This window comes from Herpailurus yagouaroundi, unplaced genomic scaffold (genome assembly GCF_014898765.1).
Source record: "Herpailurus yagouaroundi ecotype Mexico unplaced genomic scaffold, PumYag 207, whole genome shotgun sequence".
Taxonomy (NCBI): Eukaryota; Metazoa; Chordata; class Mammalia; order Carnivora; family Felidae; genus Herpailurus; species Herpailurus yagouaroundi.
Window position 1 is genome coordinate 1908902 of NW_024412438.1, and position 71917 is coordinate 1980818.

Consider the following 71917-nt stretch of genomic DNA (forward strand, 5'->3'; position numbering starts at 1 on the left):
AACAGTCAATTAAAGAAAGTTCATAGGAAGTAATTTGACTGCGAAGTATTAGAAGAGCTCAGAATACAGACAACGCTTCTACACGAAAGCCATTCTAATCCTCAGGGTCCATTAATCCGGTCTGATTTGGAGGAAGTTTCAGCAGTTGGCGACATCTTCTCTGTGTGACATCCGTTCCCCAACTAGCTGAGCGGCGTTATGATCTTGATGACTTCCCTCAATCTCTCTTCAGTGAAAACTTCAGTTTTCACATCGCGGATGGAAAAATGGGATTCTACAACTTCTAACTTCCTTCCAACTCTGATTTTCCCCAAATGCCCAAAATGATATGAATGCTATTAGGTTGGCATTGTGCAGGATTTTTTTTTTTTAAGTATACACATTACTCTTGGCATCTAAGCCTCCCAGAATAAAAGACACGCATTCAGAAAGGAAGCCGTACAGGGGAGAAACACTCATTATCTTTCCATGGACCTGGGTCCCAAACCATAAAGGCAGACCTGTAATGCCTGTTTTCCTAGGTCAGTTGCACATGAACAGTCTTGGACCTTCGCGCGGAGGGAGACACCTCATGCCATTCTTCTCAACTTCCGCCTGATCCTCGCTCCCCTCCCCCTAACACGCCTACCCCAATCGGGACCACGGCCTGATTCTCCATCAGGGACAGCGACTGACCACCCGAGTATCATTTGGGATGTGATTTCACCTTTCTCTTCCCTGTTTTTCTCACGTTAGGAGAGTGAAAAGGCGAAAACTCTCAACCATCTAGAGCTAGGCTGGAGATTAAGTGACACAAAATAATTGCAAAGCACCAGGAAGCGAGTATGTGATCGAGAAATCGATTGTAAACGTCCGGTTTTGGATACCTCCTTCCTGCCATTGAACTCCACAGTACGCGAATGATTCTTCGGCGCTTGCCTGAAGCGAGGCGGTGTCTGCCCGAGGCAACTTCCCGCTGGAATCCACGCAGGGGCAGCGTGAGACCCAGGAAACATGGCTGCAGAGCCGCCAAGCTGTTGGGCCTTGAGTAAAGGAGCTCAACCAGGCAAGCCGCATCACACGGGGCTAGAACCACATGCAACAGGTTCGTGTCTTCCTGCAGATTGCCCGGAGGTGACTTATTTGGCGGAACGATTAGGCGTTATGCCCGCTCAGGGGCACCGGTTCTGAATCGACTCCCACCCTTCTGAGCTACAGCAATCCTTTCCTAGGAAAACAGGGCTTAGCAATTGCAGCGCGGAGAATTTCTGTGCTGACGTGCACCCTCAGCAGGGTGTCTCTGAGCAGGGCACAGCCCGTTCAACATGCCTGTTCTTGACCCCAGCCTTCCTTTGTCAAGGTCGCACCCAAAGCATAAATGCAAATATTGCTTGGGGCCTGTGTGCTCCAACCTGATCTGGAAGTTACACACGATTTACTTTTAAGCATCACACCAATAAATTAGACTCCTGTTATAGCACTCCTTTGGAACAAAATGTCTATTATTTTTTTCCAAATTATAAAAACTTATGTATACATGCAAAATATGGCATTAAAATGGCACATAAAAGTATTTTAAAAAATAAAAAGTACCTATTAATACTCTATCTCTTAGAATTGATAGCCGGTATATATATCTCTAAAATTCAATAATTTTATATACTATATATTATATATATGTAATAGATAGATAGATACTTTTAATAATATGTGTATATCTATCTATCTTTATCTATCTCTATATATACTTTTGTTGTACTTATATTTTATCTCCATAAACATCATTGTTAATGGCATCCAGGTTTTTAAAGGACACCCTAGTGAGTGTGGTTTCCATGTACAAGTAAAGATTGAGTGGTTGTTTCTTGCTCTTCCTGGGCTTGATGACCTTGAAGAAGAAAGAGGTGAATAGAGGACACTTGAGTTGCAGCTGATTTTACCTTTCTCCTTGCACTGACACGGTCTCCCAGCCACCAGCCACCTCCCCATGAGCACTCTATTGTCACTGCCATCTCACATATGAGATTACTGAAGCTCATAGGGTTTAAGTCTTCCTCAAGACCACACACTTAGTGAGAGAGCCCTTAAAACGCAGCCTCGATGACCTCTAAAACATGAGCATTTGGTGGGCATACAACGCTTCCAGCCCCAAAGTTGCAATTGTTACAAGGGCTGCAAGTTGTTCCGAAAACAATTCACAGTCCAATGATCTGGTTGTTCTCGTTTTTTGATTTTCCTTAGCTCGGTTTCTGCAAGTCTAAAGAGGAAGAGGTGTTTGACATGGTTCACAGATATTTTAATCATTCCACCCACAGGGATTTCCAGTAGCCACCTCCTACCTCTCTGTCAATAGGTGGCATTATATGAATTAGATTACTGAACGCCAGATGGTAACTCAGTGGCAAATTAACCTCAAAATACGAATGTTAGAGAAAGGCTTTCATTAGTGATATTGAAGGTAATCGATACAATATGAGATTGCTCACACGTGGTATAAAAATCAATGTAATGGCAATGCCCTTGAATTGTGTTGACTATAGTTGACACAGCTAAAGGATTCTGTCTGTTGGATGCAGACTGCAAGGACCCCAGAATCTTTTCTCTGAAATTTTGGCTTCTAGCAAATTCCTCCAACAAGGTGATGATAAGATTGCACCAAAGATTGGGGAGCTATTATTTCCTGATAACTGAAGATCAGAGGACAGAACTAATTTGAGCACTTGGTTAATGGGCAATATATAGTTAATGAATGTCCGTGAGTGTGGAAGTTTCTGTTCTGAGACTTTTTCTTTATAACCTGGGAGGACTGTCAACTAAATAATACCCTTGAGAATTCTGTCTGCCCCAGTAGCTCAGGCCACTTTTAATCTCAAGTAGAGCAGGACCCATCTCAGAACAATGAAGTATCATTCATGTGGTCCTTTGACACCTCGGAGTGAAGTATTCGATAATGGGGGGGGTGAGAGCGGAGGAGACGGTGAGTGCATCTGAAAACGTGCTATTATTGCTGAGAAAATGGCAGAGTTAAGATTCTGTTTTTATTTTCATTTTTTTAATGTTTATTTCTTTTTGAGATGGAAGGAGACAGAGTGCAAGTGGGGGAGGGGCAGAGAGAGAGAGGGAGACACAGAATCCGAAGCAGGCTTCAGGCTCCGGGCTGTCGGCACAGAGCCCGACGCCGGGCTCGAACTCACGGACTGCAAGATCGTGACCTGAGCCGAAGTCGGATCCTCCACCGACTGAGCCACCCGGGCGCCCCCGAAATGTTTTTTTACTTGACCACCAGACGTGAGGTTAGATAAAAAATATTTTCTAATACTTAGGAAATTCTCAAACCTACGTTGAAATCTTTACATTCCTCTGGAGTGCATGACATGTGCTTGAATACCAGGCTCTGTAGAAAGACTAAAGCATTTCACAAGGTAGGTAACCGATTAGACTCCAGCCCTTCCTTCCTAGAAACGTTCATCACCAAATTTGCCTGAGCCTTTGATGAAGGTGGGGAGGGGGACCAGGAAAGCCTGGGATGCAGTCGTGTTACCATGGTGGCACAGAGCTAGGACACTTAGGGATGTGCTAAGGTGCCCTGTACCCTTGGAGTGCCCTTGTGACCCTGAGAAATGTTCTACTCCCTGTGTGTGTGTGTCCTCATGTTTCATGAGGTGGGGCTAATACCATAGAATACGGTTCTATGTCCAGATGCGTGTTGTTTTTATCTTTTTATTTTTTTTATTTTTTTTTTTTTAATTTTTTTTTTCAACGTTTATTTATTTTTGGGACAGAGAGAGACAGAGCATGAACGGGGGAGGGGCAGAGAGAGAGGGAGACACAGAATCAGAAACAGGCTCCAGGCTCTGAGCCGTCAGCCCAGAGCCCGACGCGGGGCTCGAACTCACGGACCGCGAGATCGTGACCTGGCTGAAGTCGGACGCTTAACCGACTGCGCCACCCAGGCGCCCCTGTTTTTATCTTTTTATTATCATTGCATAATGCTTTTCTCCTCCCACTGTCCTGTCTCCTACCCAGGCCCCCACCACAGCCACCAAGCTTCCAGGCAAGAAAGCCAAAGCCCTTGTCTAACTATACTCCTATTGTAAACGCCCCCCGAGTGAATTTTAGAAGCTGCAACAGTCAAATGCTGTGTTCAGGCCTCAGTTTTAGGAGAATACAAGATGTCTACTCTCTCCCCAGGTAAGTGAAGGATTAGAGGCCACTGAGGGTTTCAGGTTTCTTAGCACAGTTGATTCCAGCTTCTCTTCCCCATCCTCGCACCCCCACCTCGCACTCGGCTGATTCCGCATGAAGCTTGGTTTGGGCCTTGTTAGGATGCGTCTAGAGCTGTCCTCAGTCCACTCGTTGTCCCATATTGACCCCTAACGTGCAGCCTCCCTGCTCTGTCAGGGTGTTGTCCAGGTCGGGAAGATGCGTCTCTATTTCAGCAGCCTCCACCTTGCCAGCTCCCTGCGCTCTCTCGCACTTCTGCCCTGCGCTCGACCCCCCGCAGCTGGAGGCCTCACTGGTCTCACCCCCAGGTGCGAGCCAGGACTCAGCCAGTGAATGCCACCCCCCCACCACCCGGATCGCTCTCTTCTCTCTACGTTCCCGCTATTGAGACGCGGTGAAAACTGATGTTTACCGTCCTGGGCAGTGCGACTGCCGGGCTCTGCACGGACACCTGCTCCCTAGGCACTGGCGGGAAACCCTCCCAGGGGAGACCCGGGCGACTGTGGAACCTGCCTGCGGAGTCTGTTTTCTGGCAGGGATCCTACCCTTGTGCTGCCTATTGTTCAAAGCCTGAAACTGTCATGTCCTGATTGCGTCCTAGCACGGCCTATGGGGGGAGGCTACTCTGCTCTCTCCGGGAACGGAAGTCACCTGGTATGCTTCAAATACTGACTTTAGAGGGGCGCCTGGGTGGCGCAGTCGGTTAAGCGTCCGACTTCAGCCAGGTCACGATCTCGCGGTCCGTGAGTTCGAGCCCCGCGTCAGGCTCTGGGCTGATGGCTCAGAGCCTGGAGCCTGTTTCCGATTCTGTGTCTCCCTCTCTCTCTGCCCCTCCCCCGTTCATGCTCTGTCTCTCTCTGTCCCAAAAATAAATAAACATTGAAAAAAAAAATTCAAATACTGACTTTAGAGATTTCATCTCGTTAAGTGTTATTTCCCGTCATTTGGAGTAGATTTCATCCTCTATTCGTGACTCTGTGCTCTTGACATGTCCCTCCGTGGGTAACACGGTTCAGGAATCCGCACATTTGAGATATGACAATAGGAAAATACAGTTGAAGAATAAATCATGCGATGTACCAGTAAATCAGAGGATGGGACTAAATATTTCAAAGCACTAAGGGTAGGGATCCTTCCTGAGAGTATTCGTACCTTTGCATAAACCCCCAATTGTGCTTCCTCCAGAGACACCAGTTAAACAAATGCTCCCCTTTGGTGGGGGGGTTCATTGCAGAAAAGGGTTATTTTTGTGGACCGAATAAACCTTTTCCCAGGGCACAGGACCCACTGAGTTTTATATTGTTGTAGGACTAACGTACATAACCCGAGACTGACTCCAGTGAGGGCCTTGCCCTCTGGAAGTCACAGAAGGTAGCCCCCCCTATTGGTGAGGCCCGGTGTACCCCATCCTGTGTGGCTCACAGTGCACAAGTCAACCGCCCCCATGAAGCTCACTCCTGGATGAAAGAGACCACATCTGGCACTTTGGCAGAAGATGCCTTTTGAAAAAGCAAATTTTATTATTTTTTTTGTCCTACAAATGTGTTAGACGCGAAATCTAATCTGTTTGGTAAGTGCATAAAAACATGTTAATCTAATGCTGTTTTGAAGGAAGTAATGAAATCTATCATGCGGATAGAAGGAGCTCTTAATGTGCTGGACCACTTTCCACCGAGACTATTCTTCATTGATATTCTCCACTTTGACAATACAATTAACGCCACTCGATGGATTCAGAGGAGAGTTCTTCACTGCAATGTCCAGCTTGAAAGTCACACTGCGTGGTTGCTGTTTGTGTCCGTTCCTCTTGACGACCTTCAAGGAGAGATAAGAAAGACACGATGAGACCCGAAGGGTCTACAAGAGGGTCTCCTGTGTGGCCTACCCCCAGCCCCCTGCAGCCATTGTCTCCTGCTCCCTAGCATCCCCTGTCCTGTCTCAGAGGCTGCTCATTCTCTGTTTCCCGTCTCCTCCAACGCATCTTCTCTCTCTTCATGCCCTGGCGCCCGAATCTTTCCTGGTGCCCTGCCTAAGTGTCCACCGGGGTGGGGAGGAGGAACCAGGAAAGAAAGGGTGGAGCTGGTGCTCGCAGTGCTGAGTGCCGAGTCCTCAAGGAGCACAGAAGTGACGGGAAGCTTCCGCGGGTAAGTATGTTTCTCTGTGCAGTTGCTCTAGAGGAGAGGAACGTTGATGAGCGCATCCACAATTCCTACGTGGACTTTGTGAGTATGTGTGTATGTTCCTATGTGCATGGGAAAGAGTGTGGTGTCATATGGGTCAGGATGTGCACTGCACAACAGTGTGGTACCTTTGTCTCTAAGATACAGTTAGTGATTCAAGATCTTGGGGCTCCATGGGTCCTTAGTGTCTGGTGTGAGTTCTGTTGACCCTCTTTCTCCTTACACTTCTCTGTGACGCTTATTAGACACACTTTCTGTTTTCCCCTTGACCCCTGTGCTCACTTGTTTTCCTTCTCAGGTGTGAAGTATTTCACCCCCAAGAATCAGTTCTTCTCAACGCTTCACCCTTATGTGTCTGGGCTTTTCAGTGAGCGTGCCCGCGAATCTGACTCTGGAACCCAAGCACTGGGGCCAGTGTAGGAATGGCGGGTCGACCACAGACAGGCAGTGCCAATTAGGGCAAGGGCCTACCTTTCTCTGATGATGATCATCAGTATGTCTATCAATGAAATGAGAATAATGACGGTGTCTGCATCCCTGTTTCAGTTCCCAGCACACAAGAAGCACTCAGAGTTTTCTTATTGGGCCGCCTGGGTGGCTCAGTCGGTTAAGCGTCCGACTTTGGCTCAGGTCACGATCTCACAGTTCGTGGGCCTGAGCCCCGCATCAGGTTCTGTGCTGATAGCTCAGAGCCGTAAGCCTGCTTTGGATTCTGTGTCCTCTCTCTCTCTCTCTCTGCCTCTCCCCCACTCATACTCTGTCTCTCTCTCTCAAGAATAAACATTAAAAAAAAATTTTTTTAAGTTTCCTTATTATATCAATATACATGTTATCACCTTGAGATTTCTCACAAGCAGCATCGTTACACCCATGACTTTAAGAAAGATCTCTAACTGACAAATATTGCCGCTTCTGCTTCGGTATCCTTGTCCCTGAACCTCGCCTTTCTCCCTAATGCATCTGTCCAGGTAGTCACTACAATATGTTTTGCTAAAATCTCAAAGAGATCAAGCATTGTTCTGCTCCCCCAACAATTTTTCAAGTTGTCACCTATCTTCACAGGGATTTTTCCACTGGTTTCTGAAACAACGCTATACTACCTGCTCGGCTGACTCCTCCGTGTACCTTTCTGGCCTCCTCTTCCCACTGTGTTGACACCTGCTGTATTTTTCGCTTGTACACAAGTCATGTTGTCTCTCACACTCTTGAGGAAATGCCTGAATCACTTCCTCTGCCTAGAGCGCTTTCCAACGTCCTCTTTGCTAAGAAAAATACTGCCGACTACAGTGCGATTTCCCTTTTCTGCCAGGCAGTGAGATAACGTATATGCACGTTTTCACTGAACCAGGCAGGGTCTTCCGTTCACCCCGTAAGGCAGAGACTTTGACCATTTCAGATGACCGATCAGGACAGATTGCCAACATCAGGCAAGCGGTGAGTGCTGGAACCAGGACTCAAAGCACGACTGTCTTATTCAAAGCCTTGCTCTCAGCCACCACGAGAAATTCCTTTCTTTCCCGCTTTCCTAATTTCTCCCAGTGTTTGCTTGTTTCACGTAAGTATCGTATCCTTTTGAAATCTGTGTGAATGTCATTTCCTCAGAGCCTCTTGAAAGTCCTCCACTTAGACATGAGTGCCAGGTATGGTTCTGTTCTCCTCCCACAGGCTGCACCCCATGTGTAAGAGGACAGGAGTCTGGCGCTCTCAAAACCCAGGCCAAACGATTTGCCTCCTGGGCAAACGAATGTTGTTCTACCAAGGTCTCACCTCCATGAAGCTGTACTTTCCACTTGTCAGTTTTAGATTCTCCCTAATTTTTTTCAGATAAAAGCAGAAGAGTCGAACTGTGTCTCCTTCCGCACACTCGATGCCGTAGCATATTTCACTCCCCACGACCTCCATGGTTCCTGTATCGTCTTGTATTACATAGACTGTTGTCTTCTTGTTATCTTTTTTCTGTAACAGAAATTGAACATCCCGTTTCTCTTTCGGTTTTGTTCAATGTTTTATTATTTATTTTTGAGAGAGAGAGAGAGAGACAGAGACAGAGCACGAGCAAGGGAGGATCAGAGAGAGAGGGAGACACAGAATCCGAAGCAGGCTCCGGGCTCTGAGCCGTCAGCACAGCGCTTGATGCGGGGCTCGATCTCACGAACCGTGAGGCGGTGACCTGAGCCGAAGTCGGACGCTTAACCGACTGAGCCACCCAGCCGCCCCCAACATCCTGTTTCTGAAGACATCGTAACGTTGATATTTGAAGGAGGACCCCGGGGACACAGTGAATACAAGACATAAAAAAGCAATTAGAGGAACACATACACATACAGCTTCGGCAAGGTCTTCTCCAAGAACTTTCGGCTTATGATCTTGCTTTGATAGTTTCCCCTTTCTTGTTCTAGATATTTTCTATCTGGCAGTCCTAGAACAATGAATTTTCTTCCTATTTCCACCGCTTCACCACCAGGGAAGCTTTGATTCCTTCAAACACTGGAATCAGAGGAACCCGAGGGCTTTCATGGACTCCTTTACCTCCTGTCGTCCTGCAGAATGGAATGGACATGACTGCAAGTGTTGATTCAGTAGATTATACAGAACCAACAGAACAAGTAAGGTTCCAGTAACTTACTACTTCTTTTTCCAACCTTCTCCATTAACTCACTCTTCTCCAAGTCTTATCTCCACTGACCTGGATCTTGCAGTTCACAAATGACAGAGTCTCACTTCCTTAAGTTGTAACTCATCCATTCTAGAAATGCATTTCTCTTAAAGACAGAGTTGGAGGGTAATGTAGGTAACTTAAGGGGCTCTCCCAGAAGACAGATGTGTAAGAGTATGAAGCAGTCAATCCTACAAAATGCCTGGTAAGTTCATGAAAGTTTGTGAATTCTGGGGAGACCTGAACACATCATACTGACTATTAACCTGAATTTGGACGTGCCGTACAAGTAAACTTCTCTGACACACGCACCCCCTTTTGGGGGATATAATGGAGTTGGACTGCTGTGTTTTCAACATATCTTGCGATGTCAAACCTTAGTCTTCAATGAACTGTTTAAATAACGTGTTAAATAAATAAGCTAGAGGAGACAGCCTTGCCCATGTCTATCGTTTGCCTACGTGGTAAAGGTATTCATATTCAGGAGGACATGAGCCGATATATTTATTACTCTGATTATGTGTCCCAACCGGAATGAATCTTTGGGAGGCTGATGGATTATTCAAAGATTTAAAAAAAGAGAAAGATAGATTTATACAGTTTTGGAGGAGCTCAGAGATAAGCACATGCATACTGATTCATGCCCTGATAACAGAGGCTGAAAATAATCCTGACCGGGGACACGACAAGATTTCCGGTGACACTTTTTCAAAGAACTTGCATCAAGGTATCTTGGGTACAAGACTACCGGGTCACTAGTCCCACTTCCTGTCATGTGGCTCTCTTGACCACCTACCCGTGGTCAAGAGACAGGCCTGAGAACTGGGCTCACCCGTCAGTCAGCACACACAGAACCTGGCGATCAAAAACAGTTAATTTCAGGTGTGGGTGGAGAACATGAAAACGAATGTGAAGAGATTACCTTCTGCAGGAGAAACAATCCAGACACGATTGTGGGAAGATTACCCGGATCTTCCTGGGAAAGATCTCTGATCTTGGGAGGGGTTTTTGCTCTTATCCAGAGGTCGTTTGGGACCACAATCCTCCGGCCATCAGGAGCTCTCTGCACAACCGACCTTTCGTTTATCTCCAGGACATTTTTGTATCGAATGTATCCTGACACGGTAATGACATTCTCTTGCTTGAATTCCTTTTTCAGCTTGATGTTTAAAACCTTCACTTGGAAAACTTGATTGGAAGTAGCCACCGTAGCAAGAAACACTTTTTTTTTCCTCTGCCCTGGGAACTCAACTGGATCTGTTGCCTTCAGTACCACCACTGTTATGGGGTCCTTTTGAAGGGTAGGCCTCCTAGGAGCCACCTGATTTGGGGCTTGCATAGCTGGGTTCTGTGTTGGACAGAAATAGGAGAACAAAGGTAGGAGTTTGAGCATGGAATACCAGGTCATTTACTTGTGAGTGACACTTCGCTTATGACACTGGGGCCACAACAACCCTCGAAGATCGTTGGAGCTGGGGCCAGGCTCAAAAGGAGTCGCCTAACAGAAAGGAAAGGCTAATGAACTGAGAGCTTAGGCAGTAAAAGTGTAAGGCAGCAGACTGGGATGAGAGTCCAAACACCCTCAGTTGAACACAAGAGCCTTTCCGAATTCAAGCACGATCCTGAGCCCGAGACATGCACAGAACTGTGGATGATAAGAGCATTGGCCTGAGCTAATGAGGGACAGATTCAAATATTTCTTTGACAGAGCAGATTCAGAACGAACAAACAGAAAATGAATGTCAGGCATGTCTGGGCACAGCTCAGACTGCCAATGTGCGCATGCTGTCAGTGGTAAAAAAGAAAAAAAGTGACATGTAGCGTGAAAAGGAGAAAACATTTGAGGAAATAATGAGATAAACTTCTTGGAATGAAAGTAACATGAACATCTTCAGAGTGACTGGCCAAAAGAATGCCAAAAAGGAGAGTAAAGGAAAAACCCGTGTCAGGCAGGACGTAATGTTGAGACCCCGGAAAATACCTAAAACAGCCAGGAAAGTTTGATTCCCAGAGAAAAAGTACAGATCACTTAACAAAGTTGCAGAACCAGATTCTCGACAGCAAAACTACACTGCAGGACCTTTGTACAGCGTTCTACCCAAATTCCATATCTGTGGTTTGGAAATGCCCCAAAAAAGGGAATCCAAAAGGGGTGTGTGTGTGTGCGTGTGCGTGTGTGCGCACGCGTGTTAGTTAGGTGACAAAACTTATTAGGAAAATATCTGATGTGAGGTCTCAGGAGCCTATGTATATATTTTTTAAAAATCCACGTTAGTGTGAGGGCACATACGTCTTGCTACATAAACATGACGGCATGTGAGCTGAGAGACAGGACTCAGATCTTCCTAGATCGTCAGTATAGTACATGATAGATAGTGTGTGTGCATTTGTTAACCTTTCCTAGGTCACTCAAATTCTGAATTCCACAACATATGTGAACCCAAAGGCCTCAGAGCGAGGTTGTGAACAGGTATTGAAGGGAAAAACTAATTTTGAGACAAGAATTTTGTAGCAAACTGAAAATGGCATTTAAATGTGATGTCCTATAGGTGAATCTCTGATATTGACCAACATGATGAACAGTCAGAAGATTTAGCAACACAAAGATACCTATCAAGCACTCTTTTGGAGATAATATTCCCCAAGAGATTAAAGGAGGTTAACATAAAAACACGCTGCAGACTAAAAAGGTAGTGAGGACAAGACCTCGGTTGAGTCTTTCAAAGTTGTAAAAATCAATAAAGCCCCAACGGAAGAGAGAGAAAACAGAAAGTAGGTCAACACAGCGGGGTGAATAGAGGAAGGAGAGATGGTATCTGTTCACTGAGCTGCTTGCCTGGGAAGAGGAGTCAGAGACATTAACTTAAAACTATTGTTGAGGGGTGCCTGGGGGGCTCAGTCCGCTGAGCATCCGACTTGGGCTCAGGTCATGATCCCATGATCTCGCAGTCTGTGAGTTCGAGCCCCGCGTCGGGCTCTGTGCTGACAGCTCAGAGCCTGGAGCCTGCTTCCGATTCTGTGTCTCCCTCTCTCTCTGCCCCTCCCCCACTCATTCTCTCTCTCTCTCTCTCTCTCTCTCTCTCTCTCTCCCTCTCCCTCCCTCTCTCTCTCTCTCAAAGGCAAATAAACACTAAAAAAAAAAAAAAAAACCTGTTGGTGAAGAAGACAGCAAGACAACATAGAATAAGCACTCCAGAAAAGTGCTCTGAATTAATCAAAATGGAGTATTTCACCGAATGGACATAAAGTGATAAACCCATTAAAAGACAAGATTTCAATGTTCAAGTAGCTTTACTATTTTTTTTTATTTTTTTAAATTTATTTTTCAATATATGAAATTTATTGTCAAATTGGTTTCCATACAACACCCAGTGTTCATCCCAAAAGGTGCCCTCCTCAATACCCATCACCCACCCTCTCCTCCCTCCCACCCCCCATCAACCCTCAGTTTGTTCTCAGTTTTTAAGAGTCTCTTATGCTTTGGCTCTCTTCCACTCTAACCTCTTTTCAAGTAGCTTTAGATGGTCCTTAAGTCAAAGACTAATCTGAACTGAGCTTTGCTGCCCAATGATAAAAGTTTTCAATTCCAGACAGATGCAACAGTTTAATTACATATTTGCCTAATAGTTATAGGTACAGATTATTTATTATTAGTTTATATTATCCTCATTATTATGAATAGTGTTATGACACGAGCACATTCCCCTCTCTCTCACTGTATATTCATATATGTGTTAACAGCTGAGAGAACCACAGGGAAAAATGGACAAAATCATGATTATACGTTGGTACTCCCCTATGTCAACTACTGAAAAAAGCAAGAAAAAAAACCACTTAGAAAAGTTGACCATCACTGTTCAACTTAAGTAAAAGCTTGATGTAATATTTAGAAATTTCTGAAACCAATATTTGAAACATAACATTTCTCTCAAAAGCACACGACATGTTTGAGTACCAGGCTCTACAGGAGGACAAGCATTCCAAAGTGTGGCTCCCGATTTGTCTCCAACCACCTCTTTTCTACAAACCGCACTACCCCATTTGCCTGAGCCTTGGAGGGAGGCTCGGAGGGGGTCCTGGGGGACCCGGATGCAGCCCCGCCCCTAGAAGTGGCAGGGGACTAGGACAGGTAGGAAAGTGCTAAGGTGCCTTGTACCCCTGTGAGTGCCCTTGTGAACCCGATCGATGCTCTATTCCGTGTGTGCGTGTGTGTGTGTGTGTGTGTGTGTGTTCCCAGGTTTTGTGAAACATATCCAGACATGGTTTCTGTTGAGTATCATCGCATACTACTTTTTCCCCACCCTGTCTTGTGTCCTGTCTCCTCTACCCCGGCCCCCACCGCAGCCGCGAAGCTTCCAGGCAAGGAAGCCAAGGCCATCTTCTGAATAGTTACTTTTGTTAGAAACACCCGCAGCATGGATTTTAGAATCTACAACAGTCAACATGTATTTCCCTTCCTTCAGGCCTCAGTTAGATGGAACGAAAGATGTCTGGCATCTTCCCCTGGCAGAGAAGGCTTAGAAGGAGCCACTATGGTTTTCAGTATTCAGAACACAGCTGACGGCAACCCCCCTCCCCTGCGCGCTACACACAAGGCTCAGACACTCACCCTTCCCCCGTACCTTGTGGTATCATCGAGCTGCCCAGATGTCCCCCACAGAAGTCCTGGCCAGACTCACCTCACTGACGACTCGCCACAGTCGTCCAGCTATGGAGATTTTCTTCCGAAATACAGCGATCGATGCAGGTTTGGTTTGAGTAGGAAGATATCACAGCAAAGCTCTCACAAACTGAACTGCAGGCTTCTGCAATCTGAAATGCTCTGAAAAAAAAAAATGGAATCCTTCCAAGATAACTTGGGAAACTGCCATTGGTAAACGTCACAAAAGAGCTAAAGCCTGGAGCCCGCCCAGTGTTAGGAAACTTTTCCTGAGGCTCCTCCCATCCATGCCTTTAGCTTTGTCTTTTCTTAGTGAGAGAATGTGAGTCGAGAAGCTTTCTCTTAAACATTTCGGTGACCATGAAAAGTTAGAGCTAAATTATCACTTTTTAATTTTATTTTATTTTGTAAGAATGTCTGAAAGGAGTTTCAACTTAGAACTTTCTTATCCTAGCGGACTTTACTGTTGGTCAGTGGACCCTGGAGCCCCTTCAGTGAGGCTCAACTATCAAAGAGGAGAAGTGAGTCACCCACCCACAACTTCCTGTTTTCCTGCTTACATGGCACTCGATGGGAGGGAGGAGATCTTAGGGAAATTATTTCCAAATAAACCTAAGTGACAAACAGGTTCATATCCTTGCTGCAATGAATCATCAAATCCCGGCAGATCAGGAAGATTCTAGAAGAGAGGAGGGCCTACTAAAAAGGTTGTCTGCAATGTTGTGATCTGTATAGGACTGCGGGTACAATTTGGAGAATTGTAACCCTGAGAGGTCAACTAGATGGAACCAGGCAGCATCCTTGTATGGCGATTACACACCATCTGACTTGCAGGAAGGCAGAGTCCGTGAAATGTAAAGGGGTCCCAAAAGCAGGGCACGTGAAGGGAGGGAGGAGAAAACTGATGGAGACAATTGAGGCAATTGGAACTAGGTTTGTGGAGGAGAGAGTTGCAGTCTGTGTCTGAAAAACATCTGCAATCAATGAGTGAGGCAGGGATGCAGGGTGGGGGCTGGCAGGAGTGCCCAAGGCTCTAGTGGGTTGTCACAATTCTTTATTCCAGACTTAAGTGCTGCTTCTATGGATGCATTGAGCTCTCTTCACATTACGAGTGGAGGGACTTCAGGGAGACCAGAGGGTCCCCGACCAGAGACCAGGAGGCAGAGGACAGGAATATGGACGACTCAGGACATTTTCTTCCTGTTGAACTGGAAACTACCTTATGTGGAGGGATGCCCTCTGATGCTTCCCCCTCAGAGAACACACACGTTACTGGCCCACACAACGGGGAGTCAGGACAATGCTCCGACATGCATGTGTGCGCTTAGGGTCGTAGAAGATGAACCAAAGCGACCAAAAACAAATGTGCCTTTTCCCTGACTCTTAATCAGTGGTCAAACATCAGCGACCGGGGCCATTACAGAGATAGATACAAGGCGATCGATCTGGCCCTCCACCCACTAAAAGATCAGTGTTCCCTAATTCGCAAAGCTTCATCAGTGTAATGATAAGAGCCACCTGGGAACGGAGAGAACATTCAACATGGGGGAAAAGCCTGGAAAACGCTTGTGGACCTGCTGTCATCTCTAGTTCTGGTCTCACGTACTATTTTAGAAGATCACTGAAAACCCCCAGTCAAGAGTCACCACCAGGTTGATGTGCTAAGTAGGTCTCGCTGTTAGGAGATGCTTCCTACGGAGAGGAGCTCGAGCAGACGCAAGAGCACCCGCCCCAAGAAATCACAGGAAGGTCCTTAAAATTCCATATTCAATCTTGGGTTAAAGGTATAGGGTAAGTGCTGTACCTCAGAGAAGAATATGGGAGGGGACGATGCGCTGGGTGTAGTTCAACCACCTCCTACTCTTCGGGGCCAGAAAACCCTATTACTGTGTGAGCCTGAGCGGGCCAACGTGATTCACCCATTTACCAAGTCGTCAGTCACCTGAATTTATATTCTATAAGAACCTACCCTTGCCTGTATTAAAGTTATGTATGGTTTTTGTTTATTTTACTGTTCGTTTGCTGTTTACTCTTCTTTTTTGTCTGTGTAGCTGCATTTTACAATATACAAAATCAATTCATGTATCGATCTCTTCTTATAGCTCTGTTATTTCTAAATACCATTTATTGTTTGCTTTGCTCCATTTTTTCCTAGTGGTAGGAGACATAAATTTATATGAATTATATTAGTACTCTCCTCTTTTAAATGAAAACACTTAAAGTAACATTCTTTTCTGGTCAGGACTACTTTTGCTTTGTTCCCTAGGCCCTATGGAGTCTGGTCGTATTGCCCCTCGCGATCCTTGGCATGTATTAAGAAATGGCTTATTTTAAAATTTGTTATGTCATTTGAAGAAAGTTGTACCTTTTCTAGATATCTTATTGCTAACTTCCAATTGGGGTGGTCATTAAAGACACTGTAAGTTTTCAGATGTGAATTTTACTGAGGCCAACTTAAGTCCCTGCATGTACTTACTTACTTTGGTGAGCATTCCATGTACACTTGAAGAGACAATGCGGAGAATTCAGTTGTTTTTACGGCGTCCTTTAAATGAAAATTAGATCACACTGGTTGAATTTGGGGCTACATTTTGCAGTATGTTCCTGGTGTTTTTCTTCTTCTTCTAGCACATATTGCATTGGAGGCTTAAATACCTATCCGTGATTGTCGATTTACCTTGGACCACATCAGTGCTGTTAGGTTTTATTTTGCAATGTGAAGGTTCCATTAAATGGGTTGCTAACGTTGTTACGCCTTTCGGAAAAGTTCGCCAAGCTCTTTCCCCAGCTTCTCTTCTTACCACACCTGTAACCAGCTTTCTCTGTATCGCGTCAGAGTTTGGCTCAGGCTTTATTTAGGTGGATTTGCGTGAATCTCACCATGTTTCCCTCGTCCTTCTGATTCGTTAGAACTCAAAGTCTTGAGTCAAGTCAGGGATCCGTTTTGGGCTTTGCTAGTGTGTGTTTCATACCAGTCCCTTTTCTGGTAGTTGGGCCTTCTTCCTAGGATTCAGTCTTACTGGTGTCAAGCTGGATGGCAATGGCAGTGAGCTTACATCTTTACCTAAGCAATCGGCACAGGCCCCAGCACTGTGTGCTCTCTTGCCCCTATGTTGTTTTTCAGCCCTGTTGAGATAGAATTGACATATAACACTGGGTACCTTTAGGGCATGTGTGTTGATTTGTTACCCTTATATGTCGCAAAGAGCAAGATTTCCTTCTTTCTTAAGGTTGATTAAACGTCTATTGTGTATTTACATCGCGTTTTCTTCATCCATGCATCCCTTGATGGACACTTAAGTTGTTTCATATCTTGGGTACTGTGACTGGGTCTGCATTCACATGGAGATACAAGCATAGCCCTTTGATATCCTGTTAATACTTTCGGACGTACACCCAAAGGTGGGGATTCCTGGATCATACCGTAATTCTATTTTTAATTTTTTGAGGAATTTCCAATCTGTTCTCCAAAACGGATCACCTGTTTGCATTCCCGCCAACAGTGCATGAGGGTTCTCTTCTTTTCCACATCTTCACCAGCATTGGTTATCTCTTGCATTTTTAAAGAAAATTCTCTGTATTTATTTTGAGAGAGAGAGAGAGAGAGCGAGAGCATGCTAGTAGGGGAAGGGGTGGACAGAGGGAGACGGAGGGAGTGGGAGAATCCCACGTGGGCTTCACACTGTCAGTGTAGACAAGCCTGACGTGGGGCTTGATCTCAATCTTGACCTGAGCTGAAATCAAAAGATACGTGCTTAATGGACTGAACTACCCAGGCCCCCTTGTTTGTTGATTATGGCCATTCTAACAGGTGTGAGGTGACATCTCACTGTGGTTTTGATTTGCATCTTCCTGAGGATGACTGATGTTGGGCACCTTTTCATGTACCTGTTGGCCATTTGTATGTCTTGCTTGGAAACAGTCAGGTTAGTTCCTCTGCCTGTTTTTTTTTAATTGGATGGTCTATTGCAGGGTTTTTGTTTTTGTATTGCTGTTGACTTGTATGAGTCTGCATACATTTTGGATATCATCCCTCATCAGACATACGGCTTCAAATATTTCCTCCCATCCCCTAGGTTACTTTTTCGTTATGTTGATTGTTTCTTTTGCTGTGTTTTCATTGGAGACAGTCCCGCTTACTGAGTTTCTGCTTTTGCCACATATTCTTTGGTGTCATATCAAAAATTATTATGGGTCTCTTCTGTGTTTTCATCTTGGATTTTCATGGTTTCAGGTGTCTTGTTGAAGTCGATACTCCTTTCCAAGTTCGTGTTTTTTTTTTTTTTTTTTTGAGTGGGGTAAGATAGGAGTCTAGTTTCATTCTTCTGCATGTGGTGATCCAGTTTTCCCACAGCTGTTTTTTTTTTCTTTTTTTACTTGTGAAGTTTTATTTTTCTTTATTTTTCTTTTTTTTTCCCTTTGTGACCTTATGGCAGACAAAGATTTCTTTTCTTTTTTTTAAAATATGAGATTTATTGTCAAATTGGTTTCCATACAACACCCAGTGCTCATCCCAACAGGTGCCCCCCTCAATGCCCATCACCCACCCTACAGCTGTTTATTGAAAAGACTACCCTTTCTCCAATCAGACAAGGTACCCTTGCCTCTCTTGCCAAATATTAGTTAACAGGGGTTTATTATTGGGTCTTGATTCTTTCCCATTGATATGTGTGTCTATTCTTACACCAGTTCCATACTATTTTGGTCACTACAGTGTCGTAGCATAGTTTGATCAGGAAGTGTCATACCTCCAGCTTTGTTCTCCCAACTCAAGATTACTTTGGCTATTTGGGGTCTTTGTGGTTCCATTAAAAAAATTAGGGTTTCGGGGCGCCTGGGTGGCGCAGTCAGTTAAGCGTCCGACTTCAGCCAGGTCACAATCTCATGGTCTGTGAGTTCGAGCCCCGCGTCAGGGTCTGGGCTGATGGCTCAGAGCCTGGAGCCTGTTTCTGATTCTGTGTCTCCCTCTCTCTCTGCCCCTCCCCTGTTCATGCTCTGTCTCTCTCTGTCTCAAAAATAAATAAACGTTGAAAAAAAAATTAAAAAAAAAATTAGGGTTTCAAAAATTTATCTGTGTGAAAACACCATTGTAATGTTGATAGGAATCTATAAATCGCCTTGGGTAGTATGGACGCACTAAAACTATCGATTCTCCTGCTCCATGAACACTGAGTATCTTCCCATTGGCCTGTGTCTTCAGTTTCTTTCACCAAAGTCACAATCATGTACAGGTCTTTCACCTTCTGGATTACATTTATTCCTAAATATTTTGGTATTGGATTCTATTTGAATGGGATTGTTTTCTTTATTTCTCATTTAGATTGAGAAATGTGACTAATTTCTGTGTTAATATTGTAACCTGCGATCTTACTGAATTCCTTCATTAGTTCTAATAAGTTTTTGGTGAAGTTTTTAGGATTTTTCTATAGAAGACCATATCCTTTGCAAAAAAGACAAGTTTACTTCTTTCGTTCTGATTTGCACGTCTTTTATTTCTTTGTCTTGCCCACTCACTCTGGCTGGGAGTCCCAGGACTGTATGAATAAAAGTGGACACCCTTGTCCTGTCCTCATCTTAGAACAAGGTTTTCAACTTTTGACCAGCGAGTGTTTGTTACAGGATACAAACTTGTGGGTCGAAGACAAATAAGTTCCTGGATCTAATGCACAGCATGGCCACTGTAGTTAACAGTACTGCGTTGTACACTTGAGAGTCGCTAAGAGAGTAAATATTTAATGTTATCAACACGCACACACACACACACACACACACACACACACACAGAATTATGGGAGGTGATGGAGGAGTTAACTAATCTTATTTTGGTAATAAATTCCCACTACACACATGTATCAAATACTTGTATCAAACACTTCAAAATTACATAATGCTGGGGCACCTGGGTGGCTCAGTCGGTTGAGCGTCCGACTTCAGCTCAGGTCACGATCCCACGGTTTGTGGGTTCGAGCCCCGCGGCGGGCTCTGTGCTGACAGCTCAGAGCCTGGAGCCTGAATTGGATTCTGTGTCTCCCTCTCTCTCTGCCCCTCCCCCCACTCATGCTCTGTCTCTCTCTCTCTGTCAAAAATAAACATTAAAAAAATTTAAAATTAAATAATGTCATTTATCAATTATATCCAGAGGGAAGTGGAAACCCCTCCCCACAATTCAGACTCATTTCTTTTTTGTGATTCCGCATGAGGCTTGGTTTGGGCCTTGTTAGGATGCATCTAGAGCTGTCCTCAGTCCACTCGTTGTCCCATATTGACTCCCAACGTGCAGCCTCCCTGCTTCGTCAGGGTGTTGTCCAGGTCGGGAAGATGCGTCTCTATTTCAGCAGCCTCCACCTTGCCAGCTCCCTGCGCTCTCTCGCACTTCTGCCCTGCGTTCGACCCCCGGCAGCTGGAGGCCTCACTGGTCTCACCCCCAGGTGCGAGCCAGGACTCAGCCAGTGAATGCCACCCCCCCCACCACCCGGATCGCTCTCTTCTCTCTACGTTCCCGCTATTGAGACGCGGTGAAAACTGATGTTTACCGTCCTGGGCAGTGTGACTGCAGGGCTCTGCACGGACACCTGCTCCCTAGGCGCCGGCGGGAAACCCTCCCAGGGGAGACCCGGGCGACTGTGGAACCTGCCTGCGGAGTCTGTTTTCTGGCAGGGATCCTACCCTTGTGCTGCCTATTGCTCAAGGCCTGAAACTGTCATGTCCTGATTGCGTCCTAGCACGGCCTATGGGGGGAGGCTACTCTGCTCTCTCCGGGAACGGAAGTCACCCGGTATGCTTCAAATACTGACTTTAGAGATTTCATCTCGTTAAGTGTTATTTCCCGTCATTTGGAGTAGATTTCATTCACTATTCGTGACTCTGTGCTCTTGACATGTCCCTCCGTGGGTAACACGGTTCAGGAATCCGCACATTTGAGATATGACAATAGGAAAATGCAGTTGAAGAATAAATCATGCGATGTACCAGTAAATCAGAGGATGGGACTAAATATTTCATAGCACTAAGGGTAGGGATCCTTCCTGAGAGTATTTGTACCTTTGCATAAACCCCCAATTGTGCTTCCTCCAGAGACCCCAGTTAAACAAATGCTCCCCTTTGGTGGGGGGGTTCATTGCAGAAAAGGGTTATTTTTGTGGACCGAATAAACCTTTTCCCAGGGCACAGGACTCACTGAGTTTAATATTGTTGTAGGACTAACGTACATAACCTGAGACTGACTCCAGTGAGGGCCTTGCCCTCTGGAAGTCACAGAAGGTAGCCCCCCCTATTGGTGAGGCCCGGTGTACCCCATCCTGTGTGGCTCACAGTGCACAAGTCAACCGCCCTCATGCTGACATATCTTTTTGAATTAGTGTTTTCATTTTCTCTGGCTAAATACTCAGCAGTGGAATGACTGGATTATATTGTATTTCTATTTTTAGTTTTTTGAGGAAACCCCATATTGCTTTCCACAGTGGCTGCACCAATTTACATTCCCATCAACAGTGTACAGGGTTCCTTTTTCTCCACATCCTCAGCAACACTTGTTTTGTCTATAACATAGAATGTAAGAATATACAATGGAGAAAAGACTGTCTTCAACAAATGGCGTTGGGAAAACTGGACAGCTACGTGAGAAAGAATGAAACTGGACCACTTCCTCATACCATACACAAAAATAAACTCAAAATGGATTAGAGACCCAAATGTGAGACGTGCAACCATAAAAGTCCTAAAAATTATACAGGCAATCGTCTCTTGGACATTGGCCTTAGCAACACATTTATGAATATGTCTCCTCAGAGAAGGGAAACAAAAGTCCAATGAACTCTTGGAACTACACCAAAACAAAAAGCTTCTGCAAAGTAAGGGAAATAACTGACAAAACAAAAAAGCAACCTACTAAATGGGAGAAGACATTTGCAAATGATTTATCCAATAAGGGGTTAATGTACAAAATATATAAAGAACTCATACAGCTCAACACTAAAATGGCAAATAATCTGATTAAAAATTGGCAGAGGACCTAAATAGGCATTTTTCCAAAGGAGACATCCAGATGGCCAACAGACACATAAAAAGATGCTCAACATCATCAGCCATCAGAGAAATGCAAATCAAAACCACAATGAGATATCACCTCACACCAGTCAGAATGGCTGGTTAAGTGATTTTTGACCCAGGTACCAAGACCTTTTGATTGATAAAGGACAGTTTTTGGTGTTAGTTTCTTCCCCAAAATGATGGTGGGCCTGGGGCCCCTGGGTGGCTCAGTCGGTTAAGCGTCTGACCTCGGCTCAGGTCATGATCTTACGGTTTATGGGTTCAAGCCCCACATTGGGATCTGTACTCACAGCTCGGAGCCTGGAGCCTGCTTTGAATTCTGTGTCTCCCTCTCTCTCTGCCCCTCCCCTGTTCACACTCTGTCTCTCTGTCTCTCTCAAAAATAAGTAATAAACATTTAAAAAAAACTTGCAAAAATGAAGTTGGGCAGTCAGGATATTCATATGCAAATGAATGAAATCGGACTTACGCCGTATACCAAAATTAACTCAAATGTATGAAAGAAGTAGACATAAGGGATAAAATGGTAAAACACTCAGAAAATATTAGAGAAAAGGTTTATGACAGTGGACTTGGCAATGGTTTCCTCAATGTGGCACCCAGCGTACAGTCAAGGAAAGATAAACACAGAAATCTGACCATATCAAATTGAAAAACTGTGCATCAAGCTACAAATCTACAGAATGAGGAGGAAACCTTTTCCTTTGGGATGACAGAAGCCATTTGCAAAATATATATATCTGCTAAGGGGTTAATATCTAGGCTATAAAAAACCCTTACAACTCAGAGAATAACAACCTGATGTAAAAATGAGCAAAGAACTTGAATAGACTTTTTTTTTTAAATACTATACAAATGGGCAATAAGCATATGAGAAAATGCTCAATGGTAATCCATACTCATTATAGAATAGTCATTGTGGAAACTGAAGTAAAACAAAACGAGATACCATACCACATCGACTAAGATGGCTACTCTCATACAGGAAAGAACAAGTATCAGTGAGGATGTAGAGAAGTCAGAACGCTTGTTGTGCCGCTGTTCGAAATGTAAAATGGTGCCGTGGTTGTGAAAACAATATGGAGGACCCTCAAAAAATTACAAATAGCATTATTATGATCTGGGAATTCCACTCCTAGGCATACACCCACGAAGAAGTGAAAACCATACCTCAAAGAAATATCTACACACCCATGTGTATTGCAGCCTTATTCACAACAACCAAAACATTGAAGGAATGTGAGTGGTCGTTAGTGGGTGAGTGAATAAATAAAACGTGGTATATGATGCAATGGAATATTATTTCACTTTAAAAAGGAAGGGAATTCTCATCACAATAAGTGCATTCTTTTGCTGTGGCTTTAATTTCTTAATTTTCATTTATTTTTTTTGAAAGAAAGAAAGAGAGAGTGCACGTACACAAGTGAGAGGCACAGAGGGAGAGAGGGAATCTTAAGGAAGCTCCTCGCTCAGCACAGAGCCCAATGTGGGGCTTGATCTCATGGCCATGAGATCATGACCTGGGGTGCAATCAAGAATTGGACACAACCGGGGCGCCTGGGTGGCGCAGTCGGTTAAGCGTCCAACTTCAGCCAGGTCACGATCTCACGGTCCGTGAGTTCGAGCCCCGCGTCGGGCTCTGGGCTGATGGCTCAGAGCCTGGAGCCTGTTTCTGATTCTGTGTCTCCCTCTCTCTCTGCCCCTCCCCCGTTCATGCTCTGTCTCTCTCTGTCCCAAAAATAAATAAAACGTTGAAAAAAAAAAAAAAAAGAATTGGACACAACCAACTGAGCCACCCAGGCGCCCCAATAAGTGCATTCTTAACCCCTATCACCCATTTCATCCATTTCCTTCCTGATCTCCCCTCTGGCAACCACTAGTTGGTTGTTTATATTTAAGAGTCTGTTTTTTATTGTACATCTGAAACGCATATAACACTATGTGTTAATTATACTTGAATTAAAATAAATGACTAAACGATTGAATAAATAAATATGTTCATTTACAGCAAAAAGAAAATAAAAGGAGGGAAATTCTGACGCCTGCTGGAGCGTGGATAAACTTTGAGAACATTATGCTAAGTGAAGTAAGACAGTCACAAAAAGACAAATACTTACATGATTACACTTGTCTGAGGTACCAAGAGTATTCAAGTTCATGAGGAACGAAAGTCATATTTCTGGTGTTTGCCAGGGCCTGGGGGAGGGAGAATTGGAAAAATGTTGTCAGATGGGGACAGAGTTTCAGTTTTGCAAGAAGAAAAGAGGTCTGGAGATTGGTCACATGACTACGTAAATGTTAACACTACTGAACGGTAGAGTTAACAATGGTTAAGATGGTACATTTTATGTTACATGTATTTTACCACAATTAAAGCAAAACAATTCTCAGATTCAAAGCTTCAGAAATTTTGCATAACAAAGACGCACGCCAACAACTCATTGGCAAGAACTATTTAATGGAAAAGAATAAATCTACGAAATGTTGGAGGTCAGAACGGGAGTAAGCATTAACAAATATCTTCATCGGCAGTCTTACAAATAAGTGAAGCCGGAATGAAAGAGAAGAAACAGGAAGTATATCAACCTAGTAACCGGAGGTCAGGAACCAGAGGGTACGAGAGTGTCCTCAGGCATTTGTATTTGAGAGAAGATATATTTAAAAAATAAAATAAAATAAAAAAGCAAAACAAACTTCTTTCCAGTAGATAAAAAAATTTTAAGGGGACTTGGCAAGAAGGGAGAAAAAGAAAGCAAATTGAAATAAACTAAGATGGCAGAATCAAATTAAAACATCGTCATATACCATATGTTTTCACTCTTATGTGGATCCTGAGAAACTTAACAGAAACCCATGGGGGAGGGGAAGGAAAAAAAAAAAGAGGTTAGAGTGGGAGAGAGCCAAAGCTTAAGAGACCCTTAAAAACTGAGAACAAACGGAGGGTTGATGGGGGTGGGAGGGAGGGGAGGGTGGGTGATGGGCATTGAAGAGGGCATCTTTTGGGATGAGCACTGGGTGTTGAATGGAAACCAATTTGACAATAAATTTCATATATTAAAAAAATAAATAAATAAAATAAAGCTAAACTTGGAAAATATAAAAAAAATCGTCATAAATACATACATACGTGAACTGAAGTCAGCAGCTCAGAGACCAATGTTTTCCATTTAGATTAAAAAACAAATCCAGCTACGCATCATTGACAAAATGCACATAAAGCATTAAGTCACTTCACAAAAACTTAGAAAAACTTATATTATTCAAGCCTTACCTTGAAGAAAGCCAGGTTAGTAGGGTAGCTTAAAATAAAGATTGACCAAAAAAAAAAAAAAAAAAATGTCAGTACAGGTAGAGTTTCACTACAGAAGGACAAAATATTCAACTCTCAAAATTAAATTATGTTCTAATATAATAAATAAATATATATATAATTTATCATTTTACATTTATGGCAGCGTTAGTCGATTTGTTTCCTTTATTTTCACATATGCACACGTATAGGTATGCAAGCTATATATAAAAACATATGATTGAAATCAAGAGAATGACAATGAGAAACTGACAAAATCACCATTAGAGGTTGAGATTTTATCATCTCTCAACTGTTGAAAGAGCAAATTAAAAAAAAATAGTTGAGGGGCGCCTGGGTGGCGCAGTCGGTTAAGCGTCCGACTTCAGCCAGGTCACGATCTCGCGGTCCGTGAGTTCGAGCCCCGCGTCGGGCTCTGGGCTGACAGCTCAGAGCCTGGAGCCTGTTTCCGATTCTGTGTCTCCCTCTCTCTCTGCCCCTCCCCTGTTCATGCTCTGTCTCTCTCTGTCCCAAAAATAAATAAACGTTGAAAAAAAAATTAAAAAAAAAATAGTTGAGATTTAGATTTAGAAGATTTGACCAACACAATTAACAAGCTTAAGAAACTTTAACCTACAGAATTCTGAATCCCACACTTATAAACTTCTCAAGCACACATGAAATAATTCGAAAATATTCATCAAGTACCTGACCATACGAAGTCAACAGACACTTTTCCAAGGAAGACATCCAGATGGCCAACAGACGCATGAAAAGATGCTCAACATCTCTCATCATCAGGGAAATAGAAATCACAACCACAATAAGATACTACCTAACACCTGTCAGAGTGGCTAAAATTAACAACCCAGAAAACAACAGGGGTTGGTGAGGATGCGGACTGCTGGTGGGAATGCAAACTGGTGCAGCCACTCTGGAAAACAGTATGGAGGTTCCTCAAAAAGGTAAAACTACCTTACAATCCAACAGCTACCTTACAATCCAACGATTGCACTATTGGTATTTACCAAAAGGATACAGAAATACTGATTCGAAGGGGCACGTGCACCCCAATGTTTATAGCAGCACCATCAACAACAGCCAAAGTATGGAAAGAGCCCGTGTCCATCAGCTGATGAATGGATAAAGAGGAGGTGTTATGTCTACACTATGGAATACTACTTAGCCATCAAAAAGAATGAAATCTGGCCCTTTGAAATGACGTGGATGGAACTAGAGTGCATCACACTAAGCAAAATAAGTGAGCGAGAGAAAGACAAATACCGTATGATTTCACTCATATGTGGAATCGAAGTACCCAAACAGATGAACATAGGGGAAAGGAAAAATAGGGAAGCAAACTAGAAATGACTCTTAATGACAGAGAACAAACCGAGGGTTGATGGAGGGGGGTGGGGGTGGGGGTGGGAGTGGCTAAGCGGGCGATGGGCTTTAAGGAGGGCACTTGTGGTGAGCCCTGGGTGTTACACGTCAGTGATGAATCACTAAATTTTACTCCTGAAACCAAGACTATCTATATGTTAACTAACTTGGATTTAAATAGAATCTCGGAGAAAACAAAAAAGGCAAAATATATACCAAAGCTAAGTGACGCATTTAAAACTCTCCCTTATCCATTGGCACCACTGAAAGTTGTCCGTGACTAAGTAAAGGAGTTTCAAAAGTGTTGAAATAATGCCTCTGGCCCTTGTCGTAGAATAAACCTCAGAATAAATTAAACAGACTCGTGACGAAGAAAAGAAGCCCCATTTTGGTGCAAGTGTGTTTGTGGAACTGAGAAAGTATCTCCTTGTGCATACTCTAAATTCCGGATAATACCACAGTGTTAATACTGCAGAATAGAGCTTTTACGTCCTGATTCTTCTTTTGCTTAATATTAGCTCATGATGATTTTCTCATGTTAATGTCCTGTCTTTTACACAGGTCCAACACCAGTCCCCAAGTTTCCTACTCATCCTCCGGTGGACAAAACAAAACTTTCCTCTAAATGCCAACGTATGTCAGTACACACGTGAGAATGAATTTTCAATTTGTCATAGACAAAACACATTTCCCTTTGTTCAGGCCTCAGGGGCGGTAGAGTAAGGGATGTCTATTTTCCGCCTACATAGGGGAAGGATTTGAATCCATTTTCACTTGTCTGCATATTGTTGACACAGCCCTTATGCTCCCAGACAATCCTGTGATTAATTCTCCACTGTGATCTTGTGGTTTCTGACTCTACCCCCCCGGGGCTTTTCTGGAGAAATTTTCGCAGACCGCACCTCACTGGACGCATCCTCCACCCCAGTGCTCAGAAATGCGGATACCACCCTCTTGACTGAAAGAATAAAATGTCAGAGAACCCCTGCAGAGCACCTTCGGGATGCGATCATCTCCGGAAGGGTGGAGAAAATGAAGCTTTCTGAGAGATAGCAAGGAAAAATGGAACCAGCCAGAAAAAACCTGGCGAAAAACCTGCTTGTGGACATCTGTTTCACACCGTGCTCGCTTCTAAGGGGAAAGAAGTTACATGTGTAGGGAGCGATTTTGAGGCTCCACATCTCAGGCTTGTAGATTTCTATCTCAGCAGCTAGAGAAATCAAAGTTTCCTGTCTGTAAATAGTAATTTTGCCACAAGGAGAAACAATAGCTAAGTAGTTCCTCTTTTGCTTTTTTGACCTAAAAATATCAGGGGCTGAAAGGATTTTTGAACATTAGATTTTTCTTTTTCACCTCACTGACATGTGGGTCCTGAGAAACCCATAGGCCCTAGAATGAGCCCCAGCCTATTGTCGGGGAAAGGCGTTGCCACCCAGCTACGTCCCCGTATGTTCCCGTTCAAGGACCAGCAGTGACAAGAGACGGTGGTTGAGGCACCTATATCTACTAGTACTTGACTGCATCTTCTGGAAAGGGGGCGGGTCATCTGTGACATTGTTTTGGTTCAAATGGTACCTATGCATTCACCCCGTTTTTAATAATTGGCAGACCGGAAACTTCGAAGGCATAGAAGGTCATTATAAATAGAAGTTCTTACTCAAACATATCAAAGGACTTTGGCACTAGCTGCCTCTTGACTAGGCTGCCTCGTCGCAATGATTAAAATCTCGATCACCCGCGCTTTCTGCATTCATCGTGAGTAAATACAATTTCTCTTTCCCAGGGAGCTTCTTGAAGTTTCGGGGGCCTGATGAACCCTTTGTTCTGTAGTGGTTTTTTTTCTGCGACACAGTGGGTGCATTCTGGAGTACCATAAACCCTGACATGGCAAATAAATGGCACCAGCTCACAGACGGTATTGTGGCAAGCCCCCACCTGATCCGCAAGACGGATGAGGCTTCCCAAGAGCTAATGTGGGCAAACGTTCCGAGGCTGTCTGCAGAAAAGAAAGCTGACTGTCTTAGTCCAAACTAACATCACACGTACATTCAGACAACGAACCATTATAAACAGCGATGAGCTGTGAAGCCATGGAAGGATCTGGAGGTGACTTAACTGCATGTTATTAAATGGCAGGAGCCAATCTGCAAAGCCTACATACTGAAAAATTCCAACCGTGGGACGTTCTGGAGAGGACCAAGGTGCGGAGCCAGTAAAAAGATCCGCGATTGCTAGGGAGTAGGGGAGAAACGTGGAACACAGCGAAACCACAGCGAATGAGACTGTAATGGATACATGTCATTGTACACTTGTCCAGACCCACGGATGTGCACCACCAAGACTGAGCCCTAAACTATGGGCTTTGGGTGATAATGATGCGTCATTATCAATTGTCATAGACGGGCCACTCTGGTGCAGGATGGTGACGGTAGGGGAAGCTATGCATGTGTGGGGCAGGAGGTGTAATGGAGATCTGTAATTTCTGCTCAGTTTTGCTGTGAACCTAAAACCTCCCTGAAAAAATAAAGTCTCTTTCTTTTTTTAAAGAAAAGGCTGTGCTATGTTATTCAAAGGCAGCTGAAGATTTCTTTGCAACAGAACACACAAGAAGACCAGAGCTAATGTGAAACCCCGTGGGCAAGCTGAGAAGTGATCGAACTGTGGTGAGGGTGGCAGGGGGCGGGGAGGGCGGATTTCAGCAGCCTGGGCATTTCTAAAAGGGGAAGAGACAGGGCCTTAATACTGACTGAACTTCAGCTTTGGTCAGGGTCCTTTCTCACGCCCCTTGATCCCTCCCGATAACTCATGAAGGCTGACGTGTTAGTTGTGATGCCATATGTTCTACGTGGGATCTCCTAGAAAGCATTCCGGTGTGCTTGCCTCTTGTCCGGAGCAGGTAGGATCCTAGAAGGGAGCAGTCTGGCTCAGTGTCACAAGTGGTTCTGACCGCTTTTAACTAATCTCTGTGTGATCGTAAGACTTGGGAAGGGACACGCTGACTCCACAGACCTAACACTCATTTGGATTTATGCCCTTTGCCAAACGCTTCAAAGGACTGCTACTCAACAGATGTCAAGAGTCATCTCTTTGGTTCTGTTAGGAATTGGGTGTGTTAAGTACAATGCGGATAATAACAGCAATCGGCCAAGTTCGATGTTGTTCTTACAGCACCTAGGGCAGGCCAACGCAAATGATCCCAGTTCCTGCGACAACCTTCAAGGTAGGCGTCATTGACATTAACAGTTTTCAAAATGAGGCCAAAAGGGGTTTGCTAAATCGCACAACATTTCATAACTGCTGATTTGTGCACAGTGGAATTCAAACGCAAGGTTTTCTCAACGGCGTGTTCTTCCCTATGATTACCAACACCGAACGCTGCCCTTGTGGTTCTGATGGCTGAGTCGCCCGGAGAGCCGGGAGACTCAGTGCCGTGTATGCGCGAATAGGTACACAGACAAGCAGGCATGTGCTGACAGGCAGGGGACCAGACCATTTCATTTTTTTCTAGAAGGAAATTATAATCTTTTTTTTTTTTTCTTAAAAAGGAAGTGAGAGTTTAAAAAACTCTCTGAAAGGGCAAACAAGTGTTAGCAATTCCTTCCTTTGGGCTCAGATGGTATACGCCCCTCTTTTGGGGGGAGCAGGGCACACATTTGTTCATCATACGCCCTGTTTCTCTGTCACTTCCCCCACCCTCAAGAAACTTCTTCTTCTTCTTCTTCTTCTTCTTCTTCTTCTTCTTCTTCTTCTTTTTTGTTTTAAAGCATAAGTTAGTCTACTACTCTTGATTCTTGACGCTGTTTTCCTGGGTATCAGAACAAAAAACACATTTATCATGGTTGCTAAAATTAGAGTTCAAAGAAGCCACGCAAGTCGTAAAATCCGACCTCCACGTTTCAGATGCTATGAAAATATAGGTCAGGGAACGTGTGTGGCCGACTCTGAATCTGTCAGGCAGAGTCCGAGCCTAGATTACAACTCAGGCCTGCGGAAGCCACACCACATGCACAGTGCCTCGTGTGACGGTAGGGCCAGTTCGGTGTGGCTCAGGCGAAGCTGGGACCCTGGTGTCTCCTGACCGGGCCTGGGGAAAAGTCTCTCCGAAGTATGGTGTTCTGAGGCTGTCTTTTTGACATCCTGGGTCTGTGTTCCCATGTTCCCAATTAGTGTTCATTGAGGGAGGCAAGCAGAAAAGACTCCACCGCTCACAACTCCGGCGGGGAGGGGGGGGTGTAGCAGGATGGAGGCAAAATGCTGATAATTACCAAAGTTCAGACTGTGCATCATTAAGCAGGCAGAGGCCCCTCCGGGGAACAGGACTCTTGCCTCACCCTCTGGCTTCCCCAGCTCAATTAAACAGCTCGTTTGTCTTCTTATTAGCAAACTTGTTAGCCCCTTACTCTGTCCCCTGAGGTGCTCAGAAGAAAAGTGTCGTGGGAGGGATTCCTTGGCTGGATGGGGCTGGCTGTCAGGCTTCCCTGGGGGAATCCTAGGTACCCAGCTCCTTCTGACAGGATGCCTGTGGCAGGGGACCATTCAGCGGTGGCCCCAAGGTGCCTCTGCTGGACCAAAGTGGGCTGGTTAAGGATATGGAAGGTCAGCAAAACTGCGTGAGATCTAACCGGGAAGCAGGGCAGTGTCTGAGGCTTGTTCCGGACACACTGCTCCAAGATCGCCAGGGCCATCTCACGCTGCCGGCGTGAGCAGAGAGGCTATTGACACGGCCCGGGATCTGTCTCAGAAGTGGCAGAAACAAGACCTGCACTAGTATCTCGGAGGCCTCAGTTTCCCCCTCCTCACTGCCCTCTACCATTAATAGGCGTTTTTAACTGACTTAGGCCACCATCCAGCCCTTGGATGCTGATCCTTCCTAGGGAAGGATTCCCTTAGGCCCCACATGTGGGTACAGCTCTGTGCTGCCCAGCAAACACTCTCCTGCCTCTGGAGTGCTTCTGCACCGAGGCGAGGAGGACAGGACACGCGTGGCCTCCCCATCTCGCAAGTAGAGGCCTGAGCCTCTGGGGGCTTTCCCAGAACAGACACTGACTGTGTGGGTTTATTCTTTGAGGTCAGTTGAAATGACATTCAAAGTTCCCGATCTCTCAGCCCATTCAGACCAGCCATCAGTAATTTTTAGTCCGTACCTACATATTTACCGCCGACAAACTAGTTGTAATAGATAGCAGAAATATTACTTACTGAGTGCCCCCTCAAGTGGGGATAACCTTATATGTGAGGAAACTGAGGTTCAGAATGTTTTGACTAGTCTAGGCTACTAGAAAAAGGACGGATCTGGTGTTCATGCCCGGGGCGGGGGTGTGGGGGGGAGGACATTGTTTGAAAAGGACCCATATAGGTAGGTAAGGAGATGGTTTGCTGATTTGGGACAGTCTAGAATGGATGGAGAGGAAGGGCATATAAGCAGGGGGTAAGTGAGAGATGTAATTCGAGACAACAGATTCAGAAAATGTCAGAGCTCATCGCTACCCCAATTCTCCCTTCCCTGGCCTGTGGCTCCCAGATATACTAACAGGCTCATCCCTAGTTTCTTAGTGCACCCAGTTTCTCAGAAACAGAGGAGTCATGAGTATATACCAGAGGACTCAGACCTGCCTCAGTTTCTCCATCCTCAATGCACCTCTCCCCGTGGCCTTTAGTAGGGATTTTTAACTAATTTAGGCCATCATCTAGGCCCTGGTTCCCAGACCCCAACCCATACACCTGAGGCCCTACTCTTGTTGTCTCTTCCCGTGAGGACGCTGCGTTGTGTTACCTGTTCAGAATGTATACTTGTCTGTGTCCGCCGTGGGTGGGCGGGCAGCGGGGGATCGGGGACGCTTTCCTTCTTCACGTCCGTTCCACATCCTGCGGCCTGGCCTGATGAGAAGCAGACGCTCTTCAAGAAACAGCAGAGACACCCAGGAAATCGTCTGACCTCCCGTTTTCAAACAAATGGCCTTAGAACGTAATACACGAAGCAGACACGCACCAAAGTGGAAAACAGACTGAAAGGGAAAGTAGAGATAGGGAACGGAAGCCCAGGGCTCTCCCTACACCCTGGTTTCTCCCCTGGCTCCCAACCGCTTCCTTGGCTGAGATCATCTAGGTCCGTCTTTTCACTTTTCAGACCAGTGAATTGAGGGTCAGGGAGGTGACAGGCCCCGCTGTTCGTGACAAAGACATGGCAGACAGGTCACTGTCCTCATAAACTTGTTTTTAATAGTTTTGCTGTAAAAACGAAAACAAAAACAACAACAAAAACCCAGAACAAAATGCCACAAAGGTTCCGGGACTTGCTGTGAAAAGACACGGACCCAATTCCGGGTCAGCAGTTCACCGGGCAGGCATGACCTTGGCAAGACCTGCGGCCTTGTCCTCCCTGCAGCGCGTGGCCGGTCACATCGCCTCCTGCTTGCGGGGCTTTGCTTCCACGACTGCAACACTGCTTACAGAAAGCAGTGCCCAAACGAGGCCCCTGTGGGTCAGGTCTGGACATCCAGCACGGAGAGGGGAAGGTGCTGGCCCAAACCCCATTTCTTTCACTTTCGTTGATGTCACTAAAACACACAACCTCTCTGCAAACATCCATTTTTTTCACCTTTTACATATATATCATTTCCACCACACAGTTCTATCACCATGAAAAGAAACAAAACATGCATGGTGCCGAGCACTTCAGTGCTCCCAATGGCTAAGAGGTGTTCCACACGTAATGAAGCCTCACTATCCTGGAGGCAGGGCAGGGTCATGGTTAGAGAAGGGCCTTTGAGCCCGTGTCCCTGATTCAATCGATCATTGTCTCTACCACTTTCCTGCTCGGACCAGGCACTCAGTCCCATCTGGAAAATGGGTTGCACAGTGGAATCTTATGTAACTAATTCTTGGGAGGGTTAAATTATTTTGTACTTGCAAAGCAAACAGACTATTAAACACTCCGTAAGCAACGGTCATTATTCCAATTTGCCACATAGGTTTCTGCAGGGGGATTCCTTCCCTGGGAGGGGGCCCAGGGTTTGTTTGTTTGTTTGTTTTTAATGTTTATTTATTTTGAGAGAGAATGCAAGTGGGGGAGGGGCGGGGGGGGGGGACAGAATCCGAAGCAGGCTCCAGGCTCCGAGCTGTCAGCATAGAGCCCGACGCGGGGCTCGAACTCACGAATGGTGAGATCGTGGCCTGAACCGAAGTTGGGAGGTTAACCGCCTGAGCCCCCCGGGCACCCCAGAGCATGCCCAGTTTTTTCCGTATTTCTCTTTGCTGTCCCGTGTGAGTCAGTGGACCTGTTAAGACTCCAAATCAAGTGTTTTCTCCTGGCCTAGGTTCCCAAATCAGCCTGGAACCTTCTGTGCGTTTCTCCCTGCCCTTGCAGAATCTACACTTTGCCCTCAATGCCTGGATTGGGGTCTTCACCCTTTTCTCTTCTCCTGCACGGTGCTCTCTCAGTTCTTCTTCCTGAGGGGTGGTCATGGGCCAACGCATTTCCCCAGCGATGGTCTGAAGGCATTGCTGGCCATTGTCCAGGTCCTTGCAGGGAGCCCTGGGGCCTGTAGTCCTCTTGTGGGGACATGCATGCCTACCTGACAACCCAGGGGAGCCCAAAAGTCACCGCTACCTTCTAGCACGGGGTCTGTGTGTCTGCCCACTGCTGAGTAAAAAAGGAATGTGTGATTGGATCCTAAGGATCGAGCCAGGGTGACAGGGACCAGGTTCCCTTCCCAAAGCCCGGCCAGCAGCCATCCCTCTCACCCACATCAGTCTAGAAGGAAAGAAATAAGAATATACACCTATTTCTATGCGCTATCTATGTATATTTATTTCTACATATACTCTATATGTATACCTATTTCTATAGACTAAACTATTTATATACTTATATATAAGTATATATATACTCATGTCTATATACTATATCCTATATACATCTTTTTCTGTATACTATATATATATATATATACACACTAGATACAGATAGATATGTGTATACAGTAAAACCTTGGATTGGGAGTAACTTGCTCTGCGGGTGTTCTGCAAGACGAGCAAACATTTCTAACAAATTTTAACTCGATAACGAGCGATGCCATGCAATATGATATGATGTGCGTGATGTCAAATGTCACGTGATCACAACTGAGTCAATGGTTCTTCTCTCTTGCTGAGGGATTGTGGGTGATCGTCTCCCATGCTCACATGCTCGGTCTCAGGCCACGGTGTTTGGCAGAAATCACTGATTTTTTCAGAACGTTGGAAGGTGCCCACACTGGCACTCGTGTATTTTTTGTCACTTCAAAGCACGTAGGGACAGTCCTTTGCTTTTCCGTACGAGAGTAAGCTTAGGAATGTTTTGCTTCCTTCTAGGTCAGGCTGCCTGTGGATATAGACCTTTTCTCTGATGCCTTATTGCCAGTTACGTTAAATACAGCCTATGACAAGAGTTTATTGCTATTGTATTGTAACCAACATCTGTTAGTGATAGTGAAAGTCCTACACAATAACCCTCCTTTCTCTTGTCTCCCCCACACCATTCACAAAGGTTTTCAATGGTAAGTGCAGGTTAACTTGTTTATTTTTTTTTTGATATTTTGTATTTTCTTTATTATTTTGTATTATAATCATTTTTTAATATGAATATTTTGGGGTTTGGAATGAACTATCTGAGGTTCCATTATTTCTCATGGGGAAATTCACTTTGATACACAAGTGCTTTGGATCGCAAGCATGTTTTCAGGACGAATTATGCTCGTAAACCAAGGTTGTACAGTATTTTATTGACTTATTTCTCTCATTCTGTAGTGATAGACTGTTGTCAGCACAGAAGAAGGAAGGCGCCAAAGCATGATGTGTACAGGCACACATACATATTCAGACCACAAACTCTGTGGTAGCATTAAAGCTAACACTCCATCACCCAGATGCTTATATAGTTTCCAGTTAAATAAACCCAAGTACTTTTCAGAACGAAGTGGGGCTCTATGGATAATTAGCCCTGAAAAACAGGCATTGACTGGAACTCACCTGGGCAAACCAGGATATATGATTGCACTGTGTCGCTATAATGACATGTCTTGGTATTACAAACAAAATCACAGTGAAAACCTCTGTGTCCATGTCATTTCACATATGTGCACACGCATATCTGTAAGACAGATTCTTAGAGGTGGGATTGCTATGCGGAAGTGAATGTGTCGTGTACGGAAGCATTGCTAAACTTTCCTTCAAATTTCTTAACTATTCTGTCCTCCTGGAAGCAATGTGTGAGAATGTTTCCCTGCAGCCTTGACAGCAAAGGGTATTTTTAAACTTTTGGATCGTTTTCAAAGCCGATGGTGAGGAAAGTACCTCGATGTATGTAAATTTCTATGACTCTTATACACTGTGTATACAAAGTGTATAAGTGACTTCATACACTTAAGTGCCCATGTTCTTTTATAAATGCCCATCTTGGGGTCTGTCTCCCTCACTCCAAATCAAGCATCTTGAGGAAAGGGATGTTTTATACACCTCATACTTTCCCTAATAGGCAGTGTGGAAAATAAAGAGCATTCAATAACTTAAATATACCTAATGAATAACAGAATCACTGTGATTTTTCCTCTCTTCATATAATTTCAGCTGCTTTTGATGAAACTTTTCTAACCTTTGGATCACTTTTTTCTCTTGGAGAACAATATCACATCTACGTATGTCCATGATACAGAATATTTATGAATAAAAATAAAAAATCACTTATAAAATGATTTTATTTATTATTATTTTTTTTTACTATTTATTTTTTATGAGAGAGAGAGACAGAGACAGAGAAGAAGCAGGGGAGGGGCAGAGAGAGAGAGACACACACAGAACCTGAAGAAGGCCCCAGGGTCCGAGCTGTCAGCACAGAGCCTGATAGGGGGCTCGAACTCAGGAACTGTGAGGTCATGACCTGAGCCGAAGTCGGATGCTCAGCCAACTGAGCCACCCAGGTGCCCCATTATAAAATCATTTTAAACACTTACTATCTGTTATTTTTCATCTTTCCCTGCCCAAAAGCTTTTTAAGAAATATTAACAATCATATTGTAAAATGTCGGCACTTTGGAAATCCTACTTTCTTCCCTTAACACCGTGATAGGGTTCTCAGTAGTCTTTTTTGCTACATTATAAATTTCTTAATGGAGGCATCGGAAGTTGTTCTTTAGTCTTGCTCAGTTTCTAACGCAGAAAAAATATTAGGTGAGCCAACCCTGCTGGTGGAGGATGACCCGAGAAGAAAATAAATACCTTCCTGAGCCAAGCAACCCTCCAATTTTTATTTTCTCTGTTTTTTTGCAATTAGGTCAAACACCTCACTTCTTATTCATATACACTGCCAAGACTTTGGCACATATTATTGGATTGATCTGGGTTTGTTTCTTATAAACACATGTGTGTGTCACATTGATAGGTTTCTGAAGGCAAGCACACAGTTATTATAATACACTTATTGCCAGACCAGGTGATATACAGCTGGGCTCTACAAAGCATGGGGGAAGTCCGTCTCAGAATCCTACAGATCTATAAATAAGACTGCAAATCAGGGGTATTTTGGTGTTTGGGACTACGGAGAATGCAGAAATTTTGTCAAATGTCAGTTGCAAGCATCCATCCTGGAGGAAAGTCAGGTGTTCAGATGATGTGGAATATAGGCTCAAGACTGGCAAAGACTGAATGAGAACCCCTAATTGCCCAAGCACCAGAGAATTTTTTACTCAGGTCAAGATTCTTCCAATCTTGAGGCTACAATGTCACTCCTCATCAGGGAAATACAAATCAAAACCACATTGAGATATCACCTCACGCCAGTCAGAGTGACTAAAATGAACAAATCAGGAGAGTGTAGATGCTGGAGAGGATGTGGAGAAATGGGAACCCGCTGTTGGTGGGAATGCAAATTGGTGCAGCTACTCTGGAAAACAGTGTGGAGGTTCCTCAAAAAATTAAAAATAGATCTATCCTATGACCCAGCAATAGCACTGCTAGGAATTTACCCAAGGGATACAGGAGTGCTGATGCATAGGGGCACATGTACCCCAACGTTTATAGCAGACTTTCAACAATAGCCAAATTATGGAAAGAGCCCAAATGTCCACCAACTGATGAACGGATAAAGAAGTTGTGGTTTATATATACAATGGGATACTGCCTGGCAATGAGAAAGAATGAAATATGGCCTTTTGTAGCAACATGGATAGAACTGGAGAGTGTTATGCTAAATGAAATAAGTCATGCAGAGAAAGACAGATACCATATGTTTTCACTCTTATGTGGATCCTGAGAAACTTAACAGAAGACCATGGGGGAGGGGAAGGGGAAAAAGAAGTTACAGAGAGGGAAGGAGGCAAACCATAAGAGACTCTTAAAAACTGAGAATAAGGGGTGCCTGGGTGGCTCAGTCGGTTGAGCGTCCGACTTTGGCTCAGGTCATGATCTCAAGTGAGTTCAAGCCTCGAGTCGGGCTCAGTGCTCTCAGCTCAGAGCCTGGGGCCTGCTTCGGATTCTGTGTCTTCTTCTCTCTCTGTCCCTCCCCCACTTGCGCTGTCTCTCTCTGTCTCTCAAAAATAAATAAATGTAATAAAAAATTTTGTAAAAAAACTTAGAATAAACTGAGGGTTGATGAGGCGTGGGAGGGAGGGGAAAGAGGGTGATGGGCATTGAGAAGGGCACCTGTTGGGATGAGCACGGGGGGTTGTATGGAAACCAATTTGACGATAAATTTCATATTAAAAAAAAAAGAGAGGTTACATAATTTTCTACAGAAACTTCCCGAAACCAACTAAACAACTCCAGCTCTCTCAAGATTTTCTAGGTTGACCTGAAGAGAGTTTGTTCTGCGTTTATGTGGTCTATGCGCAAATCTTTCATGGTGAATGTCCTGATAGTCGGGTTAGTTTTGCTATTATCTTGTCCTTTGCTTCTGATTTCTAGATGTTAAACCACGTTTGAATCCACAGACGTGGGTGGTGGACACCCAGTAGTCTCCAGTGGATTAATGCTTTCAGTCTACTATTTATATGGCCTCTCTATCCGTCCAGTGCAGGCACGTGCATGGTGTCCAGTTGAGGTCAGGGTGCCACAGCTGACTGCAGGACCTTTATGACGATGATCCCGGTGGTTATAAACGGAGCGTGATGGTGGGAAGTAGGGTCAGCAGCACGTGGGCGTCCCGTGTCGTAGTCACGATGGTGGCGGTGGCAGCGATGGCCGCGTCTGCGATGGTGCTGGGCACACAGTAGACACACAGTGCTGGGGGGCTCAGTGAATGAGTAGTAGCAGATGTGCTCAGGAAGGAGCGGTGATGCTTGTCATGGACAAGAAGAGAATCGTGTGCAGCTGATCTTCCTCAAACCAGGGCAAAGCTAGTTGCGGGCAAATTCACGGCTCAGTCCTCTGGGGTCACCCAGCCCTTGTCTTTGGTGCAAATGAAGCTGATAGAGAAGTCTCTTACCAAGGCAGTTTTTAAGAAGGAGACACTTCTGGGGTCCCCAAGGTGTTACTGTCCGTGTGTGCCCGAGATTATGGGGGGTGGCTCTCTCTCCTTGGAGAAAGCTCTCTGGAACTTGAAGACACTGGACTCCAGAGCCCAACAATCAGGGTTGCAGGGCTGAGAAAAGGTGTTTGAGAAACAGAGTGGATCTGCTTCACTTTTCCCGTGCCCCACTTCCTGCCCCAGAGGAACCCCTTGGAGACGGCTAGTCACACCCGGCAACCCCAGGGAGCACGCAGCAAGGAGCCCCAGAGAGACCAGTGTGTCCCGGAGCATGAGATATAAGTAGGGCAGAGTCTTGGGGGGCAAGCGATGTTGAGGAGGGTGCCATGAGTGTTAATGTCATCCACACGGTCAGGTAACGGGCAGGGACAGGGCAGCAGGGGTGAGTGTAGTAGAAGCAGAGGACCAGGGGAGGGCGTCGATCTTTCCTAGGGGAGGTTCGTTAAGGTGAAGGGTGTGGGAGGAGAACTCTGGGCGTGTTAGTGTAGATCGCCTCCCTCCCCCCTCCCCCCAAACCATTTTTCAGGGACTTTAGGGGACCATAAATGCTCTGTGTTGTAAGAGTCTTAGAAAACATCTGTTCAACACTGTTTTTTGTTTATTTTAGGGAAGTTGAGGGTATGTGAGGAGAAGTTGCTCAGCTCAGGGTGCCCTGCGGGTCAGTGACAGAGCAGGTGCTAAAACCAAATCGCTGATTCAGAGAAGGCTCTTCTTTTTATGCTATGGGACTTCTTGCTTGGGACTTTTGACCTTATGGTTTTCCTCTCTAAGAGATCCCAGTGCATGTCTCCTGTGGAGATCATACTTTAAAAGACATGGTGAGTCTACTAAGGGAGGTACCGTCGGGCACCGCGGACCTCAGATGTCAGGGACTGTTGTCAGAGTGCCCCCATCTCTGCCATTTCCCACCTCTCCTTCCAGCCCTTATGGGAACAGTCTATAAACTCCAGTGGGGCTTCCTCAAAGAGGCCCTGGAAGTCACCTTTAGGGGATGACTTCATTCTTCTCCACAGCCCAGTTTTGCTGGTTGTTTCATCATCGGTAACTATAGGAAGGATAGAGGTAGGAATTTTCTTGCCTCTCCTATTTGCTGATGGGGGACTAGAGACAAGATCCAGATGCCCCAGTATCTAGAACCCAATATTATAAATTAGAGAGGATTCAACTGGGATCAGAGCCTTGGTTTCTAGTTCCAGCCCTGTCAACAGCAGATTCTATGATGTGGGTCCGTCCACTTCCACCCTTGAGAGTGCAATTCCTCTATTGTGAAGGGACTGGCATTGGTTAGACAATGTCAGGTTGCTGCTAGGTGCTCACACTTCATGTTCTTGGCACCAGGAAGACTTTTCCAAAGAGAGGAAGATCCTGAAGTACTTCCTAGGTATCATGGATCCGCTCAACCACACGTGGACCCAGAGTTTCATCCTCTCTGGTTTCAGTGTCCCCGGAACCCTGCGACCTCTTGCCTTCTTGGGGACCCTGTGCCTCTATCTCCTCACACTGTCCGGGAACCTGTTCATCGTTGTCCTGGTCCAGGTGGATGCTGGACTGTCCACGCCCATGTACTTCTTCATCGGTGTCCTCTCCTTCCTGGAGCTCGGGTACGTCAGCGCCACGGTGCCCACGCTGCTGCACACGTGGCTCCGTGGGCGCTCAGTCATCTCGGCAGCGGTGTGCTTCATCCAGCTGTACGTCTTCCACTCCCTGGGCATGACCGAGTGCCATCTGCTGGGCGTCATGGCGCTGGACCGCTACCTGGCCATCTGCCGCCCGCTCCACTACCGGGCACTCATGACCAGAAAGGTCCGGTTCTGGCTGGCAGGGGCCGCTTGGGTGGCTGGCTTCTCAGCGGCACTGGTGCCAGCCAGCCTCACGGCCACCCTACCCTTCTGTCTGAAAGAGGTGGCCCACTACTTCTGTGACCTGGCACCGCTGATGCGGTTGGCGTGCGTGGACGCAGGCTGGCACGCTCGAGTGCACGGGGCGGTGATTGGTGCGGCCACTGGCTGCAACTTCGTGCTCATTTGGGGACTCTACGGGGGCATCCTGAGGGCCTTGCTGAAGCTGCCCTCGGCTGCCAGCCGGGTCAAGGCCTTCTCCACCTGCTCCTCCCACATGACCGTGGTGGCCCTCTTTTATGCCTCCGCCTTCACGGTCTATGTGGGGCCACCTGGGAACCGCTCTGAGGGCACAGACAAGTGTATTGCCTTGGTGTATGCCCTTCTCACTCCTCTCCTCAACCCCATCGTCTATACCCTTCGCAACAAGGAAGTGAGGGAGGCCGTGAAGAGGGTCACTGTCAGGGTCAGGACTATTCTGAAGGGACCCTGACGGGCTGAATTGGTCACAGCTCAGCTGCTTGGCCACAGTGGGAACCGGCCGGTTGGTTGGTCAATCATCTGGTCAGGGTTGAAGTCCACACCAGTGAACGAATCCATCAGATTATTTGTCGAACGTGCTGCAGACGCACACTAGGGGGACATACCTGGGTTCATCAGACGTGAACATGTAGGGAGAAGGGAGGTGTGTGTTCGATTGCATTCCAATCTAACGGGGGAAAAAATGCCACAGAGGAGAAAGGAAAAAACCAGGGACCCCATGCAAATGCTTCTGCTGAACTTCCAATCTGGGGAGACAGAGCAACGCTGAGCAGATGAAGATAATCTAAAGCTAAGGTGGGGGCGGAGCGTTGCCCAGAAGAAAGGGTGGGAGAGTGGAAAACAGGAGCCCAAAGCTATGGCTCCCAGGTGTGAGCACAGGCAGAGCCAGGGGTGGTGGGCTATTGGGTGGGGGAGGGCAGCTCCGTGGGGGGAGAACACCCCCCCCACCCTGGGAGCAGGAGGCCGGAGGCTGCATTTTACAGTGTGCTCTCTTGGGGCAAGAGGGAGATGGTGACGACGGGGGTGTTGTCTGAGTTCTCGCCCAATGCCAATGACCATTCCGGAGAAGGGATCCGCAGCCGTGCTAAGTAAACAGCAACAGAAACAAAACCCGAGCAGCAAACAAAGAGCTTTGCAAATCTTGCGTACTAAGCACTCACCTGCGAAGTAGAAAACAGGTTGAAAGAGAAAGCAGGGTCACGTTCTGTGCCTTCTTCCCCTTGGCTCTTCCTCCTGCCCCCCCCCCCCCCCAAACCAAGTCCTCTGTTGAGCAAAGTCTGAAAGTTAATGCTCAGGTTCAACCTCCGGACTCTGGTGACATGTGGACTGAAGGTCAAATGCCTGCCAAAGCATGTCACAGGGTGAGAGACAGGACCCAAATTTTGGCAGAGCTGAGGCCGCTGTATGGCTCTTGAATACCCTATCTATTTTCATTTTTATACAAGTAACTGCTAAAAAATTCAAACCAATTATGTTTGGTATGTCTGCCCTATTTCGGAACACAGTGCTAGCTTCTCTCAAATGTGTGCCTTTAACCTTCATAATATCCCTCGGAAGAAGGAAGAAGCATCCGAATATCTATGTGAGGAAAATAGTACGATTTCTGGGCTGTGGTGAAGAGACACGGACCAGACCGGGATCCGTGGGGCCACGGGTCTGAGGGTCAGTGGGTTCACCCTCACGGGCATGACCTTGGTGAGTCGCACGGTCTTGTCCTCTCTCCGTGAGCGCGTGGCCATTCATATCCTTTCCTGCTTACGGAGCTTTGATTCCGTGATTGCAACACTGCTTAGAGAAAGCAGGGCCCGAAGGAGGCCCCCGTGGGTCAGATCGGGACACCCAATACAGAGAGAGGAAGGTGTTGGTCCAAACCCCTGGTTTTGCTGCTTTTCGACTATGTCAAAAAAAGACAGACCAAAAAAAAATAATAATAACTTCTTTTTTACTTCTTTTTTGTTTTCCTTAAAAAATTCTATAACCAAGAGTTCTAAAAATTAAGTGAAGGGACGCATCCTAAGTGTTCAATGCATAAGTTAGCCATATTACTCTAGAGGCAGGGCAGGGTAGTGATTTAGAGCGTGGGCTTTACCGGCTATCTGCCTGGGCTGGGACATTAATTCTACCATTTACTTGCTGTGTGACCTCAGCAACGCACTTAACTCCCTGTGCCTCAGTTTCCTGATCTGCAAAATGAAGACAATACTAGAACTTTTAGGCGCTGGGTAAACACTTACTGTTCCCCCACATACAGTTCTGCAGTGGAAATTTCTTCCTGTGAGGATGCTTCGTCTCACACAGAGCTCACATTTTTATTATGGGTGACGTCAGTAGAATTGGTAACATGCCGAGCGAGGCATCTTCTTTGGACCTAAGCATCCGACGTCAGCGCTGCAGGAAGTCCGTGCCGCCTCCCTAAATGCAAGGTGCAGCACTCCGTTCTGCTGGCCAGTTATGTCTTACTTTTCTGCTCTGGTCTTTTCTCTCCTCTTGTACCTCTTTTCACTCAGACAGCTCTTGTCGCAGGTGTGGTTATGGGCACAATGGAAACAGCTTTGTTCTCTGCGGGGGGCAGCACCAGAGAGTGGCTGGGGGCCGCTTGCCCTTGCAGTGGCTTGGGTCATGTTCATTAATAGCCCTGGGGATCCCGTCCCTGTGTCTACACTCTGCAGTGTGCCTGGGGGCTCACAATCCTGTTTTGGAGACAAGCAGTTAACAACTCAAGGCAGCATCATTGATGTCTGGCACAGGGCTTGGTGTTCGATGATTTATGAACAAATCAATGAATAAACGGATGAGAGTCCCAGGAGCGTCATGGAGATTGAGCGCCCCTCTTTGAACCGCAGACGGAGACAGGGCCTTACTTAGTCTCTCCACAGCTCCAAACTCCCCTCGCCTTCATTTTATCATCTTTCCCCTCTTGCAGCCTCGGGTCCTTCCTTCTACAACCTGCAGTTTGGATCATCCCTAGTGCCCTTTCCCCACTGATACAAAGAACTGGGGTGCTGAGTTGCTGACTCCTACCTCTAAAACCTGCCCTTTGAGTGGTCCTGTGGGGCCCAAAGGAGCTGGAGTCCCGGCCTGGCTGCCTCTGGCAGAAACCCAAGGGTTTTCTACAGATTGCATCACTTTTCATGTGTGCTACGACGTGAAAAAAATGTTTGAGAAGCAATGCCTGGTTGGGGTGAGCGCTGAAGGCAAGACCCGACTTTGTCGACTTCTCCCTCGGTGACCTCCGGAGAAGACTGTAGCAGGAGAGGCGGTGAGAACAAGCCAGCGCTTATGATACCAGAACCAGGCTAGCCGGTCTGCACGGGCGTCAAGGCTAACATTCTGGCATGCAGAGGGCTTGCCACACCGGCTGAATGCATCTGACAGCAAAGGAGGTGTTACTAGTAACTACCCTGGAATATCAGGTGTAATAAACCAGAGATGTCTGGGGGCAAACAAGGACGTATGACCATAGCGTATCATTGACGTAACAAGTTTTTTTAATATATACTTTTTTTTTGCTTCAACAGATAATATTCCTGAAGGGCTTGTAACATTTGCCCTGCAGGATTAGTGTTTCTATGTGCAACACTCAGAAGATGACTATATTTCATAGTCCCCGATTCTTAGGCGTAAGGCCCCACACCATACATTTCATTCCACCCTTCCTTTCCTTTTTCTTAATGAGAAATCTCAGAGATCTTTCCATCTCCTTGTAGAGAATGCTTTCCATTTTTTAAAAAAAATATTTGTTTTTGAGAGAGAGAGAGGGAGACAGAGGGAGAGAGAGAGAGAATGGGGGAGGGGGAGAGAGAGAGACAGAGAAACCCAAGCAGGCTCCGCACTGTCCGTGCCGAGCCCGCACTCGGGGCTCAAACCCACGAACCATGAGATCATGACCTGAGCTGAAACCAAGAGTCAGACACTCAACTGACTGAGCCCCCCAGGCACTCCTGCTTTCCCATTTTAAAATTAATCCCATCGTACTCCATTGTGTGTTTAATCTGACTGGTACTCTATTGGAGGACCCTTGAGTTCTTCCAATCTCTGCCTATTTAGTACAGACCTACAGGGACAATCTTGTGTATATTTCACTTCCCATTTGTGCACACACATTCCCGGGAATGCGGCTCCTGGGCCATAGTGAGGCTGCACAGAGTATGGGTAAATATTCCTAAATTTTCCTTAAAAGGGATTATGCCCTTAGTTCTTTCTCCAAAAGTGGATGAAGTCTTTTTTCCCCACAGCAACATCTATAAAGTGTGCTTCTAATCGTTGGACCTTCATAAATATGAAAATTTAAAAATAGCATCTCATTGTAGGTTTTGTTTTTGTCTTGGTTTTGTTTTTTTTGAGAGAGGGAGAGAGAGGGAGCGTGTGTTGGGGAGGGGCAGAGAAAGAGGGAGACACAGAATCCAAAGCAGGCTCCAGGCTCCGAGCTGTCAGCACTGAGCCCGATGTGGGGCTTGAACCCACGAACAGTGAGATCATGACCTGAGCCAGAATCAAGTCGGATGCTTAATCGACTGAGCCACCCAGGTGCCCCTGTTTACTTCTAATTTCTAATAAATATATACTGTTTCCAAATACAAACAATGATGCCATGAATCTTTGAACACATTGAATCCTACTTTTTTCATTTATGTTTTAAGCATAAATCATTTTAGATGTCATCGTCCTTCCCAAATCATGAATGACTTAGTAGAGGCAAGAGGTCTTGTGCCTTTCTCCTGTTCCATTCCTGATACAGAATAAATGCCAGGGAAGCACTCTCTACAAAAAGGGGATGACATAGGGAGAGGAAACAGCTTTCTTGGGTTGGCCTGTATTTAGAAGCCTTTGGCCCTTTAATATATATTTTTATTTCTACATGACTGATTCCAGGTAATGTCTACAAGTCTTTGTTCAGTCATTTGTATCACACTGACAGCCTGCTAATCTACTCAGTTAATGCCAAGACAGCCGGGGGTACAACTGGACACAGCAAATAAGGAAGGAAGTCTGTTTCAGAGGCTGGCTCATAAAAGGGGATGTAGGAATATCAATGTGATGTGACACAGAGACAACAAAAAATAAGAATTAACGTGACCACTCTGGGTCCAGCCTGATTATTCATTTGAAGAGTCTAGACAGATGGATAATCTGTATAGACCCATGAAATGAAGGTAAAACGGAAGAGTCTTTTGGGATTTGGGACTGTGGAGGGTGCAGTGATTTAGGAAGAGGGCAGTTGTAGCTCCCTACCCTGTAGAAAGTTCCGTATTTCACAGGAAGTGGGATATGGGCTCACTGCTGGCTGAGACTGACCACGACTCTCTGTCCAAATACTTGAGATTTCCGCCCCCGCCCCCCCCCCCCTCCCCAAAGGGACTCTTCCAGTCCTGGAATTACATTAGCATTCTCAAAGGCCTCAAATGCATTCTCAAAGCATTTTCTTTTTGCTCAAACTCTTCAGCTCCCGTAGGAAGCTTCTCCGCTTGGGTCTTAGAACATTCAATGATTCCCTCCATTTCAGTGTTGATGCACTTGTTCATCTTCTACGGTTACCTCTTTACCTATGGTAAAGAACCTTAAATTTAAGTTAGCATTTATTTTGTCCCCTCCTTTGATTTTAAAAAATAAGTACATTTGGATTTATGAATGATTCACGTGCATTACTTTCAACAGATAAATGCTTTTATTCTATCATTGTTCTGAATTCCATATTTATTCAAGAATATACTCACAAGTAGTGCCCAACTGAGATCAGAGCTCAGATGCTAATCCCAGGGCTTTTGATGAAAATATTGGGGATATGAATATAAGCGAAAGTAATCATGAATGAGTAGATAAGCCTCATGAGGAAGTCCGGGGTAATCATAATGGAGACCGTGTAATTAATGGTAGCCATACTGGTAATGGAGATTTGGAACATGCGATTAGAGCAGTGTATTAGGTGTTTAATAAACCATGACTGAAACAATGAATGACGACAGGGGGCACAACAAATGTGACGATAAGGAGGTGGTGACGTTGGGCACAGAAGTGATAGTGGTGGCTAAATGGACTGTGCTCATATGGTGCTGAGGTTAGGGGTGGTCAGAAAGAGCAGCTGATTGAGGAATCTCTTTGCAAGGAGAATTTTGAAAAGATAAAACTTCTGGGATGCTCAAGGTGTTACTGTCCATGTGTGCCCGAGATTATGGGGGGTGGGCTCTCTCTCCTTGGAGAAAGCTCTCTGGAACTTGAAGACACTGGACTCCAGAGCCCAACAATCAGGGTTGCAGGGCTGAGAAAAGGTGTTTGAGAAACAGAGTGGATCTGCTTCACTTTTCCCGTGCCCCACTTCCTGCCCCAGAGGAACCCCTTGGAGACGGCTAGTCACACCCGGCAACCCCAGGGAGCACGCAGCAAGGAGCCCCAGGGAGACCAGTGTGTCCCGGAGCATGAGATATAAGTAGGGCAGAGTCTTGGGGGGCAAGCGATGTTGAGGAGGGTGCCATGAGTGTTAATGTCATCCACACGGTCAGGTAACGGGCAGGGACAGGGCAGCAGGGGTGAGTGTAGTAGAAGCAGAGGACCAGGGGAGGGCGTCGATCTTTCCTAGGGGAGGTTCGTTAGGGTGAAGGGTGTGGGAGGAGAACTCTGGGCGTGTTAGTGTAGATCGCCTCCCTCCCCCCTCCCCCCAAACCATTTTTCAGTCGGTTTAGAGGACTGCGGCAGTCCAAGGCTACCAAGACATCTACTTAAACTTTTTCATTTTAGAGAAGAGGAAGTTGAGGCAAAGAAAGCAGAAATGGCCAGCTCAATGTTCATTTTGAGTTAACGGCAACACAAGCTCAGAAAGCCAATTCCAAAGGAGAATGAGTTTTCTCTTATGCCACCACCCTTCTAGAGCCCTACCATAGAGTCCTGACTTCATCGGTTCATAAGCGCCTGCCTTAGGGACTTCCCAGTGCAGAATTCTCCCTGGGGACCCTTCCTCAAAATGCACTGTGTCTACTCACTGATTCCTCTTCTGGCCTACCATTCTGAGCTCTGTGGGGCTCTTCTGAGAGGACTCACATTTCCCTCTTCTCTCACTGCGTCTTTCTCCAGCTCTTACCGAGAACATTCTGGAATTCCAGAGGGGCTTCTCCAGGGAGACTCAGCAGGCGCCTTTGAGAATGTGGGTGTTTCCTTCTTCCACAGTTCCGCACAACTGACTGTTGGATATGGGGACTAAGGTGTGGAGGCTCTAACGAATCGAGGGATGTTTCCTTTGGACTGTAAGGGGGTGAGTATGAGGATTCCTGATGGGGAATGTGGGAGAAAACACTGGAACCTGACTCTAGGGTCACATTCCATCCCCCCAGAAAAGCACTGGCTGTGCAGCAAGAAGCTGGACTCCACTCCAACTGTCAGCAAGACTGAGATGCAAACCTCTGGTGCCTTCCGAAAAATGAGGGCTTGAAAAGTGATTTTATAACATTTATGTCATTTTCAGGTTTATTCCTTCTATACTTTTGGCTCTGGGGAAATTTTTCAAGAAGCAAAGTTCTGAAGCAGTTAATCTTCTGTCTCTGCCCCAAAGAACCATTCTCCACCTGCTCCTCCCACATGACCGTGGTGGCACTATTCTTTGGCTCTGCCTTTGTTGTCTATGTGGGGCTGCATGGGAGCCGCTCTGAGGGCACAGACAAGCATATCGCCTTGGGGTACGCCCTTCTCACTCCTCTCCTCAACCCCATTATTTATAGTCTTCGTAACAAGGGGTGAAGGAGGTTGTCAGGAGGGTTACGCCGAGGATCAGGGCTTTGTTGAAGGGACCCTGAGGGTCTATGGAGTCATTTGGTGACCGTAGGGTTCAGTTCGTTAGTCGCTCAAACAATCCATCAAATAATTTTTTCAAATGCACTGTGTATTCTAATGTATATAAATAAATTCCGGTAGATGTTCAAACACCGTGCATATTCCAACAGACAGCATCTTGGTTTGAAGCAAACTGAGAGTTGTAGAGGCCAAGCCAACATGGCCTCTGAACCCTTTCCTGTCCAATACGGGTGAAAAGACACATCTTATAAAAAATAACCAAAAGTAAGGATGCGGGTGCAGATCTTTAGGCAGACTTAGAACTTAGGGAGAAATGGAACTATGTTTGAAAAGATTTGGAAGACCAAAGTCTGACTGTGGGATTATGTCCAAGATGGGGTCCTGGAAAAGCATGGAGAAAGGAGAAAAACAAGGCTAGCAGAAGAAAAGGGAACGAGCTTCTCGGGCACGTGTTCCGATGTGGATCGGGAAACCATGGGAAGGGGGCTGATACAAGTATGGGGTTCCACGTCCCCAGGAAATCCCACAGTCCAAGAGACTTTGATGCTGGAGCTGGGAATTTATTCTCCAAAAGGGAAGATTGAAGATGGGAGATGAGGGTTCTGGGGGTGCTGGTGGTTAAAAGCGAGTTAGAGGAATATGCCCTGTGGTGTAAATTGGGAATCATCTGTTAGGCATCTGGGCAACCCCACTGACCGAGTCCCGTGAGTGCAGAACTAGCTCTGGGAACCAAGAGGGGGTAATCAAAAGGAGGCATCATTTATGTTTCCAGAGAGTTTATCGTTTTGTGTTGAAGAGTCAGTCCTCCTCCCCCCCCCCCGTCTTTCCCCCTCTCTCACTCTCTCTCTCACACACAGCACCACCGCCATAAGTGACATAGTGACTAATATCAAGAAATGGATGTTTCCTTTCTGCTTTTTGCTCCATGCATATCTGTGGTGGTGGGAGGTCATGAAGGTAGAGGGAAGTGGTGGCAGGATTGGCAGAAAAGGGCTGAGGGAAAAATAAAGCAGCTTCACAGTTGTGGATTTTGATTAATCCCCCCAAGCCTCAGACTGTGGAATCCCAACCTCCTGGGTGCCTAGTTGGGACTTCTCTGGAAGTTCCCTTCAGACCAGACACGGAACTGTGGGATCCGCAGAGGGGACGCCTTGTCTGAAGAGAACAGGGCAGCATCTCTACTGAAAATACGTAAAGGAAACTTGTTTTCGAAAGAATTCTTCTGGGCAGCATTTAAAACAATGGTAGAATGAATGATTTGGGGGGTTTCTTGTTTTTTCCTAATGATGTTGAGACACTTTCTTTCTAAGGCAAAGATGACTTGGTGTTTATTTTAACTTATTTTTAGTGGAAGGAAAAGGTATGTGGGGTGATGTACAGTGATACTGCCCTCCTTCCCAAATCAGTAATCCTCACTAGAGCCATAGAATGTTCTGGAATCTCCACTTATTTCTTTAATATTTATCTATTTATTTTGAGAGAGGGAGAGAGAGAGAATCTCAAGCAGGTTCCACACTGTCAGCACAGAGCCACACACAGGGCTTGATCTCATGAACCGTGAGATCGTGACCTGAGCCGAAACCAAGAGTCGGATGCTTAAGGAACTGAGCCACCCAGGCACCTCTGGAATCTCCATTCATTAAATGGAGATGGGCTGTCGAACTTGAGGTTTTTCTGACAGCAATGTAGCCTTGGCTTCAGGTCAGCTCCCTGACCATCCAGCCCAGATCTGGACTACATTCTCTGCTCTGACCTTGGTGGGGGTCCTGAGCGAAGAGAAACCCATTTTAATACTACTAAAGCATGAAAGATAATCTTATGTGTGGTAACAACAACAACAACAGCGGCAGAACTCAAAGTGTCCCAAGGGTCCCCAGGCAACGTGATTATTGTTTTCTTGTGGGAGTGGGGTGGGGTGGGGAGAGGCCTGTCCTGGTAAGACAAGCGGACTAGGTTCAAGTCCAGATTAAGCCAGCACAGGATTTACAAAGACTTACTTGGAGCAGACACCATCTGCACGTCCCTGCTGCCAGGAAGTCCCTGAATGACTGAACTTCTGAGTTGGGCGGGGCCTAGGCAGCCATGTGGCCCAAACTCCTCTGTCTTTATGGAAGATAAAAGTGAAGTCAGTGGGTGGGAAACGCCCTGCCCACGGTTACATGGGAATTGAGAAGTCGTCTGGGGATAGAACAGTACCAAGGGTTTCTAACTCTTCCCACTGTACCACTAGGCCACGTGGCCTCTAAGTGGCCTTGACCTGAAGCAGAAAGTCTGTGGCCCTGACTGAGCTCCACACAGCAGGAGAAGGGGCAGTGGTGCAAAGCTGGTGTGTCACGGGTGGTCTGTGGCGGGGTGGGGGTGGGGGGCTGCTTGTCTCCTCCCACATACAAAGAACGTGGCCTGCCACGGGGTATATACAAGGCTTTCTCTGGCCAGTGCTAGGGGCCTGGCCTCCTGCCGTTTCTACTTTGCCTTCCAGAGGTAGGAGTAGGTTCCACCCTTCCCGAAGCCTTCCTGAGCTCCTGCCCAGCTCCATAGTCTCTTATGCAGACCTACCATTTATACTGGACTATTTTGTGTCCGTTTTCTCACCGAATTTCCCACAGTGGGAAAATGGGTGAATGACTTAGCAAAATCAGTTAGTAGGTGAAGAGTCTGAACTCATTTCAAAAATGTGAACTCTCCTGAGCAAGAGGAAAGATCAACAGTTAACAAAACAGAGTCTGGTTGTGCTGAGTTTTCACTTTCTCTGCCACCCCTGCCATCTGTGGACCTTTCCGAGCCTGTGGGAACCCAGAAGGGACATTTCCTTAAATGTAGGCTAATTGCAGAACAGACTTTTAAACATGATTCACATGAAACTGCAGAGTCATTACTGGCAAAGTGTTTTGCTCTCTGCAATCATAAAGGTCTAAAAATAAGAAATTGTAGGTAACAACTCCAGGTCTTTGCCTCACTTAGTGAACAAGTCACAACACGTTTGAGTTTTCCCAAACACGGGGCATTGATTAGCCGTGGCATAGATGAGGCTCAACAGCTCGCCTGGAATCTTCGCAGGTAAACCGTAACCACAAATAATGAATTTTATCCTAGTGAGGACGTGCGTCCAAGAAATACCTAAACGACAAAGCTTGAGGGCAGGACCTGGCAGTTTGTGTTTCAACAAGCCTCAGGATGCTTTGGAGCAAAGTCAAATCAGAACCACTGATCTGATCTGATTGGTGAAATTGGGGGACGTTGTGGGCATGTGTGGCCCAGCCGTTCCCTCTGCTCCCGTCCTGGGTCCCCCCCTCCCCCCCCCCACCAGTTTGCATGTTCTCTCTGCCAGGGAGTGGAAGGGAACTGTCCTCATGGACGACGTCCAGTAATCAGACGGGGGAACCATAAGCAAACTAATCATAGCCACTGTCAAAGTAAGATATTCGAAAGCCCTCTCCTGAGTAAATAATGCATCAGGCTGATAAATCATAAGTAAGGATGTAAAGCATTTCATGAGAGTAATTAACACAACCCACCCACTGAAGGCACATGAAATCCAGATCAACTTCAAGCACGCACGAATTAAACTCATTCCAGGCTGTGAAATAAGGCACACTAAAGTTGTGTGCCCTTTGTTCTGGAGATCTACTGCACAGCACGGGGACCGTACTTAACGATACTTTATTGTATATTTGAAATTTGCTAAGAGAGATCTCCAGAGTTCGCTCCACAAAAAAAAAAAAAAAAAAAAAAAAAAAAAAAAAAAAAAAAAAAAAAAAGGAAAAAGAAAGAAAGAAAATAGTAAGTATGTGAGCTGATGGATATTTAATTAGCTTGATTGTGGCCATCATTTCACAGTGACTACCCCTTATCTGTGGTTCCAGGAAGCCGTGGTCAGCCATGGTCTGGAAATAGAGGATCCTCTCTCTGACGGATCATCAGACGGCCACTAGTAGACTGACGCTGTGTCACAATGCCTCCACCCTTCACCTCCTCCATCTCATCACGTAGGCATTTTATCATCTGACATCCATCCTCACAAGAAGGAGGGAGAGTGCAAGATAGGTGTTTTGAGACAGAGAGAGATAGAAACCATGCTCATATAACTTCTAGCCCAGTATATTCTTATAATTGTCCTATTTTATCATTAGCTATTGTTGCTAATCTCTTACTGTGCCTAATTTATAAATCAAACTTGATCCTAGGTATTATGTACAAGAATAAATATAATAATGTATTTGCAATTTCAGGCATCCACTGGGGGTCTTGCAACATATTACCTACAGATCAGAAGGGGCTATTGCACTTGTAAACTGAAACATCAAGTTGTACACCTAAATACACGCAATTTCTACTTGTCAATCATATGTCAATAAAACTGAAAATAAGTTAAAGTACGCCTCAACACAGTTAAGAGAGTTAATATTATATAGATCTTTTTTATAAATTTTTATTTTATTTTATTTTTTAATTTTTAATATTTTTAATTTGAGAGAGAGAGAGAGAATGTGCATCAGAGTGAGGGAGGGGACAGAGGGAGAGAGAGGGAAACTTAAGTAGACCCCATGCTCAGGGCAGAGCCCAATGCAGGGTTCCATCCCATGACCGTGCGATTCCGAACTGAGTCAAAATCAAGAATGGGACATTCAACCCAATGAGCCACCCAGGTGCCCAATAGACGGGTTTTTAAATTATAACATAATTTAGTTTGTAATAAATAACTATATGATAAATTTTAAATGTCCATATGTTTGATATTTTAAAGGGCACTTCTAAACAACCTATGAATCTAAGAAGAAATTGTAAAAGAAAGTGGAAAACTTTCAGACCCAAGGGATAATAAAATTAATCATACTTTCAAAACTTCAGGATAAACCTATAGTGCTTCTTGGAGAGAAATTCATAACCCTAAGTGTTTACATTGTAAGAGAAGGAATGTGCAAAATTGATCTAAAACAGGAACTTAGAAAACTAATATCAGGAGAAAAAAACAAGGAAAAGAAGAAAAAGATAAATATGGGAACAGAAATTAATACATAAAGAATAAACAAAGAGGATATATAAATTAAAGAGTTCGTTCTACGGGGTGCCTGGGTGGCTCGGGTCATGATCTCATGGTTTGTGAGTTTGAGCCCCAAGTGGACATTCTCTCTGTTTGGGATTCTCTCTCCATTTCTCTCGGCCCCTCCCTTGCTCACCATCTCTCTCTTTCTCAAAGTAAATAAATAAACCTAAAAAAATAAAGAGTTGGTTCTAGGAAAAATAATAAAATAATTAAAATAATATCGGGAGGAAAAAAACAAGGGGAGAAAGAGAAAGATAAATACAGGAGCAGAAATAATATAATAAAAAAATACAACAAAGATATATAAATTAAAGAATTGGTTATAGGGAAAATATAATGAAACAATTAAACTCCTGATAAGACTAACAAACAATAAAAGGGAGAGGGGGTAAGAATATGGATATTAAAAATGAAAAATGGATAAACTGCAGGCTTAAACTACAAAGTTTAAGTTGATAACTATGGTTTAAAGTATTTTTTTAAGTTTATTTATTTTGAAAGAGAGAGAGAGAGAGAGAGTGCATGGGAGGGGTAGGGTCAGAGGGAGGGAGGGAGAGAGAAAGAGAGAGAATCCCAAGCAGGCTCTGCACTGTCAACACAGAGCCCAAGGCAGCTCAATCCCACGAACCATGAGATCATGACCTGAGCCAAAATCGAGGGCTGGACTATGAACCAACTGAGCCACTCAGGCGCCCCCCAGATGATAAGTATTAACAATATATGCCAATTAATTAAAATGTAATTAGCTAGACCCATTTTCGGGAAATTTAAAATCACCAATGTCAAGTTCGGAAGCACTAGAAACTCTTAACAGTGAATTAGTTAAAAATATTACTGTAAAAGAAAACATCAAGCCCAGATAGCTTAACAAGTGAGTTCCACCAAATATTGAAGAAAACAGTAACTCCTGCTTTTAACCCCTGCAGAGAACAGAAACCCGGAAATTCCACTCAGCGATGCATTTTATGAAGCTCGCCTGATGCCTGATGCTGATTCCAAAATAAACAAAACCAGTGGAAGAGGCAGACTCAGAGGCCGACTCACTCGTGAACATCAATGCAAAATTCTCCCTTCACGTACTCCTGAGCCAGATTCAATCATGTGCACTAAGTGGTTACGGCTGAGTTTGGTTTATCTCAGGAATTCAAGATTGATCTAACATTTGAAAAAATGAACAATGTAATTTATCATATTAACAGATTGAGAGAGAAAGAATGATTATCTCTTTGACGCGGCAATAAGAAAACCATAATCACTCATAAATGTAAAAATGAGAAACAACAGTAAAGCTACAAATAGAAAATACAGTGCTCGATAAAGGCGCTTTAAAAAAGTCACGCCGTGGATCCGAGAGTGAACTGTGAAAAGCATTTCCTTTTAAGGAACATTTAAGATGGAGAGCAAAACACGATTAATAGCTAACGCAACTTCCATTCAGCGTTGGAGGAGATAGTGGCTATTGCAGCAAATAAACAAAAAAGGTTAAAGAAATTAAAATAATAAATACTGGGAAAAGCTGTAACTATTGGCAGATGTACTCTTACTTGTGTTGAAGCATCATAACCACAAATAAATTATTAAAATTAGTATGGAGTGTCGATTAGCTTTGCTGGATACAATTCAATTCAAAAAGCCAATGTCATTATTGCATAATGACAACAATCATAACATATAATTAAAGAGAATTCACAACAGCAATAAAACATATATAAAGTACTTAACAAAAGATGTTCAAGACTTTTGGAGAAATTCTTGTGAATTTGTATTCAACATCATTACCTAACACTTCTATATAAATGATGAGACTGAACACATTTGTGTGAAGGGAAATCAATATTAGGAAAACCTCTCCTTACCCTGTATTGGCCTTTTGATAAGACAAAATCTCATACAAGTTGCGGAAGTGGTGTTCATGGAATTTGACAACCTTCCCCAAGGTCATTCCCCAAGGTCAAGAGTAATCATGATATTCAAGAAGAAAAGGGAGAAAAAGTGTCCTACGTGGGGTGACAGGGATCCCATCGTAGATCAGGTGAGTCAGATTTAGAAGATAATTTAGTTATACTCAGTGGTCTAGGAAAGTGACAGTACTAAAAGAAATTGTAACTTAAACTTTGTTTTATACGATAAAGAGCCATTTTGAATGTAAATCTTTTCTCTAATGGCTTTTTAGACACAGAACTAAAATAGACCATGTGGGAGAGTATGAAATCCACATGAGGAGCTGAACCATGTTCAGCATCTGGAATCCTCAACAGGAGGTTGTAGGGTGTCCGCCATAGTTTATAAAAAACTCCACATAATTTCAGCTCAAAAATTGCCAAAAGAACTTTTATTTTTTTTTTAATTTTTTTTTCAACGTTTATTTATTTTTGGGACAGAGAGAGACAGAGCATGAATGGGGGAGGGGCAGAGAGAGAGGGAGACACAGAATCGGAAACAGGCTCCAGGCTCCGAGCCATCAGCCCAGAGCCCGACGCGGGGCTCGAACTCACGGACCGCGAGATCGTGACCTGGCTGAAGTCGGACGCTTAACCGACTGCGCCACCCAGGCGCCCCAAGAACTTTTATTTTTATTTCTTTTAGACTCCTACAAGTGTGAACAGAAGGGAGGAAGAGAGTGAACGTGATTACCACGTTAGAAATCAAGAGCTGTTATGAATTTTCATAATTTTTTTTATCTTGGAAAACAAAGACTATTTTTTGTTTGGTTTGGTGGGGAAATACCACCTTCAGATATAGCTGAAATGATTAACCACCAGTACAGTTCATGAACCGATCCTAATCCCTCATGGTGGACACACTTTACGATGCCCTCAGATCTATGAAATAATGTGGATGATGCAAACAAACATCTGTGATTCCTATGCACAGTGGTCTAGTTTCCAGGGACTTACATCTTATATACTTTACACACACACACACACACACACACACACACACACACACAGTTTTTTTTTTTAAGTTTGTTTGCTTATTTATTTATTTTGAGAGAGAGAGAGACAGGGAGAGAGTGCACATGTTGGGGAGGGGCAGAGAGAGAGAGAGAGAGAGAGAATCCCAAGCGGGCTCTTGGTCTCTCTGATGCGGTCTCAATCTCATGGATTGTGAGATCCTGACCTGAGCCAAAACCCAGAGTTGGACACTTAACTGTCTGCACCACACAGGCGACCCTTATATCATCATGTCTTTATGCTTCTCTTATTAACGATCATCAGGAGATTTATTAAAAAGTTTCTAAACAAACTTTGAGGTCCAAGTGATGGTTTTGTAGTTTCAACTCTAGCTAATTTCCTTCCTCGCGGGCTGGCTACTCTGAAATTTTCATTTTTCTTCTTCGAAAGGGGGCTAATGCGACATGCCCACTGTGACCCTTCCTCTCATTAGGGCTTGTGAGTGCATCTCTGCCATCAGCAAGACACACAAAGGGCTCTGCCTAGGAGCTCTAAGTGACAGGGTGCAGGGTGGGTGTGGGCTCTCCAAGTTGTGACAGGTGACCTGAAATGGGGTCACTTATGTCAGGGGGTTTACAATGGAGCTGGGGGGCCACTAGGGAAGTGGGCTTCATGCACGTCCTCACCGAGTGGAACCACAAACATTTGAACTGGGCCAAACCACAAATATTCCAAGGACTCTGCGCGAACATCTACAACCTGCTACATATCGGATTTGCTTGGTGAGAGCCCTCACGACCAATTATGCTCAGCCAAGATGACTTTCCTGCTGCCGACACCAATCCAAATTCTTTGTAAACAACACACACACACACACACACACACACACACACAGACAGACAGACACAGACACACACACACACACACACACACACACACACACACACATTTATCAGTTTTCCTTAAAAGTCCCTCCTGTTTGTTCCCTAGGGTGACACAATCTCGGTTGCTACCTGAGTCTGTGCTCTCCAAATCACTATTGTGAGACCCCAAATAAATGCTTTCACTTGTTTTATTTCAGCTCTGCCTCTTTTTTTAATTTTTTTAAACATTTATTTATTTTTGAGACAGAGCATGAATGGGGGAGCGTCAGAGAGAGAGGGGGACACAGAATCTGAAGCAGGCTCCAGGCTCTGAGCTGTCAACACAGAGCCCGACGCGGGGCTGGAACTCACAGACCACGAGATCATGACCTGAGCTGGAGTTGGACGCTCAACCGACTGAGCCGCCCAGACGCCCCAATTTCAGTTCTGTCTCTGTTCTTGGTGGGCGATGTTTATGTTTATAGATTGCATTGAAGCTCACATAAGAGAAAACTTGTAGAAGAATATCTGTTTGCTCTACATACACTTGAGGATTTTAGGCTGTATAAAGTCTTTCTGGGATTGGGCGAGATACCTTTTCAGGGGCGATGGCAAATAGAAGCAGCATCCAAACACTGGAGTCAGAGAAATATTATTCAATATAAAGTGTGTGCGCGTGCGCGAACATGGAAAGGGTTTCCAAACTATAGCTCCAGATCCATCTATGCTTCATGGACCCAATGGGATCTCTAGCCTGTTTGTGGAAATAAACTTTGGTTGGAACACAGCCACTTACATTCATCTGGGTATCGTCTATGGCTACTTGTGTCCTACAAGTGCAGGCTGAGTGCCTGTGTTGGAACCCAAAAGGCCTGCAGAGCCTCAAGTATTTACCGTGTGGCTCAATAAAAAGTTTGCCCATGCCTTTGTACAGTATTTACATGTTATCCTATAAAGTATAGACTGGGAAACTTTAACAGGTTACATTATAGTTCTAGGGCAAATTATATTCTTAGCACAAATTAATGAAGTGTTTGCTTATCGTTTTTATATTTGTTCGCAATTTGGCATCTCACCACTGGTGGCTCTGGTGCGGAGACGGCATCCTTAGACGTGTTGTGGAACACTTTTTTTATTATTATTATTATTTTAAATATTTTTAATTTTTTTAACGTTTACTCATTTTGGAGAGAGACACAGAGCATGAGTGGGGGAGGGGCAGAGAGAGAGGGAGAGAGAGAATCCCAAGCAGGCTCCACGTTGTCAGCACAGAGCCCATCGTGGGGCTCAATCTCGCCACCCTGAGATCACAATCTGAGCCGAAATCAAGAGTCAGATGCTTAACCAGCTGAGCCACCCAGGCACCCCAAGAATGTGTTTTATATAACTTTGAAGAAAAGGATCCAGGGCTTTGTCACAGGGATCTCTACTCAGTCAGCAGTGACACTCAGAAGTTGTCCTAATAACCTCAAAGGGAAACCTAAAGAGTATATTCATCAAGTTTGTAGGTCACATGAAGTTGGCAGATGACAGAGTCAGGATCTAATAGTGTCCGAAATCACTTGGAAAACAGATGAGTGACACAAGATAGACTGTAATGGAGGTAAGGAAGGGACTTGTGTCTGGGCAGCAAAACAAAGACAGAAAGTACAGTAACCACAACAAACCCTCCAAACAAATATGGATAGGAAAAAAAAATCTTTGTATCCATTCATTAAGGCATTATTAGGGTCTTCTCTACGCCAAGTACTGTGTTAGAAAGAGGGATTTAGTGTGGAACAGACAAATATGGGATAGACAAACATAATCTCTGCCTTAATGAAGCTTAGAGTTCCATTTGCAAATAGATAGTGGATGTAAGTTACTAGAAATGAGATGAATTCATAAATACAGAGTTTTCTAGAAACATATAACAGAAGAATCTGGCCTACCCTGGTTGTAAACGTTGAGTACATTTATGGAGGGTGGATGGGGGGGGACAATTATCCGGGAACCTTTTTTAAAAATTCTTATTTATTTTATTTTTGAGAGAGAAAGAGAGAGAGAGAGAAAGAGAGAGAGAGAGAGAGAGGGAGCAGGAAGGCATAGATAGAGAGGGTGAGAGAGAATCCCAAGCAGGCTCCACACCGTCAGTGCACAGCCCAACATGGGGCTTGAATTCACAAACCATGAGATCATGACCTGAACCAAACTCAAGAGTCAGACGCCCAACGAACTGAGCCACCCAGGTGTCCCAGGGAACCCTTTCCTTAATTCACACAATGAACAGTAATTGAATATCTACTTGGTCTCTGTCTTCACTGACTTTGTAATTTAATGGTAAATAGCGAGAAATAAACATATAAATCAATAATTAAAATGTGTGCTATGAAAAGAATCTCCTGGTTGCAATGACAAAATAAAGGTTGGAAGATAGGGTGTTTACATAATGTGGTCAGGTAGGACGTCTTTGAAGAAGAGACATTAAGGTGGACACCAAAGAATGAGGAGGTGCTACCCTGGAGGAGGAGACAGAGGTACACAACAATGGGGTTTTGTTGTAGAATGTTCCAAGCAGAGCGGAGTGTGATTCCAAAACTTAGGGGACGTAGCTGATTTCTCTTTTTATGTGAAATCTTTGTAGCCTTGTTGCTGTTTTCAGTGCCAAGGCAGTGACAAACTCAAGCCCATCTGGGATAGGGTGACTGGTATGCTGAAGGACTTTGAGGTGGGACAGTCGGAGGTCCTTCCACTAGAAGCAAAGACAATCAAGTCAGGACGTGAAAGCCGTGTTCTAACGTTGGTGAAACGAGAGTCGTATGGGGTCCAGAAGGTCACCCCAGGACCAATGTGTGAGAGTGACAAAGAGATGAGTTTCAGTTCCTGGAAACTCCCATTTCAACAATTCAGATTGGTGCTTTTATTTTGTAACAAGTCAACTCCTCAATCGGGAAACTATAAATTAATGTTGGACACACGAGACAGGAAAATGGTATAATGGCAGGCAGGGGAAGAAACTTAAAGTATATGGATCACCTAGTGTGTACTTTTACGCGCTGCCTTTTATGTATTTTGTCGGAGAAATGGAAGACATTGAAAGGCAGCTATGGTGTTCTCACAGGAGACCAACATCAGACTAAGCCACTCTGTGATCGTGATGATATGAGGAAAAAAAAAAAAGAAGGCCACTTAATAATCTTGTAGAAGCATGTACAAAAATGAGATCACCATACAAACTATAAAAAAGAATCTCCCTCTCCTAGCTAATATGAATGACTGCTGCTTCTCTATCAACTACAGCTTTTGCCTGACTTCTAGATAAGATTCATTAAGATGCCACTCATAGATTTATGTCCAGTAACTGGCGGGATTCACTCGAGATGAGGCCCTGCTTCCAGGAGCCTGACCCCAGATCACCTAACACGAATCCATGAATCCTTTGGAAATTCCACTGTGTGACCCCCCTCATGGCGGTGAGTCAGTAGAACCCATTCCATTAAACAACAGGTAGGTGGACACATTTTAGAACGAATGTAGTTTCTTTTTACAGTCCTCTCACGTAACCCTCACCACATACATTTATACACAAGAAAATACAGACTCAAGGACACAAATGACTGCCTAAGGGCAGGCAGGCAAAGAGCGGGGTTCAGGAGTACAAGCCTTGGGACAGTCACCACTTGGGACTTTGGTTATGTCTCTTCAACCGCTACCAACATTCCTGAGCTCAGAAGTGATGAACAACGGTTCTGAGGCCAGAGCGTGGGCGCTTATAGCTGTGTAACCTGGGGCACATCATGAGAGTCTCTGTGCCTTGGTTTCCTCAAACATGAAACGGAGTAGCCACAGCACCAACCTCACCGGGTAACTGCGAGGGTCAGTGCAAGGACCATGCCGAGCAAGATACGTGTGACCTAGCAGAGGCTCAGTAAATGGGTATTTTATTAGAGCTGCGGTTGAAGTGAACATTTCTGAGGCTCCAAAACCCATGCTTCCTCCGACCCCCAGAACAGGCAGCTCCAATCAGAGAGGCATCTCAAAGGAAGAGAGATGTAGGGTTGAATCAGGCACACGATCGGGGAAGTGATTGCTCAGAAAGAGGTGGGGAAATGCGGTCTCTTCGGGCCTGTGAGGTGAGACAGGAAATGCAAGGGTGCATTGGTTATGGGAAGGGGGGTGATAGGATGGGGCTGTGTTTTTCAGAGCCAGAGTCCAAGAGTCTGTGTGCAGAAGTCAGTGGTGATGGGAGTGGGGTGGGCATGGAGGAAGCGGTGACAAGATAGGGAGTGTTTGGGGACAGCCTCTTGGAGCCCAGGTGGTGGAAGGCAACGTGGCATCTGTCCGAGTGCCTCCCAGGAGGCTGGCTTGAGCCGGATTCTAACCTGCCTCTGGGGCTGGAGGTCTCTCCCTTGCCTGCGCCCCTTGTGGCCTGAAAAAGTCAGAGTGGGCTCAGGGGACCCTGACCCATGGGGATAGGACTCTCTGAAGAGGAGAAAAGGCTCCTGGATCCAGTCTTGGTCTCCCACGTATGTCTGAGCCAGGAAAGACAGAAGCAGATGTGGGCGATGTTCAGCTGCTGGTAGGTGAGCCGACCGCCACACTAGCTATGCAATTCTGGGACCCAGAACACAGGATTTGAAAACAGATAATATTTTGAAATCAGAGAGTTGGCTTAGTGGAAAGATGACTGAAATAAGGACTTGGAATGTCCTGTTGTGAGAATCGTAGACTACCACATTGGAAGAGACTTTGAAGGCCATCCTGTCCATCATCCTCCCCATTCGATACTTAAATTCACTCTACAACCGAGAGAGTGGCTAACTGTGCTAACACCTGCTTTGAAAATGTTGAGAGACAGGAAGCTGCCTTGTGTGTGCTGCACGGAGGGCAGAACGTGGGGGCTCCTGTGAAAATTATTCATGACACAGGAACGGTGAATACAAAGATCATGAGGTGTTTTATCATGTCAGAAGCAGACGTATTTGAAAAGACTTCACCCAGAGGCGCTTGGGTGGCTCTGTCAGTTGAGCGTCCAACTCTTGATTGAGGTTCAGGTCATGATCTCAGGGTCTGTGGGTTTAAGCCCTGAGTCGGGCTGTGAGTTGCCAGCGTGGAGCCTGCTTGGGATTCTCTGCCCAACCACCACCCCTCTCAAAATAAATAAACATTAAAAAAAAAGAAAAAGAGAAAGAAGGACAAAACTTCACCTAGAGAGGGGCGTATGCAGTGTCTCTAACTGGGGGGGTTAGATCTTCTGGATCTAAGAATTTTAGATCCAGAAGGTGGGTGCTTCTGGAATTATTCCATGTTTGCAAGACCTTACCGATCTACACCAACAGTTGGTTTCAGAAAAGCTAATTGGCAGAAGGATAACACATCATCAATAACAATTACACACAAAACATGATAAAGAATACTTGTTGAATTTAACTTCTCTGGGTGGACAAGGGTAATGGGTTCTTCAACAGGGTTACAGGAAGCGATGCAAGAAAAAATTATGATGCTAACTTCCTGTAGAAAAAAAAATTAATGTTTATTTATTTTTTTGAGAGAGAGAGAGAGAGGGAGAGAGAGAGAGGGAAAGAGCACGAGCAGGGGAGGGTCAGAGAGAGAGGGAGACAAGAATCCAAAGCAGGCTCCAGGCTCTGAGCTGTCAGCACAGAGCCTGATGTGGGGCTCGAACCCACGAACCGTGAGATCATGACCTGAGCCGAAGTCCGCCCCGTACCGACTGAGCCACCCAGGTGCCCCATTAAGTTCCTTTAGATATATGGAGCCCATGATGCTATGGGGACAACAAGAAGGATGTGTTCAGGGGCAATTAAAAAATATAAGTTAAATTCGGGCTACAAAAAAGTTCAAGCACATTAGAAAAACATTAACGAGTTCATAGGTTTGTGCTTTGTTATTCTGGGCATTGGTGTGGATACACAGCAGTTAATTAAGTACTACCTTTACTCTCAAGGATCTGGCCAATTCATGGGGAAGAGCACACTCATTATAAAGGTACTACAGCGTGTTTAGCGGGCACTGTAAACATTACGAGGACATGGAAGAAGGAACAAGGGAGTCAGGAAAGGCTTCACTGAGGAGTTGACACTTGACCTAATATTGAAGGACGAGAAACAGTGGCCAGGTGGAGAAAAAAGAGAGAGGGGCAAACCAGAAGCGCACGGTTAGGAGGGGCACAGATGTCGGAAATGCAATGAAGCAAAGATTTGTGTGTTAACATTATTTGTCTCCTATAATTAGAGAGGTGAATGCGCGTTCCCTGCAGATCCAAGAGGTCCAAGAGAAGTGCCTTAAACACTGATTGCTTTGAATCAGTTGAGCATTTTAAAATCTCAAACTCAGAAGTTTATTTGCACCGCGGGGCACTTGGGTTTAGGAGTAACATTTGAGTTTGAGTGAGTGGTATGGGCTGAAGGGAAAGCGTATGGGCTGCGTTAATTGTTATATTAACTAGTTTGATTTAAAAAATGGTTTCATTGAATACCTTGAATGTGAAAACCATTGTCCCAAGCATCAGGACTACAAAAAGAAGACACAGCAGCTTGTCAATATGGAAGCTAGAGTTTGGACAGCCCTCTCCAGAGGCACCGTGACCTCTACCGGGCATGACATGGCTGACACTGGCCACCATTTTTATGCATTTGTAGTCACATTGCGATGTTTTGTGTTGATGGTTTCTTTTCTCTCTCTCCCTCCCCCTCTCGCTCTCCCTCTGTCTCTCTCCCTCCCTGTCTCTCTGTATCTGCTGCACACTGTGCCTGAAAACAATTAGAATGCGCCACACTTTTTTGGCATGAAATTTCATCAAGCCAGCTCTGTATCCCCAACCTCTAGTGATACAATCAGTTTTGTGAAAATGCAGGATGTATGTTTCCTGCCACCTGATCGGTTCTTTTGGAGTCCGCAGTCTCACCAGATTTGTGAACCACCCCACTCCTCTTTCCGCCAGAAACACCCACAAGGCAAATTCACACCTTCACCTCTGAGGCTGAGGTTAGAAGAGTTAAACATCAGTGATGCTTTAAAAACTGCATCTGATGATGCCAGCCATCTGGCTGGCATTCTTCCTAAGGGGGTAAAGTCCCAGGTCACTGGGGAACCTCCCCTGTTGCCTCGCCATAGAGGAGAGCACGCATTTCCCTAAGTCTGGCTCTCTCCCGCTCAGCATTTGCCCATGTACTTCTTGTCTGAACTGTCTTTCTTCATTTCTCTAACTAACTGCTACTGTGCCTGGAAAGTTCTGGAGCTTCCTCCTCTGAGAAGCCTCTCAGTCACCCTGGTCTGAGAAACGAGGGATTCTGTGTCTCCCTCTCTCACTGCCCCTCCCCTCTCACTCTCAAAAAGAAAAACACATTAAAAAAAATTTAATGAAAAAAAGAGTAATAAAAGGCGGCCTTTAAATAAATTTAGAAACACAATAAAGAGAAATGAAGTGTTGAGTTGGGCTTGGCGGTCACCTCCACTCAGTTTCTTCTCCTTCCCTTCCCCACCCCAGCCTCCCATGGAACGGAGAAACCATTCGAGCCTGGCCGAGTTCGTGTTCCTTGGTTTCCCCAAAGTGGGACATGTCAGGGGCTGGCTTTTTGCCCTGTTGCTGTTGGCATATCTGTTCACTTTCTGCGGCAACTTGCTCACTTTCTTGGCCATACGACTGAACGCGGCCCTGCACACACCCATGTACCACTTTGTCAGTATACTCTCCTTATTGGAACTGTGGTATACAGCCACCACCATCCCCAACATGCTAGCCAATCTTCTCCGTGAGAAGAAGACCATTTCTTTTGCTGGATGCCTCCTTCAGACCTACTTCTTCCACTCTCTAGGGGCCTCTGAATGCTACCTTCTTACAGCCATGGCCTATGACCGATACCTGGCCATCTGTCGGCCCCTCCACTACCCTGCAGTTATGACCCCGACACTCTGTGGCAAGTTGGCTGCTGGTTGTTGGACTTGTGGCTTCCTGTGTCCCATTTCTGAAGTCATCCTGGTCTCCCAGCTCCCCTTTTGTGGCTATAATGAAATTCAACACATCTTCTGTGACTTTCCACCTCTGCTGAGCCTGGCCTGCAAGGACACATCCACGAATGTCCTTGTGGACTTTGCTATCAATGCCTTTATCATCCTTATCACCTTCCTCTTTATTATGGTTTCTTATGGAAGAATCATCAGTGCTGTACTGAAGATAAAAACAGCCGAAGGAAGAAAGAAGGCCTTCTCTACCTGTGCCTCACATCTCACTGTGGTTCTCATCTTTTTTGGGAGTATCATTTTCATGTATGTGCGCCTAAAGAAGAGCTATTCCCTGACCCTTGACCGCACACTTGCTGTAGTCTACTCTGTACTAACACCACTCGTCAACCCAATTATCTACAGTCTTCGTAACAAGGAACTCATTAAGGCCATCAAGAGGACCATCTGCCAGAAGTCAGCAAGGGCTCACCATTGACTCTCTACCAAGGTCCTTCTTCCATTTTAGGGTTGGCCTCAGAAACGTTCTATGTACCTTGGTCCTGGCCTTGAATAATCTTCCCATTATCGCACATGCTATGGATCCCATCTCCTCTTGCCTTCTCAAAGTATGTTTTTCTTTTATTTCCTACGTCTTTATGTTTTCCATTTTTCACTTGATCAGTGCTTTCAGCATTTAAGAATACTTTAGAATCTTCCTTCTTAGAAACAAGCACCCATATTTCCCTGGGCACACATTCCCAGCCAGCTACAGGTCTATTTCTTATGCTCTCATTTCCAATTAAACTTCTCAACGTGATTAATGACACAGTCTACCTCCTCGTCTTCACTCCCTACACATTTTGCAACCCACTGCCATCTGGCTTTGGCTCAGAGCTTTCAAAAAATATTTTGTCAAGCTCATTAATGACCTCCATGCTGCCTTATCTGTTAGACTCGTCTTGTCTTTCCTCTTATATATTTTTCTTTATTTATTTTAAATTTCAATCCAAATTAGTTAGCATATAGTGTGATAATGATTTCAGGAATAGAATTTAGTGACTCATCACTTACATATAACACCCAATGCTCATCCCAACAAGGGCCGGCCCATTTAACCCATCCCACCACCCAAAGCCCCTCCAGCAACCCTTGGTTTGTTCTCTGTATTTAGGAGTCTCTTGTGGTTTGTCTCCCTCTCTGTTATCTTACTTTTGCTTCCCTTCCCCTATGTTCATCTGTTTTGTCTCATAAATTCCATATATAAGTGAAATCGTATGATATTCATCTTTCTTGGGCTCTTGATATACACGACCAGTTCTTTTTTAAAAAGTTGGTCTCTTCGCTTTGATTGCATCATTATCTCTTGATTTTCTCCTTCTTCACTGAATCAATTTTTCTGTCTTTTTTTGTCCTATCTCATTTGATGCTTGAGGTATCCTTATGGCTTTCAATCTCGTACCTATGCCAGAACTCTTTGCATTCTTCAAATGCATTAAGACTTGAATGGATCCGAGAATTCGCACCGATTTCCCACCAGACCTTCATTTGGTTCAATCCTTCTCATTGTGTGAGTTTCTGCTCAAATGTCACTTTCAAGTGACATTAACTTCTAGAGGACTTCTTGAACGCCCACCTAATGTATGTCACTCATTTTTTTCTCTTTTGAATTATGTTTGCTTTCTTCAAAATGTGTTCTACAACTTATATATGTATATGTAGATAGGTATAGATATTGCTATTATATAGATATTATATGTCATTCTTTCCTACAAGTCCATAAACTGCATTTGGTCTGAAATCATGTCAGTTTTGTTACTCACTGTATGTCCAGAATTTAACGAGTGTTTAAACGTGCTGAGTATCAATAAAAATGCCAAGAATGAAAAATGTAATCAATCTTACCTACTCCTATCACTCACACATTTTGATCCCTACTTTGATCACTACTGGAACCCACTCTTTTCTAGAATGCTTGGATCCACACCAGTTGAACTCACCCGTGTTTCCTACACAACCAGCCTCAACTTGTCCGTAACCATGTAACACTTTGCCATTTAACACTTTTTGGCTAATAACTGACAACTAACCCTTATTAACCACTAACTGTGTGCTGCTCTCAGTGATTTTTCTGGATCTCTATTTCTTTATTCACAAACGGTAGTGGGTAAGTAAGCCAGCGTTAGGTGACTTTCCCTGCTAACATGATACAGTTCTAAGACCCCATTTAACCCTTTACTTTCTTAGATGTTCTTTGGGGGGCCTGGAATTCCAAGGCTAGTAATTTATCACAAACATAAGAGTTTTTTTCTGAGTCACAAATTTCCCAGAATCTTTTAAGATTCCTCATACATTTATTACATTTTCTAGGTGTTCAAACAATTACCTCAAATATAAGACCTTTCTTAGCCATGCAGATTAATTGAACATTGAAACTATTTTTCTTATGTATAGCATATGGATATGAAGTTATAAAAATTCTCTCCCTCTCTCTCTCTCTCTCTCTCTCTCTCTCTCTCTATATATATATATATATATATAGTATGCAAACATATAAACACACATATATATGTAACTTTCAAAACTCCTTGGAACAAAGAGGGAAGAAATCATGATCCTCATTTCTAGATGAGACTGCTTTAGTATTTCTTTGCCTATATTTTAATGCCTCACCTTTCTTATTTCTGTATCCATTTTTCTCTCTATATTATTGTGTATTGCAACTATTACTTCTCTATATGGTCCTTAGACATGTATAGGGAGCGGGAAGCTTTCACTCTATCCCTTCCTACTTCCTACTTCTGAGAAAGCCATCATCTTCCTTTCTCATCCAGCTCCTCCACGCTTACGTTAAATATAGCAGAACCAAAATTTCCATGGAAAACAGAAAGCAAAGCATTCAGAAATGATAGACGAGAACATTCTCCTTTCTTCTGGCCTGTTTCCTAGTTTGTTTTACACCCACTCTGATTTTTTTTTTTTTTTTTTTTTGTTCTGCTACACTCGAGTACGTTATGACCCACGTGCAGCTACTGTTTTTGGAACCACAACCCTTGTATTACATGGAATCTACAACTTGGCAAAGAAATGAAAACGTGCAAGCTAGATGGTAGACCACCGATATTCAAAGGCATTGAAATTTACATGCAGAGAACCGTGCAGGACATAAGTGTGCCACGCCGTGAACTTCCACAGGTTAATAAACTTTTATGTAAGGGACATTCAGAACAGAACTTTGGAGACATCTCCAAAATTTCCCCCACGCTCCTTCACATCCGACACAACTCCTCTCCTGCCCCAGGACATCTAACCCGACATCTAACACTGAAGGTGGATTTTACATTTCTGGTATTTTATAGAAATTGGTTCAGATCATTTCCAGCCTTTTGTTTCTGCTTCCTTTCACTCAGCATCATGTTTACGCGATTCACCTCTACTGTCTTATTTTGCTGTAAGTGCTTTTACTTTCTCGGCTGCTATAGAATACACTGCAATTTGATGCTAGTTATTTGCCTTACGCTATTTCTTGTGCTCTTACGTTTCTTTGTGTGGTTTGAAATTTCTATCTAGTGTTGTTTTCCTTCTGCGTGAAGAGTTTTCTTTACTATTTCGTGTAATGCATGCCTACGGACAGTAATTTCTTTCGCTCTTTTCCTGAAAATGTCTTTATTTCACCTCTTTAAAAATGTTTATTTTCTTTATTGTGCTATAGCCTACATGCCATACAGTTCACCTATTAAACTGTGCAACTCAGTGATTTTTCGTGTATTTTCAGACTTGTGCAACAATCATAGCAATCTAATTGTAGAATATTTGCCTCACCCTATCCTCCCCCGGCCCCCTACCCCAGGCATTTGCCTATTCTGGCCATTTCATAGCAATGGAATCATATGATATGTGTTCTTCTTTCAATCAGCTTCTGTCACTTAGCGTGATGTTTTCAGAGTTCATCCATGCTGTGACATAGATTTTAATCCAGCCACATCGATACTTAAGTTAAATGCTAACATACATTTAATGCTAAATAATCTTCCGTTGTGTGGATATACCATATTCTATTTGTCCATCCATCATTTGATGGGCATTTAGATAATTCCCACTTTTTGACTATTGTGGACAGTGCTTCTGTGTACGAGTTCTACTTCCGTTCTCTTGGGTAGACGTGCCTAGAAGTGGAATGACAGGGTCATACGGTGGCGGCAGGTTTAAATTTTTGAGAAACCGTTCAACTGCTTTCCAAGGTGACAGCGCCATTTTACATTCTCACAGCGGTACCGAGGGTCCTAATTTTTATATCCTCACCCCCACTTGTTACTGTCTGTCTTTTGCTCATGGTCATCTCAGTGAGTGTCATATGAGGCAAGTTGTGGCCTCTCCCTACGAAATACAGGAAATCAAACCCTCCGTTGGGCAGCCAATGCTACATAAATAGCCGGAAGAACAACTGAGATTTAAATCCAATATTCCGGGAGGGAGAGGGAAGATGGCGGAGTAGGAGGACGCTGGGCTCACCGCGCGTCCTGCTGATCACTTAGATTCCACCTACACCTGCCTAAATAACCCAGAAAACCGCCAGAGGATTAGCAGAACGGAGTCGCCGGAGCCAAGCACAGACGAGAGGCCCACGGAAGAGGGTAGGAAGGGCGGCGAGGCGGTGCGCGCTCCGCGGACTGGCGGGAGGGAGCCGGGGCGGAGGGGTGGCTCGCCGGCCAAGCAGAGCCCCCGAGTCTGGCTTGCAAAAAGCGGAGGCCTGACGGACTGTGTTCCGACAGCAAGCGCGACTTAGCGTCTGGGAGTCATAAGTGAACAGCTCTGCTCAGAAAGCGGGAAGGCTGGAGGACAAAGGGAAGGAGAGCTGCTGAGCCCCCTGACGACAGAGCTCAGTTTGGTGGGGAACAAAGGCGCTCGCCAGCGCCATCTCCCCCGCCCATCCCCCAGCCAAAATCCCAAAGAGAACCAGTTCTTGCCAGGGAACTTGCTCCCTCCGCGCAAACACCCAACTCTGCGCCTCTGCGGAGCCAAACCTCCGGCAGCGGATCTGACTCCCTCCTGCTGCCACAGGGCCCCTCCTGAAGTGGATCACCTAAGGAGAAGCAAGCTAAGCCTGCCCCTCCTGCCCCCGTGCACCTTGCCTACCCACCCCAGCTAAGACACCAGATCCCCAGCATCACAAGCCTGGCAGTGTGCAAGTAGCCCAGACGGGCCACCCCACCCCACAGTGAATCCCGCCCCTAGGAGAGGGGAAGAGAAGGCACGCACCAGTCTGACTGTGGCCCCAGCGGTGGGCTGGGGGCAGACATCAGGTCTGACTGCGGCTCCGCCCACCAACTCCAGTTATACACCACAGCACAGGGGAAGTGCCCTGCAGGTCCTCACCACGCCAGGGACTATCCAAAATGACCAAGCGGAAGAATTCCCCTCAGAAGAATCTCCAGGAAATAACAACAGCTAATGAGCTGATCAAAAAGGATTTAAATAATATAACAGAAAGTGAATTTAGAATAATAGTCATAAAATTAATCGCTGGGCTTGAAAACAGTATAGCTGACAGCAGAGAATCTCTTGCTACAGAGATCAAGGGACTAAGGAACAGTCACGAGGAGCTGAAAAACGCTTTAAACGAAATGCATAACAAAATGGAAACCACCATGGCTCGGATTAAAGAGGCAGAGGAGAGAATAGGTGAACTAGAAGATAAAGTGATGGAAAAAGAGGAAGCTGAGAAAAAGAGAGATAAAAAAAATCCAGGAGTATGAGGGGAAAATTAGAGAACTAAGTGATACACTAAAAAGAAATAATATACGCATCATTGGTATCCCAGAGGAGGAAGAGAGAGGGAAAGGTGCTGAAGGGGTACTTGAAGAAATCATAGTGAGAACTTCCCTGAACTGGGGAAGGAAAAAGGCATTGAAATCCAAGAGGCACAGAGAACTCCCTTCAGACGTCACTTGAATCGATCTTCTGCACGACATATCATAGTGAAACTGGCAAAATACAAGGATAAAGAGAAAATTCTGAAAGCAGCAAGGGGTAAACGTGCCCTCACATATAAAGGGAGACCTATAAGACTTGTGACTGATCTCTCTTTTGAAACTTGGCAGGCCAGAAAGAGTTGGCACAAGATTTTCAGTGTGCTAGACAGAAAAAATATGCAGCCGAGAATCCTTTATCCAGCAAGTCTGCCATTTAGAATAGAAGGAGAGATAAAAGTCTTCCCAAACAAACAAAAACTGAAGGAATTTGTCACCACTAAACCAGCCCTACAAGAGATCCTAAGGGGGACCCTGTGAGACAAAGTACCAGAGACGTCACTACAAGCATAAAACATACAGACATCACAATGACTCTAAACCCATATCTTTCTATAATAACACTGAATGTAAATGGATTAAATGCGCCAACCAAAAGACAGAGGGTATCAGAATGGATAAAAAAACAAGACCCATCTATTTGCTGTCTACAAGAGACTCATTTTAGACCTGAGGACACCTTTAGATTGAGAGTGAGGGGATGGAGAACTATTTATCATGCTACTGGAAGCCAAAAGAAAGCTGGAGTAGCCATACTTATATCAGACAAACTAGACTTTAAATTAAAGGCT

General features: G+C 44.9%; 3 protein-coding genes across 3 annotated transcripts; 2 read left to right on the forward strand and 1 right to left on the reverse strand.

Moving 5' to 3' along the window:
• Positions 1-5707: 5707 nt before the first annotated feature.
• Positions 5708-13866, reverse strand: LOC121015543 (myeloid cell nuclear differentiation antigen-like). Its single transcript, XM_040452494.1, has 4 exons — positions 13719-13866; positions 9962-10387; positions 8151-8339; positions 5708-6018 (listed from the first exon to the last, which is right to left on the reverse strand). Exons 2-4 carry the CDS (start codon positions 10376-10378, stop codon positions 5881-5883), a joined length of 744 nt encoding a protein of 247 aa, XP_040308428.1. The 5' UTR covers positions 10379-10387; positions 13719-13866; the 3' UTR covers positions 5708-5880.
• A 25955-nt stretch (positions 13867-39821) lies between these two features.
• LOC121015415 (olfactory receptor 6N1-like) lies at positions 39822-41616 on the forward strand. Its single transcript, XM_040452316.1, has one exon. It carries the CDS (start codon positions 40305-40307, stop codon positions 41247-41249), a length of 945 nt encoding a protein of 314 aa, XP_040308250.1. The 5' UTR covers positions 39822-40304; the 3' UTR covers positions 41250-41616.
• A 23254-nt stretch (positions 41617-64870) lies between these two features.
• On the forward strand, positions 64871-65815 carry OR6N2 (olfactory receptor family 6 subfamily N member 2). Its single transcript, XM_040452339.1, has one exon. The coding sequence runs from the start codon at positions 64871-64873 to the stop codon at positions 65813-65815; it is 945 nt and encodes a 314-aa protein (XP_040308273.1).
• The last annotated feature ends 6102 nt before the right edge of the window (positions 65816-71917 follow it).

Coding starts and splice junctions, on each gene's coding strand:
- LOC121015543 (XM_040452494.1), bottom strand. CDS start 10,378: ATGCAAGCCCCAAATCAGGTGGCTCCTAGGAGGCCTACCCTTCAAAAG. Junction 8,340..9,961: donor GATTGTTTCTCCTGCAGAAG/GTAATCTCTTCA, acceptor TTTCTGTTACAG/AAAAAAGATAACAAGAAGAC. Junction 6,019..8,150: donor GAAAGTACAGCTTCATGGAG/GTGAGACCTTGG, acceptor CTCTCCTTGAAG/GTCGTCAAGAGGAACGGACA.
- LOC121015415 (XM_040452316.1), top strand. CDS start 40,305: ATGGATCCGCTCAACCACACGTGGACCCAGAGTTTCATCCTCTCTGGT.
- OR6N2 (XM_040452339.1), top strand. CDS start 64,871: ATGGAACGGAGAAACCATTCGAGCCTGGCCGAGTTCGTGTTCCTTGGT.